Raw genomic sequence first — 72,089 nt, 5'->3', positions numbered from 1 at the left:
GTGCTTAACATTGCCCAATCTGCTGTGTGGCTGTAATTCAGAGGAGAATAGTAGTTACAGTTTCATAGTAAATAATTAGCAAAAATGGTCAACAGGAGCCAGGCTATGGGCAATTTGGCAGTTAATTAAGGGCTTCTCTGCAGGAAAAAGTCTCTGGCACGGCATACTGGAACCTATTAATTTGTCATCAACTTTCAAACATCATTCAGCCCACGGTCAGTTAGAGAAGATTTCTTTTTAACTCTGGTACATCATCATTAGTCGTTTGATGGGATCATTATTTCCCAGTATCTGAATCCACTGATCCTCTGTAACAACTTAAATTGGTGTTCAGAATTCTGTTGCATGCACCAGGGGAGAAGGTTCCCACCCCTCCACATTCTCTTTGGGGCATAAAATCATTTTTACCTTGTTAACCTTTGCTTCTCTTAGAATTATATTAACTTTCTTTATTGGAAGTTCCATAGCATAATGGTGCCTACAAATCCTGGGTCTGAAGAGATTATCAGAGGATATTTATGCATAGGCCATGCAAGATAATTGGCCAATAATTCACTTCAATGGAGGGACTGCATTACAGATTACACTTATTGTCACCATGCCTGAGGTCTGTGAGTCTCTGTCCACCTCCTCCACCTCCTTTTTTTAACCTTTCCTTGAGATATTAGGCGAGGGACAATCAACGTGGCACCCTTTAGAGGTAGTTGGACTGTAACTTACATAATTTCTGACCATTGGCATGCTGGCCAAAGCTGATGGGAGTTGGAATCCAATAGTTAGAAGGCACCATATTGGCTATGGCAGCATCATCCCAGTCCCTACCTTCATCTGAGACCCCACACACTAAGGAAATAGGCAAATACTCTTTAGTAAAAGGCGAAAGAGGTTTGGTAGCAAAGGGTCATTAATGAACATAAACAAATAGAGATTGGATAGAATTTGGTGGCCAAGCAAAATCTTTATTTTTGCCCCAAATGGAAGACCCGAGACAATTGATGGGGTTAACAGTCACCACTTTATTAATTATCAATACAACAATCTGTAATAAGGCAAAGTTGACTAATCCAGTCTATGCAAACATCTTCAACTAGGGGATAAAGATGAGAGCTCCACCCTTTTTCTCCCCTGAGGGTTACATCACCCTGGCTCGGAGCACTGAATCAATTTGTTAACCAGAAGGCAAGCCAGGAGCACCTGTTTGTTCTACCTCTCCGGAGGATGAAAGAGCCATGAACCAAAGAAGAATCTCTGCCCCATCCCCTCAAGCCATCTGGCAATGAAGGTAGGTGAGATGAGCATGCTTTAATCACATTGTTGCCTCTTGGTGCTCAGCCTATTTGATTGTTCCCACCTGCTGAATTCATCTGTCAGTCAATGCAATCAATCAAATATCTTGGATAACTTTCTTGATTCTCCTTTGTTCTTTTTAGCTTCACGAAACTCTTCAGTTTACTGACCCAGTGGTGAGAGTTCTGAACTTAAGGACATTACTGGTTAGAGAAGTTTTGTTCTCCATGGTCAAGCTCCCACTTTCATGTACAGAAACTGATGGAGCTGGCAGCTTAATCTTCTTTTGATATTGGTTATGGGGAAGTGTCTCCCTGAAGGCAGGCTAAGTTAGAGGGCACAGGATTGCCTAAGACAACACTGCCACTCCCCAACCTCCTTAGAATCTGCTGCCTGAGGCCTCATTCTCTAATGGTAGGACTGAACTTAAGTTAGGGGGACCCAAAGACCTGTGTAAGAGAACTTGTTTTCTCTAGGAAATTTCTAGCTGAATGTTAAGCTTACTTTTCTTTAAAAAGTATCTACTTGTGGGTATCTATTTATCTATCTATCTATCTATCTATCTATCTATATGCGCGCAGTATTTTATCCAGTTCTTCAGTAATAGATGGGGGAAAGCACCTCATTTTCAGGTCAATGAGATAACTGGCGATCATTTGACACTAAACAGCATGAAATTAAATTTTGTTAATGTTTAATGTAATTATATCACTTCAAATGTATCATGCTACCTATAGTTTTAGGTTCTGCCTGATCAGCACTTCTTAATTAACTAATTATTTAACAAGCTGCCTCATCACAGAATTTCTCAGTATTGACCAGGATAACTGAATTCATTTTCCCGACCAATTGCCACCTGTTAGTCTAACCTGCTTCACAGGGTTGCTGTGAGGACTAAACAAGATGATCGCTGTGTTGGTAATGTTCTTAAGTGGGCTCCTCATGTATCTTCTCATAGAATCGTAGAACTATAGAGCTGGAAGGGACCACAAGGGTCATAAAGTCCATCTTTTGCCCAACATGGGGCTCAGACCCACAACCCTGAGATTAAGAGCCTCATGCTGTACCAATTGAGCTGTAGTTGCGCCTCTTCTGGTTCACCAAGCACCACAGCACACACCCCAAGAGAACAGGAAAATGGTTGCTTTGATAGACAGGACCAACTCTGGAGCTGAACTGGTAAAGGACTGAAACACACAGGCCTCCATCAGAACCAGTATCAGTTTTCAGAACGGTTGCTGCAAGTTCTAAGAGGAAGTTCAGAATTGCCACCTTCAGGCTCTGGCATCAGTGCAGATCCCACATGCCCTATAAGGAGAGGAAGGAGGTCTATTGGGAGCCAGCCTAAGCTCTTTTTCAGCTGTGATGCTTTCACTGGGTTGCCCATCTGCTCTTTTCTGGGGTAAAACCAGCCTGTTTTGAATTAAACTCTTGGGCTCAAACTTCATGTCTCATTCCAGTGCAAGTTATTTCCCCTTCCTGCTGGACTTCCTCATAAATGAGCCTCAGAAACACAATATGCAATTCTGCAAAGCTCAGTCATTAATAACATTCAGACTACTACACACAGAGAAAGAGAGGAATAAAGGTTTTGGTATTGCATCGAGAATGTCAATGTGCATGCCCTTTTATGGAGTTCAAGTGGTTAAGACTTCTGTCATTTTTCTTAAGCTGCCTCACTTAGGTACCGCTTCAGGAATAAAATATCCTGCTGTCCGTGGTATTATCTAATCCTTTGTCCTTCTGTTGCAGTGATCAAAGACACCCTGATTCCAGCGATGAGGGTAACTTGATCTCTGCTTTACTTGATGTAAGTCCAGAAAATGCAACTGAAAAGGGGTTGGTCTTCGCGATTGAAGTCAATAACTTTTTAAACTATATTGATTTGGAAAGATGTTTTCATCCTTTGCAGAATGGAATTATCATCTGGACAGTTCCTCACTTTAGGATTTTTTCTTCAGACCAAAAAAAAAGGGGGGAGCGGTGGCGGCAGGAAGATAGAGATACAATTTCTTTCCAGCATCTCCTTCAAAGATCTCTCTAAGGATTTGCTTTGAAGATTTAAATGCCGGCTGCATGAATATCTGAATGACAAACAGAATGGAAGTATACATGCCCTGCATTGCGCAAAGTGTTAGGATGAGGTTCTCATGAATTTTCTGTCACTTGCTTCCTAGCATCCTTGACTTACATATCTACTTACCTTAGTAATAAACTGCCCTAAAACAAGAAGTTCTCATAATTAAAAACACCACCAACACAGCCTACAGGAAGCTACCTCACGCTGATGGACCCCATTGGTCCATCTAGCTCAATATTGTATGCTCTGACTGGCAACAGTTCTCCAGGGGCTTCTGGAGATGCCAGAGATTTGACCTTGAACCTTCTACATGCAAAACGTTTTTTTTTAATTAGCTACTGATGATTTAAGCATCTTTTGAATGTTTTTCAATACCTGTTTTTCAATGTTTTTATCAATAACTTTAATGACCTATTTAATATTTTTGGAAACTGCTTAGAGTTTTTCTTACAGTCAAGAGGTATATAAATGTTAAATAAAAATAAACAAGTAAAATTAATTTTAACTGGCTTGTTCTTTTGAATAACCTTTCTACAACTGCCTTATGATGATGATTATTTTTTTTTTGTATTGAATGTTGTGCTTTTTTCATGATAAGTGTGTGGGCTTGTGTGGGGTATGCTCAAAAAAGGGTGGACTGCAAGTAAATTTATAGTCATGATATAGTACTAGAATCAATGCCCTTTGCATCCACAGGCATCCTGCACACACAGTCAGTAAGCGCCAGAGGCTTAGGAGGCAGGAGAAACAAGTCTTAAGCATATCTCTTTGTTGATAATTCAGACATCATTGGCTGGGAGCCCCGTACGAGCCTTTGTGGGTCAACTCGACCTCCTGCATATCTCAGGGAAGGGAAAATTAGAATTGCCACAGAAATTAACACCAGTCCAAACCCCCTACAGATGCAGTCAAGCTGACTGTCCATGTCCAAGTTGGCCATGGGCTGTTGGAGCAGCAAGGAAGAATAGACCTGCTGCTCATTCTTTCTATTGGGAAGTTGAAGACCTTTTACAAAACTTGCAGTCTTGCAGCACTGTTAAAATGCTGATTCACTTTTAAAATAAACAAACCACTTTGCTGTCTCCATTGCTCCATTCCTTCACACCCACTTCTTCAAGATCAGTCCATTTTGTTTTTTCATTCTTCCAGTCTTTCCACATTTCCGTATTGGTTTGTGATTGTTATTTTTAAAAAGTACTCACGAAACTTCAACAGCATTTTAATGCAATTTTCTCCTAAGATGCACATTTTTGTACGTACCGTAATTTTGCCTAATAGACTTATTAGGTTGGCCCCTGCTCCTGCCAACCTAGCAGTTTGAAAGCATGTCAAAGTGCAAGTATATAAATAGGTACCACTCTGGCAGGAAGGTAAACGGCATTTCCGTGCACTGCTCTGGTTTGCCAGCAGCAGCTTAGTCATGCTGGCCACATGACCCGGAAGCTGTACGCCGGCTCCCTCGGCCAATATAGCGAGATGAGCGCTGCAACCCCAGAGTTGGTCACAACTGGACCTAATGGTCAGGGGTCCCTTTACCTTTAATAGAGCAATAGATAAAGGGACGTTTCTGCAATGTATCCTCAGTCATCAAATTAGCAAATGCTTGTTGTTGAATCATTACTGATGGGAAGCAAGTCCTTACTGAAACTTGGTTTTTTTGTTTTGTTTTTTCAGCCAATCAGTTGTAACCAATGCTGCACCACCACTGTGTTCTGCCAGTACAGTGGGACGTCTTCTCCTTTCCCCCCACTTCCCCAAAACCAGCTCCTGGAATGTGGAGGTGGGTGTCCATCAACCCTCTAGAGCTGATTTTGAGGGTGCTCAGTGGCACTGGGTTGTGGCGGGACAGAAAAGCAGCAGCTCTGTTTTGAACACAGAAGTCTATTACACCAGGGAATCTGCAGCATTGAATATGCTAAGCTAAGGTCACATTCACACTACAGTGGTACCTCGGGTTAAGTACTTAATTCATTCCGGAGGTCCGTTCTTAACCTGAAACAGTTCTTAACCTGAAGCACCACTTCAGCTAATGGGGCCTCCCGCTGCCGCCGTGCCGCCGGAGCACGATTTCTATCCTATCCTGAAGCAAAGTTTTTAACCCGAGGTAATATTCCTGGGTTAGCGGACTGTAACCAGAAGTGTATGTAACCCAAGGTACCACTGTATATGTTTAAAGCATTGTGATACCACTTTAAAGAGTTTCCACCCAAAGAATCCTGGGAGCTGTAGTCAGTAGGGGTGCTGAGAGTTTTTAGGAGGCTCCTATTCCCCTCAGAGAACCACAATTCCCTTTTCTCAGGGATATCTGCGTATTGCAGCTCTGGGTAGGGGAACAGGGTATCTCAGCACCCTTAGCAACTACAGTTCCCAGAGTTCTTTGAGGGACGCCATGACCACTTGAAGCGGTATCATGACGATTTAAATGTATTGCATGAATGCGGCCTAAATCATACTCAAAGTAGCTCCATTGAAATCGATGGGCCAAGTTAAATCACTCCCATTGATTTCAGTAGGTCTGCTCTGAACATGACTTGCACAAACATCCATGCTATGCAATTAGGCATTTATGGATTGTTTGCCGGAACCATCTCTCCCTTCTTTCCCTGCACATAGTGGCAATTTATTGTGAAATGTGTAATTATCTGCTGGAGCAGGGCCCATTTTTAATGCCTTGCGATAAACAAAAGTATGAACAAAGGGCTAATGCAGAAAAAGTCCTCCTTCTTTGCAGTTGCCTGCGGACACAGTTGGTTTCAGATTCCGATTATCTCCAGGCATCTAGCACAGGGGGACTTTTGTGCATTCAAATTGCAGTCAGGACAAGCACTGGCTTGATGGGGTTGTTGATTCTCCAGTAAATATAACAAAGGGTTCTGTTTGGTTGGGAGTAGGCTGGCTGCCAGAAAGATATTTGGAAAGTAAAGTCTCTATTTGAAGCGTGATGGGTAGCCCTTTGAAAACCGTGTGAAAGGCTGTAACACTGAATTTTAATTTCAAAAGGCTGGTATTAGGAGAGATAATAACAATCTAGCTTGCACAACTGGAGAGCTTGCACACACTGAAACAAAAACTTGCACAGGTTGTGTGCCTCAGACCGTGGAAGTGATGCATTTCTTGTCAGTATCAACAGAGGTTTCACGAAAGAGTTTTTAATTATAACACAGCAAAGGCACGGTGCATCGCTGTTGCTTTTTCTGATGTCTTAAGCACCCTTATTTCTCATGCTGTTGAGAAATGGCTAATCAGGCTCCTAGCCATCCAAACCCTGCAGAATCTTTCCTGAGGCTCAGAGATGTTTGCCAATTACACTTGGAACTGCAACGCCTCCTGCCCATTTGTCTCCAAAGAAAAAGCCTGTCCTTTTTGCGTTGGCATCCCAGTCTCAATCATTTACCCTAATTATCTTCCTGCATGGCGAAGAATGAAAATCTCAAGCGTAGGTTGGTTGGTTGGCTTGCTGGCTCAACAATGATTCCTCAGTCCAGCGAATCATCTGGGGACACCAACATTGCCACACTGGGCAGGGCCACCAACATCAGCTCCTCTTATTGGCTTGGAATAACTTCAACTTGATTGGCTGCTCCTCATCTCAATGCAATGCCAACAGTTCTGTAAACTGAAGTTGCACGCTTAATTTTCACTAAACTCTTCAATTAAAGATATGCCAAAGCAAACAATTTTAGTCCTAAAAAGCAAGCGTGCCTAGAGTTTTTGCTTTGCACTGTGGCTCTTTCTCACATCTCTTAATCGACATCACAAATGATTAAGTGTTTTCATTTAAATATTTAAATAATTACATTCCCATCTTGCCCTTCCTCCAGTGATTGAATAAATATAAAAGGTCACGTTTTCTAAGGCACTCGTGCCAGTGTAATCCTATCAGAATGCACACACAGTCATTGTAGGGGACAATCAGGACTAACAGCTTGACCCCTGAGCATATTTATTTAGTAATAAATCTCACTGAGTTCAGTGATGGTGCTTATTTCCAGGGAAACACACTTCAGATTCTAGCCAATCACGTTTCTTCGTCATTTTAAAATTCTGGAGAGCGGGGCAGTCTGAAAGGAAAGCAGTCACGGTCAAACAGAATTAGGGTGCCTCCTTCACTGAAATTGTCAGATGGTCAGAACGGTGCAAAATCCTATATGCAATCAGTGATGTTAATGCTACCATTCCACAGCTTTGAGATAAGCTAGACTGAGTCTGAGTGGTCCGAAGTCACAGGTAAACTTCATAGTAGAGCCAACCTGGGTCTTTCTAGCCTTTGTTCATCTCTCCAGCACATCCAGAAATCGTGCAGCTGCGGTGCGGCAGCAGGCCCCATTAGCTAAAGTGGTACCTCAGGTTAAGAACAGTTTCAGGTTAAGAATGGACCTCCAGAACGAATTAAGTTCTTAACCCGAGGTACCACTGTACTTCCATCCACTCCACCTTGGCTAGTTGGCTTCAACACTAACAGAATGAACCCTTTAGTTTCACACAGGGTGATATTTGCTGTTGTACTTCCAACACCTGGGATCAGTGGCACGTGATGATGTGTCATTTGTGTCCTAGGGACGCAGTACGGCAATAATGATGCCTTTCCTTATGACCAAAACAGACACAAACACACCTATTTGGTACACAATGTCCTTGAGATCTTCTTATTGCATAACATCTGATGAACTTCCATGAAACCTAAGGTTCATTAGAACAGCCTTTCAAAGAGTAAGCATACCAAACAGGTGCTAAACGGCTGACTTTAAGATTGAGCAGCAACACAGCTGTGGATTCCACACCCGAGTTGCCCGTTCACATCTGTGCATGAAACAAAGCTCTGTTAATTCGATCAGGAATCTGGTAGCATGTGTTTATAGTTTGGATTTCAACATCTGTGAGTCATCTGATTTGAACTGTTCCAGGCTTCAGCGCTTGCAGTTCTTCTGAGTTATTAAAATCAAATATTTGACTTATTTGTATGTAGCCTTCTTCTCTTTGAAATGCACCCCCCTGCTTAATAATGCATTATGTACTTAGACTATTATTTGTGCAGCCAGACGTGTGAAAATGACACCTCTGGAAACATACATGAGTGCAAATGTATTTTGCTGCCACCTTTAAAATAAACATAAGCTGGAGTTTATCTGGAATGAACCTTTAATTATGCATCACTTTCTCTCTCATTATTTGCTTAAGTATTTGCCACCACTGCAAAACTGACATCGAACAAGCCGTTTGTGTTTCTCTTTCCTGAAGGCACCAGTAATTCCCCAATACACTGGAGATTTATGAAGTGCAGTCAACATTTTGCCAGCATCCTTTTTGACCCCACCAATTTATTAGTATGCCATGGGAGACGCTTTAATAATTAAGCAGAAAATAATATGTTTTCTCACCCATCGCACGCTTGCGGAACTGTGGTTCCCATGTTGTAATTGATAAATACTTCATTGTTGTTGTTGCACCATATTCCTTAATATTGATCACCAGCTTGAAACCTGAAGGTCAGGCTTGGATTTCAAAGCTGCCCTTCCGTCTTCCTTGGGGGCACTGCCACAACTGGAAGCCAGAAGGATGGCTTTGAAAGCCATCTTTTACGTTTGCTGTTTCATAAATACAAGCAAAACAACTTTCCAGACTTTGTAGCGTGTGATCAGTACCAGGAATACAATACATAAGAAAATGCTTGCCAGTTTTGAGGCTTGTGTGTGATGGACAACAGAAAAATCAAATTATTTTCTTCTTAATTATTGTTCCCTATAGGACCAATTCATATTTTGTTTGATTGTTAGTGTAGGCATGTTGATTAGACATGAGCATGAATGTCATCATTTTTACCTTCCAAGGGCAATTTAGGGAAGTAAATGATTTGGTCAAACCCTCTTGTGTTTTTGGTGTTCCATACTTTGTACCTTGGGTTGTTTTTTTAAAATTACTTTTGTAAAAATGATATGCATCCTGGCATTTGTTTTAATACTCTTGTATTTTACCCTTCTTGCATTATCTTCACAATTCAGGAGGGCATAGCGAGAGAGGCGAGGAAAGAAAAGGCATGCTCAAGTTTCATTGAAGGATAGGTTCATTCGGTGGTACCTCAGGTTACAGACTCTGCTAACCCAGAAAAAGTACCTCAGGTTAAGAACTTTGCTTCAAGATGAGAACAGAAATCGCACAACGGCAGTGGAAGACATCATTAGCTAAAGTGGTACCTCAGGTTAAGAACAGTTTCAGGTTATGAACATATCCCCAGAACGAATTAAGCTCTTAACCTGAGGTACCACAGTATTTATATCCCACTTTTCCTCCAAAGAGCTAGATTTGGTGTACATCATTCTTCCCCTCCATTTTATCCTCACAGCAATAATGTGAGGGAGGTTGGGGTTGAAAGACAGTGACTCACCCAAGGTCACTCAGTGACCTTGGCTGAGTGGGCTTTGAACTGTGGTCTCCTGAATCCTAGTGAGACACCCCAAGAACTACACTACCATGGTTTGCTATTTCACTTGGAGATAATAACCAAGAAATAAGTCAGTAGTTTGAGCTGAAGCTTGAGCTGAAATTTAAGGAAGAGAGAGAGAAATTCTATACTGTGAGGAAAATTAGGCTGAGAGACTTGCCCAAGGTCACCCAGTGAGCTTCATGGCTGAGTGGGGATTTGAGCTCTGGTCTCCAAGGTCTGGCACTCTAACCACTACACCACACTGGCTCCATGTTATCCACCTTGTTATACAGTTATACACAGACAAATGCACTCACACAGTATTTTCTGGTACAATGCAGCTTCCTGAGTGATGATCTATCGCTCAAACGATCTGTTTTCTTTTTTAATAAGTGAGTGTTTAATTGAAAATCCTTCTGCAGTATGTTGTACTGACATTTGGTTTGATACAAGGGTTACCCTCCCTGTGCCTCTGTGGGTAGAGCAAGCTGTAAATCTGAAAGGAAGGGGAAAAAAATAAACAAGTGAAGTCCCCAGTGATTCTCTGTCTATTACTATGTCACTTTGGGGACTGTTTAGTGACACCTGCAATAAAGATCCATGTGTTTGTCTGATTGCCTCTGACAGTCCTTATTCTTTCAAATTACTTCCATGGTCCTCCAGCTCATATCCAAGGTGTTTACTTTCCAATGTTCTGACAAGCTGCCATGTCAAAACACTTGTCAGCACCATTGCTAATCAGACATAAAAGCAGTCAACAATGCAAGTCAACAACTGCTCCGTCTGTGCTCCTCTCCTCCCACTGTTTCCATAATTAGGCCTCTGCCCAGGTGTAATTGTTGTATTTATTGAATAGGAGAGCGCTGTGAAAAGATGGACTGATTGTCTTTCGGAAAGGCAGCTCTGCCCAACCCTGCAGAACTTGGGACCCAGCCAAGCTGAAGGCAGCCTGCAAGTCAGTATTGTGACTGGTCTGGGGTTCGACAGCCTCCCTGTTTTTGCTGCCCATAGAAGCAAAAAGAAAACGAAGATCGTGGCCACTGGTCCCATCACCTCCTGGCAAACAGAAGGGAAAGAAATGGAGGCAGTGAGAGATTTTACTTTCTTGGGCTCCATGATCACTGCAGATGGTGACAGCAGCCACGAAATTAAAAGACACCTGCTTCTTGGGAGAAAAACAATGACAAACCTAGACAGCATCTTAAAAAGCAGAGACATCACCTTGCCAACAAAGGTCCGTATAGTTAAAGCTATGGTTTTCCCAGTAGTGATGTATGGAAGTGAGAGCTGGACCACAAGACAGGAGTGCCTGGCGTGCTCTGGTCCATGGGGTCACGAAGAGTTGGACACGACTAAACAACTAAACAACTACAACAACCGAAGCAAAAAGCAGGTGGTCTATTGAGCTGGAACATAGAAAGCTGCCTTATAATGAGCCAGACCCTTGGTCCATAGAGCTCAGTATTGTGACTGTCCAGGGTTGCAGATGGGGGATATTCCCAGCTCCACCAGGAGATGGTGGGAATTGAACCTGGGAGCTGGTTTGATGAATTGTTGGGTAGGACCGTGTGCTTGTGCTTACAATATTCCTGCCCCAGCCAAGAAAGCAGCTCACATTTGCAGGGTTCAGCTGGGCTTAGTCTTGGAACATATTTTAAATACCTGGGCTCAGCCCCAGAACATAATGACTTAGGTGCTCCAACACCTGGGCAGGGTGAGAACATTGCCTCTAGGCAAGCTTGGGACCTGGCAAGTCTGGGTTATTTTGACATTATTATTCTACATATTTTGTGGTTGAGCAAAGTATTTATTGGATAGGAAAGTCACTCTCAACAAAGCTTGGCATATAAATACCAGCAGCTCCTTGATAAACTATTGTTTGTTTTGTTCCTGTTAGTGCTGTATACAATTTTCTCAAGTTTCCATTAATGACATCTAAAGTGCCCTGCCCAATAACTGGTGTTCCTTGGTATGCTGCCTTTGAAGATGTGGGCTGAATATATATTTAACGATTGACAGCCTTGTCCTCTATTCTAAAGCCTTTCAGGTGGAAATTCTAGATGCCTTTCCTGAGCACAGGTCCCATTGAGCTCAATGGGACATGTTTCTGAGTAGGCATGTGTAGGACTGAGCTGTTTGAAAGCCCAAATTCTGAATGGGTGAGTAGTTTTGGCTCGTCCCTTGACATATCTCTTCTACTTTGAGCTGCAAGCTTTTACTACAGAAAGTACTGGTGTTGCAACAAGGCGCATGCACACACACACACACACACACACACACACAGAGAGAGAGAGAGAGTAGGCTGCCAATATTAGGTCTGATCTACCCTCGCTCCTGTTTTATTCTATTCTTCCACTTTGGGAAACTCTCTGCTATCTAAATCCTTTCCTTTTAATTTCTCTAGGGTGGCAGGAAAGCATGTACTTAAGAGACAGCATGCTAATTAGAATACACAGCCTTCCAGCAGATACCGCTCTAATGTATGCATGTATTCTACCAGGAGATACAAATAATTAGCCTTCTGTAGACCGACTGAGATAGCAGAATCTGAAACACTGAGAACAAGGCAAGCAGCAGGTATTCAAATGTCACCGCTTTGCTTGGGCTCTAAAGAGAAGGAAGCCAGAGGAATGCGGCCCCATTGTGTCTCAAATTGGTTCAAGAATGGAGCAATATAATTCATCTGCATTCTGAGGGTGATGAATCCAAATTGCACCTGATTTCAAAGGCAGCTGCTTGAGCTGGATGCAGAAAAAGGCAACTGCGGGGATTAAGAGAATGGGATACCCTTCTTTATAGGGAAAAGAAGAAGATTTCATTGGGGGCTGGGGTGCTTCAGGAAGAAAAAAATAAACCACTACAGGAGGGCATGACAGAAATTGTCATTGGGCAATAAAAAAGACTGCCTTGGAAAGTGGTGGACCGTAAGATATTTATAAGCAAAGACTCAATAGCCATGTCTCTGTGGGATGTGATACCTAGATGGCAGTCAAGTATAACATTCCTAGAGTGGACATGCAAGGGGATGCTTGGTCCAGCCAGTTGGAATGTCCTGTTTCCTCCTGGGCTGGGACAAACTTCCTGTGCATGTGACTAGAGGTGGGTGTGACCTTACCTGCCCAGGTGACAAAAGGGCAAGGTAGGCAGCACACTCTTCTCTTCTCCATCTTGCTTTCACCGTGTGAGCTGCAGTGACTGCTAGTCTGCAGTCACTGGGACTAACCCCCATATGTGGTAGTTCCACATGTCTATACTTTGTAACTAAGTTTGCCTTCAGGGATCCATCTGTGAACTGAATGTGTGAGTAAACTTCTTTTATATACTTTACAGAAGATTGTGACGTGACTATTATTTTTAAGGGGGAGATATAGGGAACTTACCAGTAATCTAATATTAAGAGGCTTAAGCAAGCTTGCAACAAGCTAACCGCTGTGCATTTAAAAGGGGAATGTAAACTCTGCTAAGTTATAGAACTTGCTAATGCACGTTAGGAAGGATATTATTAAACAATATATCCTCTCCTGCCTCCCTGAACATTCCCACAGTCTCAGACATGGGCAACAGGTTAGTCCATGGCAGTGAATCACTGCAAGCTAGATGGAACCAGCCTTCATCTTCAGAAGTGTATCTTTGATTAATACAAATGTCTAGGAACAAACAATGCCTTAACTGTTGTAGGCAACTGTTGATTTTTACTCAGAGTAGACCCCTTGAAATTAATAGACGTAAGTTAGTTGAGCCCCTTCATTTCAATAGATCTGCTATAACTGATGTTGGACACAACTCTGGTATAGTTCCTCTACTTAGGTTCTTCATGGTGGCATCTGGTTCATCACTGTTGGAAACTAGGTGTGGTCTATTCCAGAAGTGCTCTTCTGATGTCTCTGGTGCATTAATGAATGAGCTTCTTATTGTTTTAGTGAGGTGTATAGAGACCACCACATGCAACATTTCTTTTCCACCCAAAGTCAGCAAAAATATTTTCTGCCCAATGCTCTAATACAAGCAGACAGTGGAATCCATCCCTAGAGAAACTGATTCACTAAACTATAAGTGAGCTGAAGGCAGCACACTTTCATTTCTCCTGACGCAACTGCTGTTTTCATGGGTATCCAAAGTAAACATGTTTCTTCTTCATCTTCAACACCTTCTCTTTCCTGAAGACCGTGTTTCAAGGCCAAAACTGAAAAGAGCTAATTCAGATTTGGTGTGCAACACCAAGTGTGTTCTCTGACTGAGCAGAAAACGATAGTCACATCGCCCACACTGAAGCCTTGCAATTCTGTATCCCTTCTCATTAAAAGAGAGGGAGGGGAGAGAGAAATAGCCAAACCAACCTTTGCTTAAAATTAATTACCTAAACAGTTACCAAGGCATTCAGTCTGCAAATTATATCCCTTGACACAGTCCCTCCTTTCACAGTGGTGCATCCTTTCGAGATCACTGGTTACTGGGTTGCTGTGACTCTGCTCCTGAAGGCTTGTCAGCACGGTCTGTGATCCCGCCTGCTCCAGGGGCTTTGTTTACTTTTGGAGCTCATATTAGCCAAAAGTACATATAATTGGGAGGGGACGCAGGTGGCGCTGTGGGTTAAAGCCTCAGCGCCTAGGACTTGCCAATCGAAAGGTCGGCGGTTCGAATCCCTGCAGCGGGGTGCGCTCCCGCTGCTCGGTCCCAGCGCCTGCCAACCTAGCAGTTCGAAAGCACCTCCAGGTGCAAGTAGATAAATAGGGACCGCTTACTGGCGGGAAGGTAAACGGCGTTTCCGTGTGCGGCTCTGGCTCGCCAGAGCAGCGATGTCACGCTGGCCACGTGACCCGGAAGTGTCTCCGGACAGCGCTGGCCCCTGGCCTCTTAAGTGAGATGGGCGCACAACCCCAGAGTCTGTCAAGACTGACCCGTACGGGCAGGGGTACCTTTACCTTTACCTTTTACATATAATTGGACTAAATCACATGTTTGTTCCCTGCTTATCCTCACCTCCCTTCCCCCATTGTTGTTTTAGACCATGGGTAGGCAAACTAAGGCCCAGGGGCCGGATCTGGCCCAATCACCTTCTAAATCCGGCCCGCAGATGGTCCAGGAATCAGCATGTTTTTACATTAGTAGAATGTGTGCTTTTATTTAAAATGCTTCTCTGGGTTATTGCTGGGGCATAGGAATTCGTTCATCCCCCCCCCTTCAAAATATAGTTATCCCCCCCAAGGTCTGAGGGACAGTGGACCAGCCCCCTGCTGAAAAGTTTGCTGACCCCTGCTTTAGACTGTAAGATCCTTGGGCAGGCACTGTGTCCATAGATGGTGTCTCCTCCTTCTCCTCCTTCTCCATCTCTTTCATCATAATTAACCCCAGCATCATTTTATAATCATTATCATCACCACCGCTTTATCAAAACCAAATCATATGCTTAGTATTAGCAGGAGCATTGCAGGGGGGTGGACTAGATAACTCTTGGGGTCCCTTCCAACTGTACAACTCTAGGACTCTAGGAAAACTGATGCCTTTCTATTTATTTATTTTTATATAAAGATTGGTGAATCAGTCTAATTCTGTTCTGTGCCATTTTTACATATGTTCACCCATAAATTAATTCCATCCCATTTCTGTGTTAGACAGCACACACAAAAAGTCCATTTAAATGCTGTTTAAATACATATTTTAATGTGCATTTTCTCAGCAGCAACAACAAATAAATCTCTAAATATATTTATTTAAATACTATACAATTTGAACCAGGAACTGTTGGGACATTTGAGAAATAAATTTTCATTTGCACCATGAGTCCGGAAGGTGTGTGTCAGATCAGTTTGTATCAGAACTCACAAAGAACAAACTCCTCAAGCTTCCCCAGAGCACTGAGAAGCGACCTAAGGCCATCATGACATTTCTAACCCACCTTTTCTCCAAAGAATTCAAGGTTGCATGTATGGTCCCTTTTTGCACCGAAACAGCAGGCCATGAAGTCATAGTGCTGTGGGAATGGTAGTCAGACCAGTGGTCTGATTGGGTACATGCAATGTGGCACTTTCTAAAATCCAGACTGTTATCTCTGATAGAGAACTATGTACAAAGATGAACTAGTTTGTTAAGAGATTCCCCCACTGAATGGACGTACAAAATAACAAAAGCATTCTGGGGAATGATATATAATGAGTTGAAAAAAAAATGTTTAAAGTAACGTTTGTGGGGGGAAAACAGAAGCTTTCTTATTAAGAATTCTGGATGCAGAAATTACAAAGGAGCAGAAACAATTATTTATGTATGCGATGACAGCAGCGCAGATACTCTTGGCCCAGAGTTGGAAAGAAGATAAAATCCAGACCAGAGACGAATGGTTGATAAAGATGATGGACTATGATGAAATGGCAAAAATGACTGGGAAAACCAGAAACCAGGAAGACAGAAAATTTAATAAAGATTGGAAAAAAATTATAAGCTACCTAAGAGAACACTGTAAACAACTAAAAACTTTGGCAGGATTTTAGTAACACTTGTATTAAAAATTAGAGTAAAATTGGATTACTTTAAGAAAAAGGGAGATATTATATGATGCAGTAGATAAAGTTTGATAATTGAAACCATGGATGGATGGAGGGAAGTGTAAGGATTTAAGGAATCCTAAATGTTGATGATTATGATTATTGTTTGAATTTAATTGTATAACGTAAAACTGAATATTATTATTTTTTTACAAAAAAAAGTCTGCATGCTTTGGGATAACATGACACCAGTGCTCTAAGCTTTTCACTGGTTCCTTATTGATTTCTGGAGTCCATTCAGGATGCTTGTGATGACTTCTGTTCTAAATTCCTTTAGCTCAGCAAGCCCCAAAGACCCGGTTAACACTATGTTTCCTAAAGATCTATCATGTGTGTTCTCTGAAATGTACCTTTTATACATCAAGTCAAAACTTGAAAGGTACACAGAGAGGCTGCCGGTGGCCATCCCTCTTCTCCTAGAGCAGGATTAGTCAATGTGATCCCCCCCTGGGTGTCTCTGCTCTTGAGCAAGTGATGGGAACCTTTGGTTCTCTAGATGTTGCTGAACTACAACACCCATCATCCCTAGCCATTGACCATGTTTCTGGGGCTGGTGGGAGTTTTAGTTCAGCAGTGTCTGTAGCGTCAAAAGGTTCCTCACACCTGTTCTTTAGACTCATCCCAACCAGCATGGCTTCTGCTGAATAGAGATAGAAAAGACTGATGGAGAGGATGGGTTTGAAGTTCAATAAATAGATAGTGGGTAAGGAGTAGCTCATTCTTCCGAGATTGGAGATTAGGGAAGGGAAAGAATCTCATTCAATTTATATTTTGATGGGAGGAGACACCTGTCTCACTTCACAAACCAAGACCCACACACAGAAAATCTTTCCTTCCAAATTTGCACTTCTGCCAATTTTGCTATGTGCTTCTCCTGCCAAAATGGTGTACAAAATAAGGATCTATTAGGGGAAAGCACCCAGAAAAAAACTGGCAGGTTGATGGGAAATAAAATGCAAATATGCACTGCATTGAGAAAAATTGCTTGCAAATTGTATGTAGACATTACAGGAAATTACACAGAAAAGTGCATATCATAGAATCATGGATTGTAGGAATATTTTTTGCCCAATTTGGGTTTCAAACTCATGGCCCTGAGATCAAGAATTCCATGCTCTAGTGACTGAGAAATGTTTTATTAAAAATGCAAATTGATGCAGAAATGAGACAAACTGAACATAGGGTTGGAAAAATGATAGACTGAGACAAACTGACCTTGTCAGATTTATCCCTCCCTCCTTGGAAAAAACTGTATGTCTGAGTTCATAGTTTTCACTGATGGCCGTTGAAAACATCACATGAGTCTACATGCCTCAATATTTACATACTAGGAGCCTTACCTCTCTCATGCTCCTGATCCTATAAACTGGAATAATGGCATATATATATCACATAAAGACAAAACACACAGAGTCATGTTCTTCCGGATGTTTGCACTAGTGTGAACAAGAATGGGCAAACAGGCCTGCTATTGGCCAGCAGATTTTATAGTGCAGATAATCTTGTTTGCCCCGCTTGAAAACCAGCTTTTTAAAAAACAAATAAACACATTTACAAGCCTCTTCTGTCTTGCCAGCTTCGAAGTGGCCCAATTTCTGTGCATTTCGCAAGATTTCTCTGTGATGACTTAAGATACTGGACTATATAATACTTGGCATGATCTAAGTGAAGTGGAACTGGAAGATTATATGCCATGCAGCAATAATCTCGTTTTAGAACAGCTGTCCTTTTATTCAACTATTAGTGGTGCTATTAGCTCCCACGTACTTCAGTATTGGAGCATGCAGCAAGGGGATGTTTCCCATACAATGCAGCCCTATGAAACGAGGGGCTCTTCGCATGTGTTAGTTATTCACGTGAAGCCTTCCTTGGGATCTGGAAGCCCAAATGTTCAGCGATGCAGATCCTTGAGATTCCTTTGTTTAATTGACGACACATGTGAAGGTCCTCTCCCTTCAGTTATTCATGTTATACGTGTAAAGGAAGGCCCTAGATTAGGAGTGAGGAACTTGTGGGGCACAAGTTGTTCTACCTGACTCAAAACACTAGGACTCATGTTAGTAAGTACCGTATTTTCCGCTCCATAAGGTGCACTGGACCATAAGGCACACCTAGTTTTTAGAGGGGGAAATCAAGGGGGAAAATCTTATTTCCCCCCCAGCCCCAAAGAGCAGCGGACAGAGCTTCTGGGGCTGCCGGGAGAAGCCCGGGTTCCCCCCCAACCCCCAAAGAGCAAAAAAGCCAGGACAGCGAGCGGGATCCATGTGGTCGCTGTCTTGCCTTCTGCCATAGCTGCGTGCAGCCTCTCCCAGCTGGAGGGGCTGCACGCGGCTATGGGAGAAGCCAAGACAGCGAGTGGGATGGATCCTGCTCGCTGTCTTGGCTTCCTTTTTAGCCACGTGCAACTTCTCCAGCCGGGAGAGGCTGCACACGGCTAAAGAAGCCAGAGCCGTGTGCTGCCTCTCCCGGCCGGAGGGGTTGCATGCAGCTATGGCAATTCCCCCACCTCCTGCAAAAGCCCACAGGAGCCACACACCCTTTAAGGGGCATGTGGCTCCTGCGGGCTTTTCTACGAGGAGGGAGAAGGGACTGACTGGCCGCGTCAGTCCCTTCTCCCTCCTGGGGAAAAGCCTGCAAGAGCCGCATGGAGCTTGTGTGCAGCTCTGGGGGGTTTTCCTGCCTGCCTCCCTCCTGCATTCGCCCCATAAGACGCACACACATTTCCCCATACTTTTTAGGATGGAAAAGGTGCGTCTTATGGAGCGAAAAATACGGTACTTGTTCGAACAACATGTTGTTGTTACTATTATGCTGCTCTTTCTCCCCAAAACAGCCCAGGCAGTAGAGCCAGCAATAATAAAATATTAAAAAACCCCTCTAAAATCTGTTTTAAGAATGCCATGGAATTCAATACCAAAGGACATGCCTCCATTGTGAACCCAACCAGGGTACAGGGGCCCTGGCAGTTGCCCTAGGAAACCAGGTGCTGATGGATACAGATAATTTGGGCACTACAGTATTTTATTTTCTGTCATTGGTCAATTGTATGTTCAGGTTAGCAGCTGCACTACACATTGACTAGGGGGTTCAAATCCCACTTTAGTGAAAGGGCCCCAGTTGAATCACTTTCACTTAGCATCAACTCTTGATCTGTACAATCAGAAAACTAATCGCACCTTACCTCTTACGAATATGGACATGATAAAGTTTCTATAACATTGTATGTACTTAGGTTGTAGGCATGTGCTACTTGGAAAAAAGTCCCGCTTACTTGAGGGAGTTTTAAGTATAAGTGCATAGAATTGTGGCTTTTATAAAAGGACCTTGGCATGATTTTATTGTTATAAGTTTTTTTTGGGGGGGTGCAGTGTGGATGATACCAGTAGGTCCCATCCCAAACATGTGACCTGTAAGGTTAAAATCTAAAAGAGGAAGCCAGAAGAACCTGTATCAGATAATGGCTTGGCCTGACCAGCTAAGTGCTGCCAAGTACATGTTCAAAGAGTTTGCCCTGTTGCCATAGAAACAAACCAGAGGTGGGGCTTTCCTTCCTCTGCTGGCCAGATACCATGTCATCCTAGGAGGCAGAACAAGCCTGGCAACAATCACCTTCATTCCAAGAAAACTGAAACCTGGGTAAGCGCTGAAACCTTTGGAGTTTTTTGCTGCTGGATATTGGAGTGTGTGTAACATTACTTTATTATTTATTTATTTATTTATTTTTCATTTTAAGAAGGGACAGATAATACATAGTATGCCATTTTTTCAGTGTCAAATGCTAAATAACACTGAGATGATGTAGTATTAATTATTAAGCAAGCAGTTTTTAACAATGAAAAATAAAAAAGATGCTTGACTGTTAGCAGTTAAAGCACAAAAATACTATTATTACCAATGAAAATGAGATGCCTTACAACAACTGGGGGCCCTCCAGATGTTGTGGACTATAACTCCCATGAGCCCCAGGCTATTGCAGTCAAAAACATCTGGAGGGCACCAGGTTGATGTATCTGCCTTAAAACATCAGCCGGCATTTGACTCTCCAGTTGAAAAACATCCTTTTAAAATTAGCTGTGTTCCACAGAGTTCAAAAAATGGGAGTGAGAGGAGGAACAGTACAATAAGCCATTGCCCGGAACACACCAATTGACCGTTTCTGTGGCTTGGAACAAGCCACATGCCTGAAATAAGCTATAGTAGATTTTGGAATGACACAAAAGAAGCAATTATGTTTTCTTTCTCCCTAGAGCTTTCTTCTTCTTACTTTTCCTTTAGAATGATAATAATAATAAAAACATTCCTTTAAAAAAAAATATGCCTGCAACATGAAGATCATTCACAGACCTTGGCTTAGTCATTCTGAATCAGAGGCGCATACTAATTCTAGTCACAAGTTGTACGGAGGCCCGTACTTTGGCAGCAATAATGTATCAGGGTTTCCTTAGAGATCTCCCAAACATCTTTCTTTTTCTCCCCCTCCTCCTCTTTTTTCCATCTCCTCCCATACACAGCACATACTTTTGGTGGGATTCCTGTTGGGTGGGAGGGTTGCCGAGTTCCATTCACACAGTTGCATTCCCAGATGCTTTCCCCCCTGGCTTGTTCCTCTTGAGTTCTTCCAAAATCCAAATGTTTGTAGCCTCCAGGGTACAGTCCAATTTTCTAGTAGCAGTGCTGGAAGCCTGCAGCCAAAACTGGTTCTTTCAAACCGTTATGTCAGCTTCAAAGCCCTCTTTATCTCTGTAGCTCCCAGCTTCTCTGACCGTTCTCCTTCCCAATTTTTCTGCATCCCCTTTGATGACTGTGGCTTCTCCTCTTTCTCGTGTTCTTCTACTGCTACTTCTTCCAGGCCTGAAGAGCATGTGGCCCTCCAGATATTGTTGGAGCCCAGCAACACTGACCATTGGCCATGCTGGCTGGGGCTGATGGGAGCTGGAGCCTAACAACATCCTGAGAACCACAGATCTCCCATTGCTTCCTTAGTCCAATCCTAGCTTCTTTTATTTCCTTGACAAGCTTCTAGGTCTGACATGTCTTTGCCTCCTCTTCTCCTAGGCCCCTGGATTCGGTTTTTCGGCCTGGGCTGGCTTCTCTTTGTTGATGTTCTTGGTTAATTTGAGACACCCATCTGCCAAATGCAACTCAATAAGCTGTCATAAAAAGGTAAAGGTACCCCTGCCCGTACGGGCCAGTCTTGACAGACTCTGGGGTTGTGCGCCCATCTCACTTAAGAGGCCAGGGGCCAGCGCTGTCCGGAGACACTTCCGGGTCACATGGCCAGCGTGACAAAGCTGCATCTGGCGAGCCAGAGCCGCACACGGAAACGCCGTTTACCTTCCCGCTGGTAAGCGGTCCCTATTTATCTACTTGCACCCGGAGGTGCTTTCGAACTGCTAGGTTGGCAGGCGCTGGGACCGAGCAGCGGGAGCGCACCCCGCCGCAGGGATTTGAACCGCCGACCTTTCGATCGGCAAGTCCTAGGCACTGAGGCTTTAACCCACAGCGCCACCTGCGTCCCCTAAAGCTGTCATAAACCATCTTTAAAAGGGAACCGCAAACCCAGTTAAAAACACACACAGTTAGGCTAAAAGGAGCCATTAACTCATTCAGCAACCTGTATAAAGCTATGCAGATTAGCATAGGAAAGCAACCTAGAGACTCCAGTAAATTAAATTAATAACAAATATGTCAAATGGATCTTGCTTAGAATAGAGTTCCAAAATTGGGGCACAACCACAAAAAAGGCCTTATCTTTGGTGGTCTGCCACTCACTTAACTTCTGCAGGTGAGGGTTTCTCATAAGAAGACCTCTCATGCTGATCTCAGCTTCTGGACAAATTCATAACAGATCCAAAGAGCTCAGCCTCAGCCAATCAGTACTAAAATTAATTGCACTTCTCTCTGTGACATTAGAGCAGTCCAGCCAATCAGCACTGGGAAGTGTGCCACCAGGCAACCCATCAATGTATTACAATCTAGATAATCACAGCAATATCTCTGTTTGCAGCAAGGAGTGGGGAGGCAGAAGAAATAAAAATGTGTGCGATTACTTTCATGAACAATTGAACGAAAGGTAGAGCTTTTTACTTTTTAAAGTCAGCTTTGTACCAACAGTAAGACAAATACTGGTGATGTGGCTTTGGGGTTTGCAAATGTTGAATCGGCACAAAACAGTGGGCTTTCTGAACCATCAGAGTTTGCCAAGATAGTGTCACTAAACACAATGCAATTTAATCAACAATTGCAAAGTTAATGACACATGTACAAGTGAGACAGAAATATGCTCCAGTCTTTGGATTTGTTTCTCAGTGAAAGAAACCTCATTGCGTTAGGAATGTCATTGCAGCAGCTGGAGCGCTTTGCCTCTGCCAAAAGGACTCTGGCATGACCTTACATTGCTGCAGACCATTTCCTGGATGAGCTTTCCATGCCATAAATACATCAGAAAGGGACACACCTGGACTGTGACCAAACTGAATATTGATAGATGGGTATTTCAGAATGAATACTACAATGGCAAGCAAGTGTATTCCATGTCAACTACGGCTTTAAGCCAATCAACTCTAGCCAAGACTGGTAGGATGAAATCAGCTTACTGGAGGACTGACCTATCGTGCCATTTTAGTATGATGCCCTATGGATTGCTGGGCAGGTGTGTGCGGTGAAAAAGGTCAGTAGACAAATCGCATAATCTTATTTTTTAGAGTGTTTATTAGACAAACCACATAATCAACATGCTGAACAGGTTTGTGGTGGACTGATGCCTTGTCCTTGCTTTCACATTTATTTTATTCTATTTTTAAAAACAACCTCTAAATAGTTCTTTATTAAGCTTTTTAGAAAGTACAAATTTAAAACAAAATAGCTGTAAAGCACGAGTTATTAATATAATGCACTTGTTTTAAGCTGCTTAGATCAGCTCCATGGCCAACTGTGTGGTGAAAAAATGGCTTATAACAGGCATTCATTTCCTGGGGAATGGTTTTGGGGAAAAGATGGCTAACCCCATGCATTTATGGGGCAGCTATTATTTTTTTTCATACAAGGTCATTGAAAAAACGAGGTAGCCTAGAGACTACCTCATAAGTACTTCCTTTTCAAAAGAAAAAGTGGGTAGTTTTACAATATTATTTTAAAATCCTACGTAATCCCCCCATAAACTGTATAGAATGAATCCCAGTTCCTTCCTTCCTTCCTTCCTTCCTTCCTTCCTTCCTTCCTTCCTTCCTTCCTTCCTTCCCTCCCTCCCTCCCTCCCTCCTTCCTTCCTTCCTTCCTTCCTTCCTTCCTGGGGCAGATATTTGGCTTGGGGTGGATATCTGGGGATTCATTCATCCCTAACTCCAACCCACAGCCAACATGCACCCTGGGTGTGCCATCACAAAGCATTTCCAAAGTGCATTTCTAGTGTTCAAAGAGCAACTCAGCACTTAGCAGGCAGGTCATCTGCAACAGCAACAAACACCATCAACAACAAACCACCTTGACACAGTCTTAAACAGAAATACCACCATGCATATTCAAATTTCTGCGTAAGCATGAAGCTCTTTGTATGACTCTGGATTAGGGTACAATATTTTACACACTTACTTGGGAGTAACTCCCACTGAACTCAGTGGTGCTTATTTCTAAGTAGACCTGCAGAGAATTGCACTGCTAGCCACCATCTCTCTGTCTAACCTGACCTTACCTAGTATTGTTGGTTTAAGGATAGCATGAGATAATCCCCACCATATGAGACGTTGAGCTCCTCAAAGGAAGAGGAAGAGGAAAGTGTAATAAGCATGAATCTATGGAAAACTCCCTACACTGTGTCAGAATGAAGCATCTGTTCCAATTATACTTTACCAACAACTTCAATCGCTACTGCCTCTGCACACACGCAATTTCGATACTTATTTTTAGAAAAAGCGTGCCAATCATATTGGTGTCAAATTAAGTGTGTTTTATTTTATTTTTTTCTTATGCAGATGGCTTAGAGGCAGGAAATTAAGGAAGCCCTTTTCAATAATCATCTTGGCTGCAAGAAAACTCTAGTCTCGAGAGTAGGAAATGGATCATTGTTTTCTAGAATGCTATCCCCTAGGTATGGAACATTTGCCAAAAAACAGAGAGACTTAAAAGGAGAAAAGGAAGTAGAGGCCAACTGCTCTGATAACAACTAGTGCCATATAGAACAGATGGGCTAGGAGTCAAGGATACTGTCAGAGAGTATAGCTGTCACATGTTACATGTGCGAGCAGAACAAAGATTGCAGCTACCATGTTGTACACTGGGTGCAGCCCGTCTTAGAGAGCTCTCAATCATCAAAGTGTCTGGGTGGAAGTACAAATAACACCCATCACTGAAGCTATTGCTGCAGGAATATGAAGGCCATGACTGCTTTTCCAAACCTGATTCTTCATACAAAACCTGCTCTATCTTCGCTGACATGGCAGCAAAGAATGCTTCCCATGTTCCCAAACAAAGTATTCAGAATATTCTGTTTGGGGAAAGAATTATGAAGATTGATGAAGCTGGAATTTTGAGTTGTGCTGAACCAAATATTTTCTGGTTTCAGCTGTGGCACTGAAAGTAATTTCTCGATCTGACTTTGTGTGTTTTGCTGCTGCTTTGGTTTGCTGCTTTGGTAGTTATTTTCTTTTTTCTAGTAATTCTGGCCAATTAACGATCATGTACTGGCTGTGGTGACATTTATTGGGTTAAACCACAAAGTCTAGAGCTTGCCGATTAGAAGGTCAGCGGTTTGAATCCCTGTGACGTAAGTAAAGGGAGATGAGTGCTGCAACCCCAGAGTCATCTGTGACTGGACCTAGTGGTCAGGGGTCCCTTTACCTAGCCAACAAGATTAGCTATGTTATGACAAAGCACATGTGAAGCCCCTTAGAATCATGACAGCATGAATCACATGGGTGATCCTAGCTAATCAGGGAACACTATAAAATGGAATGGTTTACAAGCAGTTTTGCTATATTTGGCGCAAGAGTCTTCCCAAAGAGGACTCTCTTCTTTATTCTGGCAAACATGAATCTTTCCCCCTAATCTTCTATTTCACTAATCTTAAGGGAATGCTATTAACAAACTTAGGAACAGGGCATGAGTGCTGAATTTCTTTTAAATAACTATATGTGCCCCTCTTATTTCCTGTTTGTTTATTTGAATATCACTAAGGAATGACCTTCTTCCATTCCATTGTTGTTCTGGCTTGCATAAAACTGCATATCAGGTAGTAAAACTATTCCTGGACTCTACCCCACTTCAGATGAGTTGGGATGTGTCATTTGATCACTCAGACTTAATAAACGGCATGCAGCAGTATAACATACACTGCAAGCAGGATCCAAACCTCTGTTCAGTGTCCTAGAGGCAGGATTAAGTCCAGCAGGCTGCACAACATTAGATAGTTGTGCTGTTATTTGGGAGCTGCGGGAATAACTGTATTCTGTGCTCTCTTCCTTAGCCTTCAGTTCAGATTTTAATCTGCTGTGTGATTGATGACAGCCTCCGATCCCTGCAGCAGATAATTCCACACCATTTATACAAGAATTAAAAGGCTGACAGGATTCTCGCTTGTAGTTCATTTTTAGAACAATTTGCAGGATGATGTCACATCCGATATGCCGGTACTTAAAACCGTGTAACAATTTTGGCAGGCTCTCTTAATGCAGTGGCAACAAAAGGCGAGCAGGGTGGCGGGGAAAGGTGAAATCCTACTGTAAGAGACCGTAGTTCTTGGAAGTCCTGATAATCAACTCTGCTCTGTGAGTGCACAGTCAAAACCTCAAGGAAAGAAAGTCACCCACGTGCGCTCTTTTGTGGCTGATGAATGGAACTGAAGTGGGCAGAACTCGACTTAGAGAAAGCATCCATGATCTGATCACAGTGTCTTTCTACTTTGATCCTTCTCAGATGAGCTTCAAGCTGGAGAGGAGTAGCGCTCTCTCCCCAGGCAGGCCTTATCTCTACAGCTCTCCACTGTCCATGTTTCTGCTTAGCTTCATCTTTTCCCTTCTATATCCTTTTCATGGGTCTGTCATTTTTTGTTGTGCCTCGTAAAGTTTATCTCAAATACCTGAATTCTTCTGTGGCTTGGATTCCAACCTGAACAAGAGAAGAATTCTTCTCCGCCCACTCTTGCACTCATCCACCCATTTGCCTCCAATTCCCACTCACTCCTTCATTTGCCTCCAGGTCCTCCCCTTACTCTGTCAAATCTGATAACTGCAAGGCAGGTAGGAGGAAGTTGTTGCCCTCCACTCATTGGGTTTATGTGGTCATCAGCCTCAGCCAGCATTGCCAAGAGTCAAGGATAATGGAAGATGTGATCAAATAATATCAGGAAGGCCACAGTTTCTTAGTCCTTCCTGTAAGGAGTGCTGGTAAAAAGAGAAAGCTACATTTCTGAGAGACCCTACCAGGCCCTGCTTACTGAGGAGGCAGAGTAAGGCACCTGCCACAAGTAGTGGAAGCTAAAGATGTGGGGTGTAATCCACTGGGAGCAGTCAAATACAACATTCCTTGTTTTCCTAGAGTGGACATGCAAGGGAATGTTCGGTCCAGCCAGTCGAAACTTCCTTTTCCTTCTGGCTTGGAGCATCCTTCCTTGCATGTGACTAGTGGGTGCATGTGACACTGGGTGGGCGTGACCTTTCCAGACCTGGTAAAAGGCCAAGACATGCTGCCACTCTCTTATCTTTTCTATCTTCCTTTCGTCCTGCGAACTTCCCGGACTGCTAACTTCAATCACTAGGTCAACCCACATATGGGGTAAGCCTGTTTGTATATGCTTGTAACTTTAAGCCTAAAACCTGCCTTCAGGGATCACACTGTGCTCTGTCTGATCGTGAGTAAACTTTATTTTTATTGCTTATGAATAAGACTGTGGTGTCTTCATTCTTTTAGGAGGGATAAAAAAGGGGATCTTCCCAGGAACATATAATTCAATCTGAGGGACATTGAATTGCATAATAGGAAGAGGCTCTAACGAGCCTGCGACCAGATTTCTGCTGTGTGTGAGAAGGGGAAATGTAAACTCTGCTAAGTAAAGGAACTTGCTAGCGCAAGTTAGGAAGGATATGAATAAACAACATATCCTCCCCTGCCACCCTGAACATTCCCACACAAGAGGCAGCACACTCCACACCTTTGACATCCATGCTGCCATCTCTGCAGGCGGTAGAAAAGCGGCACAGGCAGCCGTTTCCAGTGAGATCTCGCCAAAATTCCATGAGATATCATGGAGCACATTACAGTGGTACCTCGGGTTACAGAGGCTTCAGGTTACAGATGCTTCAGGTTACAGACTCCGCTAACCCAGAAGTAGTACCTTGGTTTAAGAACTTCACCTCAGGATGAGAACAGAAATCGTGCGCTGGAGGCGCGGTGGCGGTGGGAGGCCCCATTAGCTAAAGTGGTACCTCATGTTAAGAACAGTTTCAGGTTAAGAACGGACCTCCAGAACAAATTAAGTTCTTAATCCGAGGTACCACTGTAGATCTGGTGAGACTTCAGTGAGATGTCACTGGAAACCACTTCTGCTTCCAGCGACTTCACAAGCAGTGCTGTCACTGCATCACCATCGCTGCCACACAAGAAAGGTAAGAGAGGTGCTGTGCCAGAGGTAGGGTGGCAGCAAGGGGGTTGTGCAGCAGCAGGCAGGAAAAACACATCCCTGTTTCACCTCAGTTGGTAAAACGGGATGTGCCATTCTGAGATCTTAGCATCTGGCTCACTGTCATAAAGTGCAAGGGATTGTGGGAGGGATTGGGAAAATGGAGTTTTGATTGGCATGGATTCCGGCCAATGCCTTTCAGGATTCCCAGCCTGGATGGAATTTCTATCCAGGGATAGATATACTTTCCCATGATTACAACATTCCAGCCTGGTCAAAATAAAAGAGAGGGTTCTGTTCATCTATGATTCTTAGATACAGTATTATTCTTTTCTTTACTGTCAAATCCCCTCCCTCCCCCACCGTGCCTATGGTCTGCTCTATTATTTTGGCTTCATTTATAACTACATTATTCTGTCGAATGATTCACTTTATTACATTGCTTGAAGGTGTTTACTATATATTTCTAGTCTCTAATTCACCAAGTCATGTTGGGGCTTTTACTGCCCTCTTACATCTTATTGATTGTTTTGCCATTCCGTTTGTAGAGCTCCTCAATTTATGGATACTTCCCCACACCCATGGCACTAGTTTATAGAGTTTTTTAAACAGATGAAAATATCAGAATCTTTTGCTGATCCTAAAGCTTTTTAAAAACAACAACAACAACAACAAAACCCATACAGCTATATCACCCTACAGCAAGGTGGAAAAAACCTGTTACATTTTCCGTCGCGTGTAAAATCAAATATATTCTTCTGCACAATATTTAAAAAAAATGATGCAGAGGACTCAAAAAGCTATGGACTCAGCCTGTATGTACGTTCCATCTAAATGTATCCAGTATCATTAGGCAGCACTGGGAACGTACTGGTGAGAATGAGTATAGATGGGGGAAGAATTTCCTTGGTCTGCTTTTTGGGATAGAGTAGCCTAAACCAATGCTCTCAAATTTGCTTATAGATCAGACTGCAACTCTGATTGCATTCTGGACTGCTCCCAACCAACCAACCTTTTGGGAAGGTGCAGGGAGAGGTAAAGAGTTCTTGCATGACCTTGTCTCCTAGGCACAAGGTTGGCTATCACCAGTTTTACATTTAATTATCTTTAATACAAAGAGGCACCAACACCCACCCTACAAACATCATCATCAGGGTGAAACATGAAGTAGAACAGAAAGGGAACAAGCTATAGAAGTTCATTTTCTGGCCCAATTTTGCTTCTCATATTTTTAATTTTTACTTTGAGATTCTTAGTACCCATTTGGGATTCTGAATAGTTTGCAGCCCACATTTTCTCTTTCTTTTCATTTCATGGAGAAAATATGTCAAGTCTCTAATCAATGACTTTTCTCATTTAATTGATTCCTCTTTTTTCCTCAAGGTCACAAGTGGCTGATATTGCAGTAACTCCATTCTGTCTAAGCAACTCCTTATTTGGCCTCTTATTCCTCTTATAATTGGAATTGTCTCTTTACCATTTACCTTAACCTCTTATTTTCTTCTTATGTAATTGCTTTACCTGTTTATGTGATTTTCCTCCATAACAGCATTAAATGTTTTATACCCCATATTTGCTTCTTGCCCATGTTTCATAGTGAATCATGATGTTTTAAGAAGATAGAAGCCACCTGGACACCAGACCCCATAAACACAGCAACCACGCTATCCAAAGAACTCAACACATTTGCAATGGCACTGAGGCCATATGTTTCAACACTGCCCCCTCATATTCAAAAAGATTTTGCCAACATCACCAAAATAAAACTCTGCCACAAGTTCAGATACCTAGGGGTACAAATAACCAGAAACCTCCACAATTACAGCCCCTTGTGGTGACAAATCAACAGAGACTTTAGGAAACGGAACAACACCAACTTCACCCTCTCAGACAAAATAGCCACAATCAAAATGATCGCCCTCTCAGAATTAACCTACATATTCCAAACCCTCCCAATCTGGATTCCTCTAACCCAACTGCGCAAATGGCAGGAAAAGAATTACACTTGTTTATCTTTTCACACACAAAAAAAGACTAAAACCCAAATACCTATACCTCCCTTCCTCAGAAGGAGGGCGGGGAATCCCCAACATAGACTATACTACTGGGGTAGACAACCTAAGGCCCGTGGGCCGGATGCGGCCCAATCGCCTTCTCAATCCAGACTACAGATGGTCTGGGAATCAGCGTGTTTTTACATGAGTAGAATGTGTCCTTTTATTTAAAATGCATCTTTGGGTTATTTGTGGGGCATAGGAATTCATTCATTCCCCTCCCCCCCCCATATAGTCCGGCGCACCACATGGTCTGAGGGATGGTGGACCGGTCCACGGCTGGAGAAGGTTGCTGACCCCTGCTATACTACATTACCAACCAAGTGTGTCACATAATCACATACATTCTAGAAGACAAGACAGAACAGCATGGTGTAGTGGTTAAGAACGGTAGACTCGTAATCTGGTGAACTGGGTTCGCATCTCCGCTCCTCCACATGCAGCTGCTGGGTGACCTTGGGCCAGTCACACTTCTCTGAAGTCTCTCAGCCCCACTCACCTCACAGAGTGTTTGTTGTGGGGGAGGAAGGGAAAGGAGAATGTTAGCCGCTTTGAGACTCCTTCGGGTAGTGATAAAACGGGGTATCAAATCCAAACTCCTCTTCTTCACCTGGAGAGAGACATAATCAAAAATACCCCCACCAAAGCATACCCAAACAAACAAGGGAAAATCTCCACAATACTAAACAGGTTCATGCAGACCATGCCTAAAGGAGGAAGCAGGCAAACTATCCCCAACCCCATCCCCACTAATTCCTCTGGCTCACCATCCATTATTCTACCACACAGCACAAGACCTCCAGATTAAAAACCTGGCAAGCCAAAGGCTTATACCACCTAGCAGAATTCTATAAGAATAACAAACCCACATCGGCACAAGAAATACAAGACAAACTAGGGGACACCCAAATGCCCTGGCGAACACACCACCAAGCGAATAGAAAGAGAACCTACACAAGCGACGCTGACACCCCCCCCCCCATACACTATGTCCAAGCTGGGAACCAATGCAAAATGCCCCCTGCATCAGTTCTTTATCGGGATTTTGTTAAAAAAATGCCCCCCCCAATTTAAATAATGTTTTTGTTAGTCAAGTTAGTCACAATTAACATGAATTATTTGTTGAATTGATGCAGCCCTGCTCCTGATTTAGGATCTTTGGGGTTTTTTCTGCCCCCTTCCACTGAGTGCCTTCTAAATTCATTGATACCATGCAGTGCATTGCTGAAAAGACAAATGACTGTTAGATTAGGGCTGCAGTCCTAACACCTCAATGTGCAAATTGTTTTGGGAATATTTATTTTCATAATTCACTGTGGGTCACAGTGAAGGTTACAACCATAACCTTGCACATGGAAGAATAAGCTCCCATAGAAACTGATATCCCTATGGCCAGCTTCTATATCCTTGCATTGTCTTTCTTATATATCACTTTATTGCCAAAGCAAAAGTACTGCAGGGAATGTGTGTCTGTATATGCATATTTCTTATTTAACCCCTGTCCCCCCCAAAAAAACCCCTCATAGTCCTAAGGAAGAAAGAAAGAAAGAAAGAAAGAAAGAAAGAAAGAAAGAAAGAAAGAAAGAAAGAAAGAAAGAAAGAAAGACTTTTTTTTCTAGAAGTCCTCTGAACAATATTTGGATGAAAATATGGCCAAGCTATTGCTAGCATTTTCCATCCAATTTGAGTCGAGGTTACTTTGCTCTTCATTGCTGAAAGGCATGCTTGCATCCTTGGTAATCACACCTCTGCCCGAAGATATATGAACCAGCACTGTGAGAATAAGCGTACTCATATTTTTTCCATGAAAAATGACAGAGGAACTCTAAAATCCAGACACACAGCCAAGAGTGCCTCCAGAAGAATTCTGATGAAGGCAGATGATTTAATAATATGGAATCAAACATTTTAATCATCCATATTTTTCAAGAATCATCTGGGTTGTAGAATCGGCTATATCATCTATCCTTTCAGTGAATGTATATGCGCAGCAATCCCTTTTCACTTGACAGTTATGCACCACATTTATGCTCCTTTTTTCTGTTTCCTCAAGGAGCTCATAAGAGGCATATGCATATTTCAAACCTGGGCCTCCAGAGTCCTGGGGCTCCTTGCAGATACCCATCTGTCCAGACCCTTGACCCTGGGCCACCTGGAGCTACTCCAGATTCTGGTACCAGACATGGTACCACAAATGGAATGGATTTTCCCAAGCATAGGATGCAACTCCTTAGGGGCCAAGTGGTCTTCGGCCCCACCAATAAAATATTTGACGCACACACCAAGTTGATGGGCATTGCCATTCACATGGCATGTGTGCACTGTGTCATGTGATCGATTATGTGAGGTGGGGCTTACCTGCTCCCCTCCCAATATTTTGTTCAAGTTGGCACCCCTGTTCCCAACATTTCACCATTGCTGATTTGGGATTGGATGAATGTAGGGTTGTCCCAGTAGTAAAACTACCCGTTTACCTGCTTTTCATGGTACCTGTGCTTTAACTTTCCACTTGAAGAAACTTCCACAGGGCATACTTGTGGCTGCTTGCCATCTGGGTAAATAAACACAAAGCTTCAGTCAATGCCAGACCTTGCAAATCCACTTCCTTTCCTAAGCAACACATTCACTCCCCCCTTTTTTTTTAAAGTTGCACACAAATGTCTTCATGAACAGTTTTGATTCAGGCATGGATATGTTGCTCAAGAAGGGATTATTGAGCCAGGTCCTCATTCAGGGCCTGTCCGTTTTAGCCAATATGCTGAATGAAAAGTGACACTCCTCTCTCATGGCTGGGTGTTGCTTAGCAATATATTACACTGACATTGAACAAATGTGGAATAGTAAATATTATGGTTTCATCTAACATTTCAACTGTGAAAATAAACCGCCTCAAAATGGAGTTCAGGGAACAGATAGCAGGGTCAAAGACCACTGGAACCAGCATTTTGCAACTGCCACAGTACCCTTCACACAAAGAGAGATTATTTATTGGAACAAGTTGCCAGCCATGGTGATTCATAACATGCCGCTCTCTGGAAAATTCCGTTCTCCTCTCTTAGCAGATGTGAGCCGTGCCGTGTACACATTACACACAGCTCTGTATGAGTTTCAGGAGTGTCACCCCCCCTCTCTCTTTGAAAACTGACAGATGCTTAATATTCCTGTAAAATGGACGTGAGAATGTAGAGAGAGACACTCGCCTTTCCTGGCCGGATGTGTCAAAAAAGCTGCCTGGATGGGCTCTTAAATTTCAAAAAATTGAAAGATTTCCATCCTTCATCATGCTTGATTTATGCACAATATGTACTGCCAATGGCTGGCCCCTTCTATAAATACTTTCCCTTAATATGAATTAATAGAATGCGTTATCTGCGCCTACTAGATTATTTAAAAAATATTCTTCCCACCACCCTCATCTATGTCCCACCAAACCAACAAACCTCTTTTGCATTTCAAATTTAGCTAAAAATATTCAGCCATTAAGATAGCAATCATCATTAAAATTAACTCCCTGAATTGGTTGGTTATGTTTTTCCCCCCAGCAACAGGCATGCTGCAATTAAACATATTTTTAGACTAAACCTGCAATGTAAAATATAGGCACACAGATAGGAAATGTAAAGTGACAACACACCATTAGAAGAAACAGAATGTCAAGCAGAAATGTGGGTGGTAAGGATGGGTATGAGAATAGCCCCAAGACCAACCCGAAGGCTGTAGGTATTCTGGACTGGGGTTGCCCAAACCTCCTTTCCCACTTAGGATCTGTACTGTCTTTCTTTCTCCTCCACTACCAATCTCAATTCACTCATCCTTCCATTCCTTCTTGGCTCTCCACCTAAATAATATCAGGGAGGGGCCATAACTCAGTGATTGTCATGTGCGCTGTGGAAATGTCATGGAGAGGTGAATCTCAAAGAGGTGGCGGGGGGTGGGCAGAGATCAGGGAGTTGCGTGGCAAGGCCCCCGGACCAGTCTCTTGTTAAAATAAATTCACACAGAATATTTAGTTTAAGGTTATTGGCAAAATTTTAGGCCACAACTTTATTGAATTACAAAAATGTGAATGGTATTGGCTTAGGCATTGGCATAGACTATATTGGACTCCTGCTGCCCGCTTTGCAGGTAGTCAGTAAGGGTAAACCACCCCAAAAGGAAGCCACATCGGGGGAACCTGCCTGTAGCTCTCCTCAATGTCCCCAGAGGCCTGAAATGGCCCTAGCCCCTCAAGTGGACTTTGGACAGGATCCAAGCCCTGGATTCCTTTAACGGAATACCCTTGGTCAGTGGAGGGGCAGGCGATGCTGACCTCCCCTCCCCCACAAATCAATGAGCCAATGCCTAACCACCAAACCTTACAAAGTTGTGACGATTGCTAAGAGGTAGGCAAAAACCAAGTGGCCCATGCCAATTTGCCAAATGGAAAAATTCCTACCTGTCCCCTGTCCCAAGACAAGCAACTAACCAACGTCCAAAGCAAGGCCAGAGAACACATAAATTACAGGGCGGGTGGGTGGGTGTTCAGAGAAGTACACGTGCTATACAAAGCAGTTGCATAGCAACCTTGTGCTGCCGCTTTTAAACTCCTCACAATCCCCCACTCAAAAATGATTGCCAATAGGTCTGGGGTGATTGTGATGCCACCCTGGCATGAAAGCGCTACTCCGCCCATGCCAGGGTGGGGGGAGGAACCGGGCTGTGGGCCTGCCCACAACCAGGACCATTCTAAAGATGATCCCACTTGGAGGTAGACAACCTAAGGGACAGCCTAAGTGGGACAAGGAAGGTAAAACCAGGGCCTCAAGAAATTTCAGAGCTGGCACAAGGACCAGATAGAGTCCTGACTTGCTGCATTTGGTCCCCCTGCCCTGAGGTTCCACAGCCCTGCTTTAAGGCAAGCTTTTCCTTCTGAACAGAGTAGGCATTTGCACCTCAGGTGTCTTACTTAGGATGCTGAGGCTGACCATTCATCCATCTAGCTCAGTATTGCCTTCACAGACTGGCAGTATTTCTCCAGTGTTTCTGACAGGGAAGCGGGTGGCGCTGTGGGTTAAACCACAGAGTCTAGGACTTGCCGATCAGAAGGTTGGCAGTTTGAATCCCCATGATGGGGTGAGCTCCCGTTGCTCAGTCCCTGCTCCTGCCAACCTAGAAGTTCGAAAGCACATCAAAGTGCAAGTAGATAAATAGGTACCACTCTGGTTCGTCAGAAGCAGCTTGGTCATGCTGGCCACATGACCCGGAAACTGTCTGCCGACAAACGCCGGCTCCCTCGGCCAATAAAGTGAGATGAGCACAGCAACCCCCGAGTTGGTCACGACTGGACCTAATGGTCAGGGGCCCCTTTACCTTAACTGGAGACACCAGGGATTGAACCTGAGACCTTCTGCACACAAAGCAGATGCTCCACCACTAAGCTACACCCTCCCCTCCCCTGTAATGTCTAGTTATCACCTTGCTTCTGGTTATCCTTCAGGTTATAACCCTGCTCTCTCACCTTCTTCTCTTCGTTAATTATTTTATAGCCTGTGGACATTGCTGTAGACCAGTAAATGGTGCTAGAAGCCAGTAGAACAAATATTGAAACAGACTAAGAGGCTGCTGCAGGGCTTATTAGAAACATATAATGGGGTCTGCAGCCATGCACGCATTTGGTGACAATTTGGATCTCACAAGTAAAGCAATTAAGTGTTGCTTTGCTGACAGTGCTCCTAAATTGTTGGTGAAGGGGCTTAAATTGAAAATAAATGAAAGCCTGCCAACGGTGCTAGATGGCCACTGGGAGGTAATCATTGCAGAAATGCCCTCTTTGACCTCATAGGTAAAGGACACATGCAAGGAAATAAAAGAAAATGGTTGGTATGTAGAAAAACCTGGTGCAACAAGCAGACAAGGAAGGGCGCAGCACAGTCACAGAGAACATGCACAGTTTAATCCCTGGCATTGTTAGTTGAATATATAACAAAGGAAAGAGATCTGCAGGGGAGACCACAAAAAGCCACAAAGTCAGGGTAGATGAGTCAGACATAAGCCACATAAAGTTGTGTCTGAACAGTTCCTTTATTGTGTTACAATTAGCAGCATTGCCATGATATCTCTGTGGGTTTCCCAGTGACATCCAGCTGACCACTGTGAAAACAAAATGTCAGGCTAGAAGGGTCTTTAGGCTTTATCCAGCCAGGGCCATACTGGTGTTCTGAAGTTCTGAGTACTCCACCTGATGTGCCTTCACACATTCACACTATTTCCCCAAACCCTGGTTATCCCACCATGTGAAGGCCACATCATATTTTGCTACACACTTACTATGTGGAAAGCAATTCAGCACTGAAACTCTGGGGATGGTTTTTGTATGTCTGTGAGAGAAAAGCTTCGGGTTCAGATAAACATGCAGAGAGTCCTGCAAAAAAGGCATGCACTATCCCAGGCCTCCAAAACTTATATCCCTTGTTGACCACAGCTCACCTGGCCTTCAGGTGCTTGACACCATGCTTTTGAAGTCCTGCCACCACTACCTTATTCTGAAGGTGGCCAGAATGTGTATTAGAATTCTAGTGGACTGCCATATGTGACTGGTGGGAGGTGCTTAGCTTCCTGAGTCACAAGGCCTGCCGCAGCAGGAACTAATTGATCACCATCTCCTCTGTGTTGCTATGATGCATTTTCTCCCCTTCGTCTAAGCAGAAGCTGATAGTAACTGGGAATGGATGGTCGCACCACACTTTTCATTATAGGGAAGCTGGATCAGTCAGCTCTCACACTCCACAGATAACACATGGACAGGAAGGAGTATAAAACATTTTATTTCTCTTTTGTTGAGCCTTGCTCGAGCTACAAGGTCTTCCTAGGTTCTGGTGTGTCCTGGCATCCTTGGATATCCTTGGCCTTTGACATCTGGCTTCCTTCTCTATCCTATAGTTCTGACTGGTTCTTCAGTCCTATCTGCTAGTTGTCCCCCTGATTCATGGATTTTGGATACCTGGTTCACCTCAGTCTGCTTGTCCATGACCCAGTGCTGACAGCCCCATCAATGGTGTCTCAGGTCGAAAAGATAAACTGGACTGAACGGGCCTTTTAAACACTTTAATGCAGGTGCCATAAAACTGATCTTTGGCTTGTTCTAATCACTCTTGCAAGTTAGCACTTGAGGGCATTTCCCCCTAATCCATGCCCCCCCCTTTCCGCAGAAAAACAGCAACAAATACATACAACTGTTCAGTCTTTCTCCTGGGAAGCCTGCCAAGACTTCCAAACAGCTGACCTCATCTGCAAAACCCCTTGATGCACCGCCCCAGCAAATTGGCAGGGAACAAGATATCCTCAAGTTGCTGTGGAGTGCAGGTGGTCCGAATGATTCTCTCAGCTTAGCATAACACTATTTCTCCAGATGCTTCCTGAGAATTCAGCTCCTGAGCCCCCTGGAGCATGTGGTGTTCTGAGGCTTGGCACATACAAGCTCCCATATGATCCTTTCTCATTACATTTCGCAAGAACCATTTGCATTTAAAGGCAAATCTACCTAGTTCATTCTTCCCAAAACAATACGCAAATTGGAATGCTAACATATGTCAAAATTCACAGTTCTCCGAATTTTACAATGCAGATGTCCAGGTAAGTAATGTGTTTAAAACTGTGCATACACTTGTATTTATAATGCGAACATTACTGAACCTAAACATACAAAAATGCATTACATATTGGGAAATTCCTTTGGGGGGAAATCCGTATGTCAAGCAAACTTGCACATGTGTGCAGATTTTGAGAATTTCGTTCAAAAATGCTGATGAATTTTCATGAGGACAGAGAATCTGAAATTGAAAGATTAGCCCATTCCTAGCAAGAAGGTTTGAGAATATTTTTAACAGCTACTCCCCATCTCTGCTGAGTGACTTTGAAAGGAAAATATGTCAGATTAGTCGCATCTCCAATCTTCATTGCTTCATTTTTATGAATCACTTCCAAGAAACCTGTATCACTTCTTCAAAGAAGCCTGGCTCAGGAAGGGAGATTCCATGGGAAAAGATGACGGACTCCTGTGAATCATAGCTTCCGAGCTCACATACCTATTTGGTGATCAAAAAACAGCTTCTAAATATATCCTACTTCATCACTCTATTTGGGGGTGATGAAGTGGAAAGGACCATTTCAGCCATTTTGGAAGGTGTAGGAAATAAGCAAAATGGCTTTGAGAGCTGCTCTCGCCTTAGCATTACATTTTGTTTTAAGTTGGCACACATTCCCCAAATCCATCTTAGCTCAAGTTTATTAGAATAGGAGTGCACTCTATAAAAACAAAGGAACGTGGTGGTGCTGTGGGTTAAACCACAGAGCCTAGGGCTTGCTGATCAGAAGGTCGGTGGTTTGAATCCCCATGAAGGGGTGAGCGCCTGTTGCTCGGTCCCTGCTCCTGCCAACCTAGCAGTTTGAAAGCACGTCAAAATGCAAGTAGATAAATAGGTACCACTCTGGAGGGAAAGGTAAACGGTGTTTCCGTGCACTGCTCTGGTTCGCCAGAAGCAGCTTAGTCATGCTGGCCACATGACCCGGAAGCTGTACACCAGCTCCCTCGGCCAATAAAGCGAGATGAGCGCCACAACCCCAGAGTTGGTCACGACGGGACCTAATGGTCAGGGTCCCTTTACCTTTTACTAGAAAACAAATGACAAAGTGTGTCCCGAAACATTTTGCTTATTTCTTTGTCATCCCAACCATTCTCGAAACTTTCCCTCCAATTTTGGCAGCTGAATATGAGCTCTTTTACCTTCAATGTGTGTGGGGGTGGGGTGGGGGTGTGTAATGCTACAAAGGGTGTGAATGCATTACAGCCATCTATCAACTTGCTGTGTATGTCTGTTTCTAAATGCCCAGATCTGAATGAATGGCCCCCCCAAAGTTCAATGTGTTGTCATTTGATTCTCCCCTCCCCAGTTCCCCCCAGTTTTATTTTAATAGCTTGACATTTGGCAAGCGGAACATCAATGTGCTGTAAATCAGCTTGGGCACGTGAGCCAGCTGAAACCACACACATTTGAAGCCCAATTGATTTCAGTGGGAGAGCAAAGCACAAGCATACATTGCTCCCATCGAAGTCAATAGGATTTAAAAAGTACTTCAACTTTGGCTGGATCGTTAAGTACATACTTGACCCACACTTGACTCACTCAAAGCAAAATCAACAAGACTTAAAAAATGTGTTTTTAACATTAGCCCTTTGTCTCATTTCTCCATATCATGCACCACTAATTCACCAATTGACAACTTTCAGACTGTCGACAAGAGCTGTCAAATGACAAAACAAGCCGTAGTAAATGAATGAGCAACGAAGGGGAAGGAATCACACATTTTATTCCTTTATGCCAGTAATGCTTATTCAGCAAAAGGGATTCCCTGATCACAGGGAGTGCGGGAATCCCTGGCCACAGCAACAGAATGTGGTAAACAGATTAGGATATTTCCCAATCGCTGGATGAAATGACACATCTCAAATTATCTGTGCAAATGTGGCTATAAAGAGTGTGGTGATGTCACTGTTTTAGAATGGTTGTTGGCTGGGTTTATAAACAGGCATAGCCGAATCCTTGTCATTATATCAGTGCCACCAATGTTTTGGACCAAGAGCCTTATGCAGAGGCAACCCCAGTGAGATCAAGCAGCACAAGCCATCTCTCAGATATGGATATATTCCCATGCTCAGAAGTGTAGAGATCATGTCCATATAATCACAGATTTATTTGCTTGATCTTTTGAATCCAACTGAGATGCCAAACTTTTGCAGCCCGTGTCAGTGGTGGTCGTTGTAGAGTTGGAAGGGACACAGACGGTCTTCTAGTTCAACTCTCTGCAATGGATTGATGCTACGATGTGGCTAGCCATTAGTGTGATGTGGAAGGATGCATGGGAGAATACAAATGATCATTTGCCAAGTTTGAAAAAAATTAAAATGCTATTGTGCCCTTGTAACGATTTGGTAAGCTGGCTATCTGCATTGCCTTGGCAAGAGGACACACTTATCACACTTGTCTTGATAAGAAACCCAGGCTAGTGAGTCTTTTATTTTATTATTTATCATTACATTATATGCTACCTTTTCTCCAAGGAGTTGAGGGTGACACACACACACTTCTACCCCTCTCCATTTAAACCCCACAACAGTCCTGTGAGGTAGGTTAGACTGAGAGATATTGACTGGCCCGAGGTCACCCATTGGGCTTCATGGATGAGTGGAGATTTGAACCCCAGGTCCTAGTCCGACTCTCATGGTGGCTATATAGCCAAGGCAGCTTTTCTCTGAATACCAGTCACTTAGAAACAAGAGTGAGAGAGAGCTATAGCATCCATGAGTTTCTGCTGAGTTTCCTTTTTAGTGTCTATATACAATACTTTATATTATAACAATACTTTATATTATACACAATGCAGCAAAGTCATATCTCAGATAGACCTATTCAGTTTATCCTAACAGGTTTGCATCTGGTTGGCCACCGTGAGAATAGAATGATGGAGTAGAAGGGTATTTTGTCTGATCCAGCAGACCTCTTCCTGTGTTCTTCTTAGCAAAATCCCTTTTCAACCCCTTGATAAAATGATACCAACACGGTTGCCAACTAGCTTGCCACAAGCTGTGTATCTGGTGTTGTAAGTTTGATTGCCTGAATTCACTCTGTATGGCTTTGCATTTTCTTAAAGACCAAAAATTCCCAGTCTCCAGTTTTGATCTTAACACTCCTATGTTAATCTCTGGATTAACATCTCTGGATGTATATCCTTGTCACCCAGACCAACCAAAAAATGACCACAGATGGCTTTTAGGCAATGCTGAAGTTAAACCTGGAAGCCACTGATGCAACCTACTGGAAAACATTAGTCATCATAGAGAAAATAACTATGCAAGGCTCACAAATGGAAGGGAAGAGGAATTTGAGGAAGGTCCCCCCCCCATACAATCTCAATTAGATTTATAGTATTGCTAGGAAAAACTGTTCCGGGACTGGTAAGGGACACTTAAGAGGGCATGCACACATTTCTTTAGCTAGGCCATGGACCAAAGTGTTCTCTTTCTGCAACGTGGAAGTATCTTGTCATTTATAAAGCAATGGCAGAGAACTCCTGCTGTGCCCTCCTGCAAGGAATCCTTATTATTAAGTTCAACATTTTGTAACCACCATGGGATCCTCCTTTAGCCACAGGCACCCCCTGTTCTGCAGCCATACTGTGGAAGGTGGAGAGTCTTGATGTTCTGGAGAGAGAATTAGAATGCTTGAGAGAGGGTCTCATATCATTCAGAATGATGGCAGGAAGGTGATGCAAATGAAATCAGGGACCAAATGTAGTTTTTGTAGACCTTCAGAAGTTGTAAGCCAACAGCACCCATCATCCCTCACCATTGGTCATGGGAGCTGCACAGAGGAGGCTGGTCCAACAACCTCTGGAAGGCCACAAGTTTCTCCACCCTTACAATAATAAAAGCAAATGCCATTTAAAGTTACCCATTTTGCCAGCTACAAATTCTTGGAATTTAGCTGCCTAAATTGCCAGTGGCTGACAGTAAGAAAACCCCAAATAGGCAGCTGGGAAAAGTGTCTATTTCTGCTCTAGGCAGGTAACCAGATATCTTTGAAATATTGCTGTATTACAGACCCCTTCATCCCTGCCCATAAGCGATGCTAGCTGGGGCTGGTGGGAGTTGGACTCCCAACAACATTTGGAGGGCACCGAGTTGGCTATCCAAGCTCTAAAACAAGGCATTATTCTTCTGCATTCCTGAACCAGGCAATAAATATATCTGTGGCTTAATACAATATAGATGCGAACACACACACACACACATACACACTACATTGTATTATTCATACAGGCTCCTGAAGCATAGGCTAGGTGAGCAGAAATGGGTAAAATGTTTCATTGTGAATTACAATATACTGACGAAGCAATAATCGGTGTCAGTCAAATAATCACAGGGAAAACCATCTGTGGAGATGGAGGGGGGTGGGTGGAATGATGAAGCAGAATGGGCCAAATTCATTCCTGATGTCACTCTGCTAAAGCCACCAGGATTGTGAAAGGAAGAAATGTAGTCCCGTGTATGTAAAAGGCAGGATGGAAAACAACTCACCATCTGGAAAACAAATAGCGGAACGGTGGCAAAACACTAATCTAACACATACAATACTCTCTGCTCCCCCTCTTTTGGTGTCTGTGCTAACTAATGAGCAGCTGCATGAGATTGTTGCTGGTTTTTAGGAAAGCAGAATCTTTTGTTGTTGTTGTTGGGGTGGGGGAGAGAGAAGGGGCAGCCCACAACTTCAGAATCTATAAAGTTCCAGTAGACACTCTTCCATCTTACTGTTCTCTGGGCTTAAGAGTCATCATTGCCTCTACAGTGTGGATGGTGACTGAAGGGAACTTTTCACCTTAAAGCACCCCGTTGCTCAGTTTTTTCAGGCATTTCCTGGTCTTCCAAAGAAAAACATTTCCCAGAGATTTTCCCCCCACTCACAATACAATTGAAGAGCTGCTTTCTGAGGCCTCTGAATCATCTTCCTTCGATGACGACCTGCTATGCTCCCTTTCTTCTGCTTTCCCACAAGAACAGTGATGGAATGTTCTTCCCCTCTCTCACACACATGTAGGCTCCTCTTTTACAAAGAGGTGTCTGCTTATTCTTAAGATGTTGTTCTTTGACTAACACAACTGTAATTTTAAAAATGTAGCTTGCAAGATAAAGTCCTCCATGCTAAGAATTCCTCTAGATGCAGGAGAACAAAGAATGAATTCCTGATCTGCTGTGTGGTTGGCTGGATCCAGACTTTGGCCACATTTTCAGACCGTACATTTAAAACACTATGATGCCATTTTAAACAGTCATGGCTCCTCCCCCCCCCCAAATTCTGGGAGCTGTTGTTTGTTAAGGGTGCTGAAAGTTGTTAGCCGACTCCTGTTTCCCTCATAGATTTGCAATCCCCCGGGTTCCCCTGGAAAAGTGATTGATTGTTCAACCACTCTGAGAATTGTAGGTTTGTGAGGGGAATAGGGCTGAAAGGCAGGGTGCCCTACTGGACTGGTTGTATGTATTAAGGCAGGTAGACTGAGGCTGGTTTAGGGTAGATTGAGCCTGGCAGGCTAGTACCCATTAGATCTAATGGACCACTCTCCACTTTTGAACAAGTGTAATGCATAAAGCTTGCTATTTGTTTTATTATTGCTTTTTATAAACTGGAGTGTAGTCTGCATTGTCTATGTAGTTCCCATAGTCTGCATTGTTATCAATTTTTATGACAGGGTTGTGGGGAGAAATATCATGATAAATACAACCCACATGTTTCTTTGAAGCAATGGCCTTTAAGAAAATATTACATCGCTGTCATTGGATTCCAAATGCTTGTTTGTAATAGAATTAAAATGATTTGCAAACAAATACTTCTAAATTTAATTTGCTGGCAAACACCCAAAGGTATTTTCCTCATAATTCTTTTTTGTAACATTCTCAGTTATGGATGCTTTCTCAGCATCAACATTCTTGTCATAATTTTAAAAGATCAGTAAGTCTTCAAAGCAAGAAGGACTCTGCTCATTAATGAAGAGAAAGGGGATATCATTTGGAGAGAGCCAGTGGGGAAAGGAACAGTGTTCCAGGTCACTGGTAGATAATTTCTTGGGTGCACTATATATTTCTGGCCAAATTATCAGTCTACCATACTCGCTACTAAGATGATTTAATGCATTAAACCTACAAATTATTAAATGTAACAAATATTTTTGCTAAGTTTCTAACTCCAAGAGTGAGTATTTCGCCTCTTGAGAGGCACATTCCCTCATGGTCAGCCTTCAAAGGCTACGTCTCATGACCTCTGAATCCAGCAGCAATCCAGACAGAGTCAGCGGCTACAGAAGTAGTCAGGAGACCATCATGCCTGAGGTTCTCAGAAAGGAGCACCCAGAAGAACCACCAGGGGTTGTAGAACCAGAGGCAGGACCCTCACAGATGCCTTTTCGTTAGCCTGAGAAACCCAGGGCCTCCCACAGGTCCAGGTCCAGAGGTAGAGGGCACACACCAGATGGAAGGCTATGAAACATAGGAAGAGTGTCTTCAGGCCAGAAGATTGGCCTTTTAAGAATCTGAAGTTCTCCCCAAATGTTGGAGCCTAGAAGAGGTAGCCTAGAGACAGAGGCTTAAAAGGCTTCTGTCTGCTCTTGACCTTTGTTGGAACTAATTGCTCACTCAAGAGCTATCCATGGTGCTGCCACCTTCTCAATGGGAGCCGGCATCAGACCAGAACACGACACTACATGGCAGTGGTGTGTTGAGTCAGCAACAAAAGTGGGCGGAGCAAATGTGACTGTAACCTTTGTACTGTGGGCAACGTTCCAGACATGCAAAGCTCAGAGGTTTCTCCAGTCAGGAAGCAAGATGCATTGCCACAGTTCAAGAACACATGAAACCCACTCAAGGGGGTGGGGGAGAGGTGCAGAACATGGGCAGTCAGGGTATTGGCTAAACAAGGGGTGTGACCTATGGAGAGGACATAGCTTTGGAAGAAACCTGCACGTTGGTGAGTTAGAAATTCTGCGAAATCCCTTAAGTGAAGCCAGTGTCAATATGTAAGAGTGTAGCCTGACCACAACACCAGTTTCTGAAGAGTATAATGTTGACTGTTAGAGTTATAAACAACCCAGGATAAGATGGAAGGAGGTCTTTGCCTGTACAGCAAAAAACATGGGTTGAATAAGTGTTTTCAAGAACCATTGTTGGATGAAGAGATGGTGCGGTGCTGGGATGGCAGAAGGTGATTGGCTGGAGAAAAAACAGCCAAGATAATATATTTTTCTTGTATAGCGGGTGTGCTGATAGAAATGCTCTTACGCTCTTTCAGACTCTGTCCTGTAATGCATAACTGACTAAATTCTGTCTGAGTGAGAATTTGACGTGAGTCTCCATACTTGAAGCCCCAAAGGGCATTTTCTCCCACACCAGACAGAAAAGTATGGAGGGCTGCATTTTGCTTTTGGGTCTGAGGTTCCCCACCCCCACCCTGCTCTACTCTAGGGTAAAAGCTTCAGACATGTTTAGAAGAACACAACTCTGCAGGGCTGAACACGTGGTTAGTCTAGGATTTCTATAAGGTTTTCGCTTGTTGGTAAAAGAAATAAATAAAGAGGGTGACATTCCTGGAAGAGAATGACATAGTTAAAGGCTTTCTCAGTTACTGACACTGAATCTATTCTGGATACAAAGCAAGAGGGCTGCACTCTAGTAGTACACATGCATATTTCATGTGAATGCTACTTCTTTGTTAGTCCTTATTATCTGAACAAATGCCGCTGAGTAGCACAGGAGGGAGAGAGCATTATAGAATTCCCAGAAATGCAAGAAATGGGCCAGTTTTCAGCACAGCTTTCGGAAATTACAGAATGATTTCTACAGTGAATCCAGAGAGACGTTTTAGTTGGCTGACTGAGTCATCCATGAAACACGCTTGCAGATATTATTGGGAAGGCGTGGAAATGTTCTTGTGTACCCCAGCTGTCCAGGAATCCATGTTATCATTGATGCACCCACTGAAATCATTCCTGGATAGGGATGGCATGTTCTGAAAATCTGGATGCTGAGCATGCCTACATGGATTTTTCTCCTTCTAATTTTTGTCTCACGTCTCAATCTCCAGGAGAAGCAAACTTCCCCCTGGTTCTGTTTAAATTACAAGGAATTCTCACACACCCCAGTAACCAACACATAAATTTAGGTTGTAGAAATACAGTAGAGTGTGAGGCTGGATTGTTATATGCATGTATTTTGGACATTAGTGGTTTATCTTTTGAGTATACCAGTATGGCTAGTGGTTAGAGTGTTAAACCCGGGAGACCAATGTACAAAATCCTTGCTCAGCTTGAGAAGCTCACTAACTGTCCTGGGGCCAGTTACTGTCTCTGATCCTAGCCTACTTCACATGTTTGCTGTGATAATAAAATAGGGAGAACTGTGTAGGCCACACTGAGCTTTTTTAGGAGGAAAGATGGGATATGAATGTAATACTGCTAATAATACTAATGATGATGCATGTAATTAGTTGGGCTATTTTAAAACAATAACAACATTAAGACTGCAAAAAGTGGCTCAGACTTAAAAGTGTTTAATGCAAGAGGTGATCCAATGGAAGCAAAACTTGATCAGGTTGGAACCACCAAAATCCATGGATGTTGTTGTTTAGTTGTTTAGTCGTGTCCGACTCTTCGGACCCCATGGACCCCATGGACCAGAGCACGCCAGGCACTCCTGTCTTCCACTGCCTCCCGCAGTTTGGTCAGACTCATGTTTGTAGCTTCGAGAACACTGTCCAACCATCTCATCCTCTGTCGTCCCCTTCTTCTTGTGCCCTCAATCTTTCCCAACATCTGGGTCTTTTCCAGGGAGTCTTCTCTTCTCATGAGTTGGCCAAAGTATTGGAGCCTCAGCTTCACGATCTGTCCTTTCAGTGAGCACTCAGGGCTGATTTCCTTAAGAATGGATACGTTTGATCTTCTTGCAGTCCATGGGACTCTCAAGAGTCTCCTCCAGCACCATAATTCAAAAGCATCAATTCTTCAGTGATCAGCCTTCTTTATGGTCCAGAAATCCATGGATAGAACTATTTAAATTGGATTCTAACTCTATCCCTACTCCCATAATAATATCTTAGTTACCAAAGATTATATCTGAGAGAGTCCTTAACCATAATGAGCGCATTGAGGATATTTGCTTTTAATTGGTTTGTGGAACATTTAGCCATGATTTATTTATAATTTTATATGCACAGTGTTCAGAGATTTTTTTGATCAGGCGGTTTATAGATTTTAAAACAACAATAATAAAATGAATGCTTATTTGCCTAGCACTGATCTTTCTTTTTTGCTTTTAGGCGCTGGGTGAAACCTGTTGCAGTGTTTCAGCCTTTGAACAGAATTCAAGTATTCAAAATTCTGCAGGGTTTCATTCCTAAAGCGTTGCCACTATTGGTTGTACTAGCAAAATTATTTTAACTGTTTTATTTGTATTGTTTTTAATCTACCTTTAAAAAACCACATTGGAAGCTCTGTGCTCTTTACATTTCCTAAATAAATAGAGGAGTTGAGGCAACTGTAATATGTGACCACCCTACAGTCTTCTGCTAACAGTGGAAACTGCTGCCCCATTGGATAAAACTTCACCACGGATGCTTCTCACTCAATTGGCAGCAGCATCTTTCCTGGAAGCGAGAGCAATGCAGGTAAGAGGAGACATTTATTTAGAGCATTTGTACCCTGCTCCTCAGCTGAAAAGGCTCCCAGAGCAGCTCCCAAGCTACTCCCTGCCCACAGGCTTACAGTCTATGATACACAAGGGGCAGGAAGGGAAAGGGATAAAATCAAACCAAGGCACCCATTCTTAAACAGTTGTCCATTAGGCAGAGATACCTGATGAAGTTGGTCTTTCAGCAAAGCTGATGGAATGAGCCCTGCCTCCCATCTCTCCCACTGAGTTAGTCTCCTGGAATGGCTGTTCCCATGTGACAGTTGAGGGAGAGGAGGCCTGATGGAGCTGGTCTGTCACTGTTGTGGAAGTTGTGGTTTGGGCTCCTCCATGTGGCCCACATCTCAGAGTGTTACTGCAATAGGAGCCCATGTTTCACTGATCCACATAAGAAAAGCTCTTCCCGGGACAAGGACAACTGTGACTTCAAGGAAGAAATGGAAACTTTTAACAAATTACTTAAAAAGACAACAAAATGAATTGGACTCCTGGGCAGTTTTCGAATTTATTGGTTGATAACATGATAGATGGATGACATAAGGATATGTATAATTTATAACATGCAGAGAATACCGTATTTTTTGCTCTATAAGACTCACTTTTTCCCTCCTAAAAAGTAAGGCTCAGCGATCCCTCTTGCTGTTCTGGCTTCTGGGATTCAGAATATTTTTTTTCTTGTTTTCCTCCTCCAAAAACTAGGTGCGTCTTATGATCTAGTGCATCTTATAGAGCAAAAAATACGGTAATATGTGCAGAAAAATCTGAGAGAGGAGCTGAGGAAAGTCCCTGGTTGGGGGGGGGGGGTAAAGGGAAAACAAATAATGTATGTGATTATATGGTCTGCTAATTTGTTATGTGGAATTTGCTTAATAATTTTAAAAAAGAAGAAGAAGAAAAGCTCTTCCATTCAGGCTCACTTAGGGGCAAATGTGAGTTACCAAGATCCATTGATGGCCCACTCAAATTTGATTTGCAAACCTGCCAAACTTTCTACAGGGTGAGTCCTTTTAAAGAGGCCCCATGGATACAGAGTACACATGTTCCACGGGGCCTCTTTTAAAAGATTCATCCTGTATCTATCTTCTTCTTTACCTCAATATTGTCTGCCCCCTGTTTGCATCTGGAAGGAAATATCTATATTAAGCAGCCACAGTTTTTGATTCACTGCAATGGGCACTTTCACCCGCTGTGCACATGCCAATCTGAGGTTTTGAAAAAATGTCAAGTCACGCCACAGAGTAGCCTTTTCCCAGGCCTTGTATTCTAGCTTCTAGCTGACATTAACCATTTTACAGGGTCTGACTCAATGCCAACTTTCCTGCACCCTAGATGGTGACACACACGCAACCTGCTTCACGTATGTGCATTCTGTTGCCTAAAGGTAATACAGCGAGGCTCATTCACAATTCTGTCATTCTGGTGCATTGGAGAGAAAACATTTGTCTAGCATATTTCCTCTCTAATACTCACAGGAAGAGACCGCTTTCTCAGTTCGTTCCTGGTGCTGGACTGCAACTGTGGCATAGGGGCACGAAATCTTTTCAGTGTTTTTTTGGGGAGTCCCATATTCTGTGGCAACCAGTCGACTGCACCTCATTCCACTGGCTGACTTCCTCTTCTCGAACTTATTTTCCAAGCCAACTGATTAATAAACATTACCACATTTCCTGCCTCTTAAGAATGACCCGAGGCTGCCGACAAGCCACGGCAAGCCTAAAAATGTCCTTAGAACTCACTGTTCTTTCTCAGCAGGGACTGGGAACATAGTTTCGCAAGTTTATTTTTTGCCCACGGTATCTTCCCTGGAAGGAATACTCTGGCCGCCTGCTCTTTCGATCACTGTTGTTGTTATTAGGAAAAGAGTATCTATGACAGCCCTTTTACACCCACACGGCCCACCACATGCTTTACAGTAAAAGCTCTTCTGGTCCAACCAATCCTCTTTGTCATATAACCCAAACTGAAAGTAGCAGGCTAACAGCAGAGAAGGTCACGTTGTATTTTTGAGCCTGCCATGCCACCCTGACTTGGCTTGATTATTCTTATCCAGTCACTAATCTTGGCAGTCGTACAGACTTTGAAAGGGAGGGCCTGGGATTTCCACTCCTCCCTGGGTTCTGACACAGTGGCATCATATTCCTGGCAAGAAATTTTTAGAGAAGACACCATGAGTCAGGAGCAAGACGCAGGCTAGAGATCTCACCTTAATGTCCTGGCACTTGATCATTTCCCATGCTAATTTGATAGGCTCTTTACCTGTTTCCTTTTGCAAAGGTCCACTACGTGAGCAGAATCTGAAGGGCGACTTTGTCTCAAACGAGCAAATCAGCTTTTATTTCAGGCACTAAAAACAAAGGCGCAGGATTCGTGGTGATCAATCTTCAAAACAGCTGCAATCACCAGGTGACAATACGACGAGTCTACATCCAGCCAGCCATTTCAGAATTAACATCTGACTTCAAGCACCTCACTGTGAGGGTTCTTTAAAGCCCTGTGCACTTTGGAAGGAAATCAATAAAAGTATTTGCAGACAACCACCCCCAATGGAGAGCTTTAGATGCGCAGAGTATTGCTCAGGCTCTGACAGCTTGAACTTTTATCGCTGACCTAATAATGTGCCCAAAGTTGGAAGCAACAAGTTTCTGACAACACCTCAGGGCCTCAAATCACACCCCTATTTTTCATTAATTTAAAATGCCATCTTAAAATACACAACAAGTCCTGGAGGAAAGATACACAAAAAAACTCTATCACAAACACAACTACACCAGAGACTCTGGAGAGATCAAGTAGATGACCATGTTCTCCCACACTACTGCTTTTACCATGGCTTACGTAAAATCTATATCAAACCCTTTTGAATAAATCTATGAGGATAATCAGATGCATTTTACGTCCTTCTCCTTTCAGACCAACATGCACCTATCACTCTTAAGTGTGGCCAAGTCCTGGGTTGCAATGAGTAAAACTCACCAGGAACTGATACCGGACATACTTTAATTTTACTCTTTGGAGTTCGTGAAGGGATTACATTTTTAAAAACACCACCACAAACACACTTGTTGATGTCCATTTTGTCTCTCTATCTGTTTTATTTCATTCTCCTTTATTATACACATTTGGACCACTTGCAATGCGCTCTACGTGGGGCTACCTTTGAAGGTGATCCAGAAAATACAACTATTCCAGAATGCGGCAGCTAGTCTGGTGACTGGGAATGGCCACCGAGACTGTATAACACTGGTCCTGAAAGACCTACATTGGCTCCCAGTATGTTTCTGAGCACAATTCAAAGTGTTGGTGCTGACCTTTAAAGCCCTAAATGGCCTCAGCCCAGTATACCCGAAGGAGCGTCTCCATCTCCAGTGCCGAGGGCCTTCTGGCAGTTCCCTCACTGCAAGAAATGAGGTTACAGAGAACCAGACAGAGGGCTTTCTTGGTAGTGGCGCCCACCCTGTGGAAGGCTCTCCCATCAGATGTCAAGGAAATAAACAACTACAGTGGAACCTCGGTTTACGAACTTAAGCCGTTCCTGAAGTCCCTTCTTAAACCAAATCCGATCTTAAACCTAGGCGCGCTTTCCCTAATGAGGCTCCCACCGCTGGTGCCCTTCCACCATTCAGCTTCCATTCGTAGACCGAGGTAAAGTTCGCAAACCGGAACACTACTTCTGGTTTTGTGGAGTTCGTAAACCGAATAGTTCGTTAACAGGACTGTTCGGAAAGCAAGGCACCACTGTATCTGACTTTTAGAAGACAACTGAAGGCAGCCCTGTTTAGTTTTAATGCTTCAAGTTTGATTGTGTTTTTAATATTCTACTGGGAGCTGCCCAGAGTAGCTGGGGAGGCCGGACCAGATGGGCGGGGTATAAGTAAATTATTATTACTATTACAGTGGTACCTTGGGTTAAGTACTTAATTCGTTCCAGAGGTCCATACTTAACCTGAAACTGTTCTTAACCTCAAGCACCACTTTAGCTAATGCGGCCTCCTGCTGCTGCCATGTCACCAGAGCACGATTTCTGTTCTCACCCTGAAGCAAAGTTCTTAACCTGAAACACTATTTCTGGGTTAGCAGAGTCTGTAACCTGAAGCGTATGTAACCCAAGGTACCACTGTATTATTGTTGTTGTTGTTGTTGTTGTTGTTGTTACAGTGGTACCTTGGGTTAAGAACTTAATACGTTCTGGAGGACCGTTCTTAACCTCAAACAGTTCTTAACCCGAAGCACGACTTTAGCTAATGGGGCCTCCCGCTGGTGCCGTGCCGCTGCCGTGCAATTTCTGTTCTCATCCTGAAGCAAAGTTCTTAACCCGAGGTACTATTTCTGGGTTAGCGGAGTCTGTAACCTGAAGTGTCTGTAACCTGAAGTACCACTATATTGTTGTTGTTGTTGTTGTTGTTATCATCGTCATAATCATTTGGATAATGTGTTTCATGTGTTTCCTATCCTGTTTCCTTTTCTTTTGTGCTGGTCTTCGACCGTAATAAAGATTTGATTTGATTTCACACCAAGCCATCTTATCCTTCACACACCAAGTGGGAGCTTTTATTTATAAAACCACACAGGGGGTGGGTTTTGTCAGGAGCACAGCTGGGGAGGGTAAGCTCCAACCTCTCCTTCCTGTGTACTGTGGTCCCAGTGAAAGTTAGCGCCCCCCGGCTTGTTGTTGTTGTTGTTGTTTAATCGTTTAGTCGTGTCCGACTCTTCGTGGCCCCCTGGACCAGAGCACGCCAGGCACTTCTGTCTTCCACTGCCTCCCGCAGTTTGGTCAAACTCATGCTGGTAGCTTCAAAGACACTGTCCAACCATCTCGTCCTCTGTCGTCCCCTTCTCCTTGTGCCCTCCATCTTTCCCAACATCAGAGTCTTTTCCAGGGAGTCTTCTCTTCTCATGAGGTGGCCAAAGTATTGGAGCCTCTGCTTCAGGATCTGTCCTTCCAGTGAGCACTCAGGGCTGATTTCCCTAAGAATGGATAGGTTTGATCTTCTTGCAGACCCATGGGACTCTCAATAGTCTCCTCCAGACCATAATTCAAAAGCATCAATTCTTCAGCGATCAGCCTTCTTTATGGTCCAGCTTTCACTTCCATACATCACTACTGGGAAAACCATAGCTTTTACTATACGGACCTTTGTTGGCAAAGTGATGTCTCTCCTTCCCCCCCCCCCCGGCTTACCTATCATTAAACAAATAAATAATGAAAACCAACTCCAGACATGCTTCCTAATGATGCAGTTGATGTCAAATGTAGCTTGGCCCTTACTCCCAGATAAATGAGTCTAGCAGAGGTGGACAACCTGGGACCCACCGGATGTTGTGGGACTCCCATCATTCCTGATCATTTGCCATGCTGCCTGGGACTGAAGGGAGTTGGGACTCCCACATCATCTGTTGGGTGCTTGGTTAGCCCCTACTGATGGATAGGATTTTGAAGGGGAAATAACATCAGTACAGTGGTACCTCGGGTTACATATGCTTCAGGTTACAGACGCTTCAGGTTACAGATTCCTATAACCCAGAAATAGTACCTCAGGTTAAGAACCTTACTTCAGGATGAGAACAGAAATCGTGCTCCGGCAGCACGGCGGCAGCAGGAGGCCCCATTAGCTAAAGTGATGCTTCAGGTTAAAAATGGACCTTCATAACAAATTAAGTTCTTAACCTGAGGTACCACTGTATTCTTTAATTCATACTTCCTTACACATAAAAAAAAAGTACTCAAGCTTGAGCAGTTCAGCATGGTTTCTGTTTTTTTTTTTTTTAAAGAGAAGACTCTGTGGCTATATTTTCCACCACCCCCTGTAGTAAGACGAGGAATTTTTGTGTGAGAGAGCTGTCAGCTATGCTTCTGTCAGCAAAAGCCTTTTGAGGAAACCCCTTTGCATTCTGGGAAATTAGAGACTGAGCTTGCCTGAGTAGGCCTGTCGTCTGAGAAGAAAATTCAATTGAAAATCTGACTGCACATGACTTGTTTCAGTTCGTAACAGAGCAGGGAATTAAATCCAGATATCATCAGTTTTAATTTAACTTCCTAACCACTGGAAAAGACAATTGTTCTTCCATAGTTTTGGAATACCCCTTTATTTTCTAGGCTAAGTATAACCATGCAATTGTGCTTTAAAACACACACACACACACATTTTAATACAATTTGAATCAGAAAGACTTTGGAAGCGGTTTTGGTCATTGCCTGAAAAAGAGAAAGAGAGGGAACAAAAGGAGATAATTTGAGGACATTGAGGAAACAGTTCTGTTTCTTTTCCTTGGGAGTGAATAATGAAATAATTTGAAGGAGAAAGAGAGTATATGGGTTGCCTGATGCCATTCAATGGAAATGTATGGTCTGTTAATCATCCTCTCCGACTCTTGAAGCATTCTGTATAAAACCATTGTTGGAGATGAAAATTATTAGTCATCTACCTTGAAGGCTCCACAGCTGTAATAAATGTGAAATGTCAGTTACTTCATTTCGGAGGAAATTATTTTCCGTGCTCGCCACAATCGTCTTCAAAGGGAGGAAAGTTGGGAAGAAAGGAAGCTGGGAATAAATGAATTGCACATTTTAGCTCCAATTGTCCTCACTCAAAATTCTACCTAGAATCTGCCACTTTATAAATAATGAATTAACATGGTGAGAGAGAGAGAGAGAGAGAGAAAGGAGAATGCAAGCTACACAGACAGCCAAGAATATGAGCCCAGCCGTTGCTCCTTTGCAGAAACACAGAGGCTTATTCTGGATGTTCCATCGGAGTGAGCCACAGACTGGCAGGCAGCAAATCGGGGCAGTGTGGTGAGAAATGATGTGCACACTGGACATGTCCGATGCCGTTGCTTTTCATCTTGAAGGATCCATCAAAGTAACCGATGCAGAGAGAACTGATTTATCATCAGTGATAAGATGTCTGACTTGTGGACTGATATGTGCAGAGCCACTGACAGTAGAGGCATGGATCCCGACATCTATGCTCTCTCATTCCCTGTTTTTAGAGGGCTTCGGCAACCGCTGAATAATCTGATGGACTGGAAGGGGAGGGGGTGGAAGAGTGTAGGGTGGGGAGAGCCAGCCAGATTTCATCTGAGCATGAAAGGTGCTTGGGCTCAACCTTGACTGGAAACTACACTGACAGCCATGGAGGCTGGTCCATCAAGATTATAGGAGTGCCCTACCAACCTTAATCTGCCCTCTTGAGGTGTGGCATTGCCTGCCAGTTTCCATTTCCTTTAAAGGTAAGGGTAAAGGATCCCCTGACCATTAGGTCCAGTCGTGACCGACTCTGGGGTTGCAGCGCTCATCTCGCTTTATTGGCCGAGGGAGCCAGTGTACAGCTGCCAGGTCATGTGGCCAGCATGACTAAGTCACTTCTGGCGAACCAGAGCAGCGCACAGAAACGCCGTTTACCTTCCCGCCAGAGCGGCACCTATTTATCTACTTGCACTCTGACATGCTTTTGAACTGCTAGGTTGGCAGGAGCAGAGACCGAGCAACGGGAGCTCACCCTGTTGTGGGGATTCGAACCACCGACCTTCTGATTGCCAAGTCCTAGGCTCTGTGGTTTAACCCACAGCGCCACCCGCATCCCATTTCCTTTATCTCGGTCCAAAACCACCTCTGGCTACTCCAGGGGTCCTCAAACTTTTTCAGCAGGGGGGCGATCCACTGTCTCTCAGACCTTGTGGTGGCCCAGACTATATTTTGAAGGGGGAAAAATGAACGAGGGATGATAAGCAGTGTGAGAAAGGGCTCCGGAGAGGGGCTGCTTTAAATGGCAACTGCTGGAGAGGGGCACTCAGCCAGCTGCGGCTCCTGTGTCTTGCAAGTGGCAGAACGATGAGTGGCGCATGAAAGGGCTCTGGAGAGGGGCTGGCACCAACAAAATCCAGCCCCCTTCCTCCTCTACGCAGGGCAGGGAGAAGCCAGGAGGAGGGAGGGAAGAGGCACCGGCGCTGCCGCAGTGTGAGGGAGAGGGAAAGAATGTGCATGCTGGTGATCCATGCACTGGCAATCCATGCGGTGATTCCTGGACTGCCCGCGGGCCAGATTTAGAAGGCAATTGGGTCTGATCCAGCCCGCAGGCCTTAGTTTGACAACCCATGGGCTGCACCTTCCTCAGCACTCTAAATTGTCCCCCCATGGGGAGGCTATATGCTCTCAATGTTGGTGGCAGCTGTTGGGTGATCCTTGGTTAAGAGGCTTCCATGATCTCCTGTTCGCTCAATAGCCCCATCTCCTTGGTGCTTGTTTCCTTGCCCTCGTCTTACGAGCCAATCCTCACTCAGTGCCAAGAGGGAGAGAGAGAAAGGGTGGCCATGTACTCTGTTTCACAGAGAAGACTCTTAGAAGGACAGTCAGAGGGCAGTCCTCTTTTTGGAGATGTCCTCAGTGTTGCCCAGTACAAGTTTGGTTTCATAAAGAAGCATAAGAAAGCAGATCAAGGGGCCTTGAAGTTGCTTATCAAGAGTTGGGAGCTGGGCAGCAAGTCCACACAGTCACAGTCTTCACCCAAACGGTAAGATGTCATGCAGTTCTACTTAAAATCTGAGCAAGTGCTTATTCGTTTGCAAGTATTACATGCCTGCCTAAATTGGCACCTATGATTCTATGCCCACTTCCCTCTTCCCTCTTTTGGCAATGTGTGACTCGAGGGAGAGGGCAAGGTGAGCAGAGGATGTTGCTGCTGTGCATCCCTTTTCACCCCTTTAGAGAAAGCAGGTTAGCAAGCAATGGCAGCAAAAAGGAGAAGCAGCAACAGGGTCAGAGAGTTTGGAGAGGTTATAGGCCTTGGCAGGGGCAAAGTGATTCCAAGCCCTACATGCACTTCTTGGTTAAGTGTCATCATTTCATTAAGTGTTCGGCTGAATAATTACTGCAGTTTTCTGCATGCTTATGCCGAGTCTACTCTAATGACTTCAGTGGAAAACCTCAGGCAGAAGTGGATTTGACTATCTGTGCCTAGAACTTGGCAAGCAATTAGGGGTGAGCCAGTTCCCCATGTTCCATTCATTTGTTCTCTTACTGGTTCTCCCTGCCTCCTGCATTGAAGGGGAGAGTGCTCTAGCCCTGTTTATGGGCTTCTCATTGGCATCTGTTCTGCTACTGTGATAACAGGATGCTAGACTAGATGGGTCATTGCTCTCATCTAAGGGGCTCTTCTTATGTTCCTAAGTGAATAGAGATGTCTTTCTCCTCCTCTCAGTAATGTTAGCACTTGGGGGAATCCCATGATTCTGGATGTTGGAGGATACATGTGTGACCTGTTTTGTTGTAGATCAATTTCCTACAAGGCCAGCTTTCAGAACCCGGAGAGGGGCCACTGCTCAGTGGTAGTGCATCTGCTTTTCATGCAGACGCTTCCAGATTGAATTCGTGGGATCTCCAGGTAAGGCTGAGAAAGATTCCCTATCTGAAATCCAGGAAAGATCCACTTCTAGAGCAGAGTGAATCATTGGTCTGCCTCAGAACAAAGCAACATCCTGTGATCCTAACCTTCTGGTTTGCTAGAAAGACCAAAATGGTGTTACTTCAATTTGCCTTGCAAATTAATATTTACTTTTGCAAAAAATGGATTTGAATTGTGCCTCGTTTTTGGTGTTTACAGGATTAATGCAAGTCTGGAGTGTAGAATAATTCAAAATACTTCTTTTTATAGTATGCGTGTGTGAAGCAGTCCTCCAAATGAGAGGGGCTGTAACACATTCTTGCACAGAATGCTACAACCAGCATGCTGGCAGGTACACCTGTGCAGAATCAGGTATCCTTTTATTGCACACTTTAGGTATTCTTCAAATTTGTGCATATAATGCTAACAGGGAAGTCACATAGAATACCGCTTTCCATGCTGCATACACCTGCAAGCAGAATGTCATCAATGACTGTTCAGAAGTCAAAGGGCTCCAAATAAAGAGAGTCATTAAAGAAAAGACTTCTCCTCCAACCCAAGTGAACAATCCAAACCTGCAGAGGTTGCTGTACCTTGGACTATTTGTCTATCTGACTATCTGTATCTCTGCCATTGTGCTATGGCCCTCTTGCCGACCTTAGGCTTCTTATTGCAATGGTCGCCCCACTGAGATGCACACAAGTCTCTGTACACTCCAAAGGAAGAGGGAGGGATGGAGGAGGGCTCCTTCGAGCTTTGCCTGAATGGAGAAGAATCCTGCCCATAAAATTAGCATCTGAAAATGTAGGCCTACAATTAGCATTTTATTGTTTCCGCATCGCTGCGTCCCTTAAGCTGGTGAAATATTTTTTTTTTAGTTAATATAGATGATTGTCCCCATCCCCCTATACACATAGGGAGAGGGAAGAGTTGGGTAATTCTTAGTCTGTCTTTTTCTCCTGTGGTTTGTGTTGTTATTCAGAGACATCCCAGAAAATATGTTCCAGATGTTTTCAAAAACTTGCAACTTATTTTCCACACCCTATATATCATTATTCCCGATGTTGTCTTTTCTCTCTCATAATACTTTTCTTGCTCTTTATTTTTCTCCTTGCACTCGCTATGGCTCCTTTGGTGTGTCTCCATGCACAAGAAGAAGCTAGGAAGTTGTTGCTTGTCACCCTCCGATATAATTCCCACTCTGCTGCCATGAAACCTTTGCTAAGGCTACCATGCACTGTCCACACAATATGCTATCCATTCCAAGCTGAGGCTGCCTTGCCTGGAGGCCCTGCCAGCTTTGATGGAGCCCAGGACCAGGTGCCTTCTCCTGGCACCACTACATTCTCCCTCACTGCAGCAGCACAAGATCCCATTGTATGCTTTGAAAGACCATTGGCTGCCTCATACTCTTAAACCAAGCTGGAGGGATCCCTGGGCTGTGTGGGCACCCTGTGATGTGGGGTGGGTGTGTTCTGGATAGCATGGGTTTCTCCTACCACTCTGGTGGTATCAGTTCCTGGACATAGATCAGGCATGTCCAACAGGTAGATCGTGATATACCAGTAGATCCTCCTCCCTAAAAAAAGCTCAATAACTTTGACCTGAACCCCAAAAAACCAGGGCTTTCCTTCCTAGAAATGCTCAACAACATTAGCCAAAAAGGGGGGTAGATCACTGCCAGTTTTTAACTCTGTGAGAAGATCACAGTCTTTTGGGAGTTGGTCACCCCTGACATAGATAATGTGGGCACAGAACATGAAGGATTAATGGCTGGCTTTAGCCCCTTCCTTCCTTCCTTCCTTCCTGCCTGCCTGACTGCCTGCCTGCCTGCAATGTTTGTTTACAAAGTTCCACACAAAGTTGTCTTGCAACTGATTCCCTGTCCCAGTGAAATTTCAAGACACATTTGGCGGCTCTACCTCCTCCTCAGGAGAAATATCTCACAATTTCCAAAGCTGTCCAAAGCGTTTCAATAATGCAGATGAAATTGATCACAGAAAGTAGTCACTTTGAAGCTCTTACCCTCCCCTGTGATTCTAGTCTTTACCAGCTCAGCCCTTAGGAATGGACCGCAGACATGTGAGTTTAATTTTTACTATAGAGAGACGCTTGAGGAAATCCACACTTGCTAATTCCGACACAAAACGACCTCTCGCTACCTAGGAAAAGGAAATAAACCACAAGTACAAGCTAAAGAGTGGTATCCTAGCGCCAACGCATAAGTGGAGATAAAATTTAATTCAATAATTGTCATGCTGCGATATTATGGCAGGGGACAAAGCTGTGTTGTAACATTTGAATAAATGCTTTAATAATAATCATCATAGCCAGTTACAGTGGTACCTTAGGCTAAGTACTTAATTCATTCCGGAGGTCTGTTCTTAACCTGAAACTGTTCTTAACCTGAAGCACCACTTTAACTAATGGAGCCTCCTGCTGATGTTGCACCTCCAGAACACGATTTCTGTTCTCATCCTGAAGCAAAGTTCTTAACCCGAGGTACTATCTCTGGGTTAGCGAAGTCTGTAACCTGAAGTGTATGTTACCTGAAGCGTATGTAACCCGAGGTACCACTGTACTACACACACATAATTAAAATGCACCATAAACAATTCCATCCAAACATTAAATCCATTGATAATTAGAATATACGAGAAAACAAATATTCGGAATGTTCTGTCCTCTCCTGTGTGTATGGGAACTTACCCAATACTTTCTCTCCCTGCCCTTCCCTGCCCTTCAAGTGGACATACAGTGCACCTGGCCATGACTTTCCAAGGGAGGCCAAGAAACAGGACCCTTCTTCTGCCTCCCTCTTCCCCTGGTTCCCACACGCAGGTGGGTTCTGTCCAAGGCGGCAAATTGGCATTGCATGCAGAGATATTGTAATGAGAAACAGACCAAAAAGCAAGGGTGCTCTTATCTTACACATCTGAGGTTGGCTGTGTGTGTGCGATAGAAAATGTGTATTGTTTGTGCAGCTAATGACAAGCCGGTGGTTTGATACGTCTGTCTTCCTAAGGCGTTACTTGGCATTCTCTAGTTGGGAGAGATTTTTTTGTCAGTGGAAAAAAAAATGCCTGTCAGGCCCTTGCAAAGAAAAACAAATTATTTTAATGAAGTCCAGAGTGAGTTTTTCCCCCCTTCCCCTCCCACACTTCTTTCTTTGTATCACTTCGGTGAACTTGGTCAACATTCCACTCTCCCCATGAACCAAACGCCGTGAAGACTTTATTCTTCTTCGGAGCTTCTGCTTGGCAAAGGAATGTACTTGCTCTTTCCTGAAGTTGTTGCTATGCTCCAAAGAGCTGATGGGAAACGGCCATTATGCTGTGTTATTATTACTGGAATGAATTCATATGGGAACGAGCCAAAACTCCATTGGGGGTTCCAGATGCTCACTGAGGGAAAACAGTTGTGTGTGTGTGTTTTTTTAAAAAAATCTTCACAGAAATAATGAAGTATTTATTCAGGGTTTGTTCTTTTGTATTTTATATAAAGCAGTAAGATTTTCTTCTTTTTTCGCATCCCCCTGCGGCCAGTCTGTTTCTCAATACGCCGGGCTCTGCAGTAGATTGAGGTTACCCTGCCCCATTCACAGATGGGCTAAGCAGGACCTAGGTTGAGTGATATGATGAAGACGCCTGCAAACCCCACTCACTGCTAGGCAAACACAACCCCCCACAAACCCAACCCTCAAAGGAAGACTCTCTCAACCTTGAGCCACCATATGCTGTTGGACTATGTATGGGCAATCTACCCAGAAGATATTTGTAGTTTGAGGAATTAGTGATCTGACACGGTCATCCTTCCTGCCCCTCCCTTCCTTCCTTTTCCCTATCTTTTGTTAAGCTCTTTGATGGCTGAGAACAGCCTTTAATATCCTAGTCAGTTAGGAGGAAGAGATAGTGATGAGTTTAGGAGGAAGAGATAGTGATAAGTACCTTCTTTGATGTAGGACATTGTTTGGAGATAGTGAGGCATTGGGAAGGGGTGGCTAATGAACAACTCCCATCATCCTGGACCACTGGTCCTGCTAGCTATGGATGATGGGAGTTCTGGTCCAACCACATCTGAGGACCCAAGGCTGAGAAAGGCTACCCTGAAATCAGTATTCTGCTAATGGGTATCATCTTTGAGAGGGACTCATTTTTTGTGAGCATGAAGTGGGATCTTATGGGTGTTAAGTGTTGCAGAGTGGAAGGCTGATGGGAAATTCCCTGTTAAGCTAGGGCTTTACGTACTATCACTTTTGCTACTGCTGCTCTTTTAATATTGGTTCTTAATGGTTTATTTATTTAAAAAGAAGGGTTTATTGAACCTTTTAGTCACATCACCAAAATAGACAAAATATTCATGTTAGGAGAAATTCACACTAAAACTCTGATTAATCCTCATGATCGCTTTAAAAAGAAACCTGATGTGGAAATGTGGAGAGTTCAATTTAGCACTGGAAAAATGAGAAACTGGGAGAAACTGAAATTGGTAGTTTCAAGTACCCTAACACACGCCTCCCCCTCTTAAAGTGCGAACAAGTATTATTTTATTGGCAAAGCAGCCCTGCTGCATTTAGCCCTAGATGTCTGCTCTGGCAGCAACAGTGAGCACAAATGTATGCCATTCAAATCTATTAGGAAAGGCAGAGGTAGGACAGAGAGGAAAAAATCCAGTTGGGTTCACATTTTAATGTGGATGTACCTACCACAATTCTACCTAATAAGTGCTTCCTGTAGCAATTCACAAATTGAAATGTAGTTATCCTTTGAAATTCAAACTCCTCCGAATTTCATGGTGCCATCCTCCAATGGGAAGAAAAGTTTTTTTTTAACAATGCATTATATTATGGGAAAGAATTGAGCACATAAATGTGTATGTTAGGAGATACGCACACTGAAGTACTGGGCATTTTTATGAAGATTTTTCTTTTAAAGTGCAGAATTGTGGCAAACAGAACTTTAAATTGGAAAAATGAGGACTGAAATTAGCAGATTCGCCCATCTCAAAGCAAAAGAGATTCAATCCATTGCTTGTGCAGCTAAACTGTAGATGATGCCTGCAGCGTATATACATCCTGCTAGAGAATATAATTTACTGCAAGATGGGAGAGCTGAATCAGCAGTCCCTGAAGCTTCTTCGACTGCTGCAAATTCTAACCATGGGTTAGAAGAATCGCCATCCACACACCCTGTGTTAAAAGAGGCAGGGGGAGAGTGAACTGAGGAAACGTCTCTTTTATTCCTCTTTCCTTGTTTGGGAAAATATCTCCAAATTAAAAAGTCATCTCCTGCCCTCACTGGAAAAGAATAAAACTCTGTTCTCAGAAGAATCCTCATACCTGAACTTTCCCCCCTAAAAGGCTCTCTCCTGTTCTCTTCCTGCTGGTTGTTCTATTATCAGAGATCATATAGTTAGTGTGACAACTATATGATGTTTGCTATATGATGCTGCCAGGAGTGACAGTCCTAAATCAGAGTGCGGGCAGTGCAGTGCATACAGTACTTACTCTTTTTTTATGCTGTGAACCACCCTGAGAACTTTGGGTATAGGACAGTATACAAATTAAATTAAAAATACTCTAAATGGGCAAATATTTTCTACAGTGTGGTGTAGTGGTTAAGAGTGATAGACTTGTAATCTGGTGAACCGGGTTCGCATCTCCGCTCCTCCACATGCAGCTGCTGGGTGACCTTGGGCCAGTCACACTTCTTTGAAGTCTCTCAGCCCCACTCACCTCACAGAGTGTTTGTTGTGGGGGAGGAAGGGAAAGGAGAATGTTAGCCGCTTTGGGACTCCTTCGGGTAGTGATAAAGCAGGATATCAAATCCAATCCAATCCAAACTCTTCTTCTGTTTCACTCCTTTTCGGAATTATCAGTAAACTGTGTAGGGCAGGGGGGAAGTTTTGTTTTATTTTTTTGTAACTGACTTGTATAAGTTTGCATATTAAGATATAAAGTACGGTAAGTTGGATTCTGGAGGGAGAAGAGGGGCTGGAATGGGTGCTGAGGGGTAGCGGGTAGAGTAGGCAGAATAGGATAGGATTAGGATTTGTATTGGGGATAGAGTTCTAAGCACATGCTAGGAAGTTCGAAGTATCCAAAACAAACCAGATAAAGAACTTGTTTTGTTCAGCCTTTACTATAATCAAGATTTGTTCACTCAGATCACGTCTCATGTTGGGCCAAGCTATCAAGGCTGTGACAAAGACAGTCAGAGATATGATTTTCTGTATGGTGGCCGGCAGCAGAATATCAGTGCTGTACTTAGAAGATTGCTTGAGGTGTTGGAAACCCAGAGATGTGAATCTGTAACAAGGAATCCTGGGAGGTTAGGCAAACCTTTACCAAGCAAAAGGGCATTAAGGATTTGAATTAAACTACCTTCTTGGTCCTAAGTGGTGGGCTTAAACAGGGGGTGGCAGAACAAGGTGTGCTTATTTAATACTTATTTATTGTATTCATATCCTATCTTTTTCTCCAGTGAGTTCAAGGTGGTTCTCCCACTTCTCATTAAACCTTCACAGCAACCCTGTGAGGTTGGTCTGAGAAGCAGTGCGTGGCTCAAGGTGAGCTTCAGGGCCGAGTGGGAATTTGAACCCTGGTCTCCCAGGTCTCAGTCCAACACCCTAACCACAAGAGGCTAAACATTTCATGAAACATGGCACACACGAAGCAATTTCCAACCTATTCCTATGATAATACATCATTTGGTCTATTGTAGCTCATTATTACAATCATGACTTCTATATTTTAATCTGCGTATTCCACATGGCTACTTGTATTCTCGCATAAGACAAATGCCTTTTGGAGCACTGTACCCAGCCTATCTACTGATTAACAAAATATAACGTTTCCATGCAAACGATATTACAATAACACCATGACAATAACATGTTCCATCTGTAGTTGATGCAAAGTGGCAAAGGAATGGAAAAATTCCACTGATGTACGTTTACCTCAGAAAAGAGAGAAACAAACTGTCTTTGTTCTCTGCGGATTGGAATGTCCTTATACCAGTGCCAGCAGTTGTATAGTTTACAAGGGGCAAGGGATATGGAGGAAGGGTTATTTTGTAAACTCTGCTGTAATGCAGGCTTAGATTTCTTTTTTAAAAAAGAGGGGGAAACAAGAAAATGGAGGGTGTGGTACTGCGATGGTAACAGGAAGGAGAAGGATTAAGAATGCATCCTGTGGACATTTCCGAAGCACTGGTGTTTAGCTAAAAGGAAAATGGGAGTCACTACCGCAAGCCATTCCCACCAGATTCCTCAACTTGTATGTTGCTACCAGTGCACAAGGAACATTTTCAGGGAGTTTCAATGAAACAATAGCTCAGCTTGTGCCAAAATTGCATCATGTCACTTCAGGAAGAAGGGATGGGGGGAGAGGGTAATTGCAAGCATGCCAAGGGTTTTGTTTTGATTCCTGAAAAGGGAAGGGAACGCAACAATTTTCTCAAGAATGAAACTCACACATACCAGAGCAACTACTTGTACTTTCAAAAACATCCAGTTTTTGCCGACAACACAGGTTCAAAATGCCAAATTTCACACCCTCCCCCCTCCTCTTAATGTTGGCTTGGTTAACAGAAACGGAGCGTTAAGCTTTACATATCCAAATGCAGATTCCAATGCTTTTATTTTGTGTTTGGAGTCCAGAGCTGCTGAAAGAGCTGGTTTCTGCTTAATCACTCTGGAATCTTAGGGTAAAGTGAGGAGAAGTCCCAGTCATACCCTTTTGGGTTGTACCATACAGATCTGCTTTTTAAAGAAACATTGGAGCTTAGTTTCAGTGCCAGTATAGTTAAAGTTGGAGACATTTCTCTCTCTCTTCGTATAAATTTGAGCATTTCTGTGCATACATATAAGCTTACAAGGCCAGGGTCTGAGTATTATTATTATTATTGTGGGGAGGGGAGCAATAAAAACTTGCAAAACAGGCTTCCTCCTACGCGCATACCATATTTCCATTCCTATTTTGTGAGTCATGAAAGAAGAATTTCTATTTTAAGTCCGAAAGTACATTTCCTACGTTCCTGAAATTTTACTCTACAGTCATTAATGTGGCCAATGTTTTTGGAGTAAAGTTTCAAAAATGTGGTTTCAAAGTTAAAACAGAAACTTTTCTTTCACTTTTTTGTTGTTGTTGCTATTTTTGTTTATTACAATGTCCAGTCCGAAAAAGCAGACCCTCCAATTGCCCCTATTTTCAAGAAGCCATTCAGGGTTCTGATTTGATCCCAGAATGTCCTGAATGTTCCTTAGGACGTCTGTATTTCCATCGGAGAAGTGTTGGAGGGTATGGAGTTATTGAACCCCCGAGCCATCTGAAGGCAGCCCTGCATAGGAAAGTTTTTTTAAAAAAATTATTTAATGTTTATTATGTTTTTATATATGTTAGAAGCCACCCAGAGTGGCTGTGGAAACCCAGTCAGGTGGGTGAGGTATGATGATGATGATGATCAAATAGGATGTTGCTATTTTCATCAGAGTAATGTTGGAGGGTATGCGAAAAAGCGTGCTATTTTGTAACTTTTTTATTGGTCCTAATAAACAAACCTTTCAGTGTGTGTGTGTGTGTGTGTGTGTGTGTATAAAAGACCAAGCAGCTGCAAACATTTTACTAGTAGACCATTTTTCTTTGAACCTCTCCCCCCTCCCCCCCTGGCTTTCCCCCCTGCAGAATCATGATATTGCCTCACTGGAGTTTCATGAAGTTTTCTGGAAGCTAGCTCTATCACATGCTCATCTCAGTTACTGGGATGTTTACCTACACACAGCATTTCCCTCACCTTCTGAAAAACAGCAGGACAAAATCAAGCCCCAGCCCCCAGAGTTACAATTATGGAAAGACAAAGGCAGTTCATTCTTCCCATCCTTTAACTGGGCCTTTCTGAACAGAAAAGCACAAAACTGGAGCATATATATCTCCCATCTCCTTTCCAAAAAGCTCAAGGGGGTGTATATATGGTTCTCTTCCCTCATTTTATCCTCTGTCTGTGAGGTAGCTTAGGCATAGATAATGACCTGGTGAGTTTCATGGCTGAAGAAAAATTTGAACCTAGGTCTTCTTGTTAGTCCTAGTCTGATATTCTAAGATGTATAACCTACTGGCATAGAAGCAAATCCTTGACTGTTCAGTTTCCTTTTTATGCTGTAGGAAAAGGTGCTGGAATTGAGCCAGGGATTTTTTTTTTTTAAAAAAAGGTGGAAGCCCTAAATCTGTGTTAACAAGTACTGTGGAGAATTATGTTTACTACTTCACTCAGGTTATTTCTCTTTCCCCCTCTGCTGAGGCATTAAAAAAAACCCTATTTTGATGCACTTTCCTGTATTCTTTGAAATGTGTAAGCAGTTGCTGTTTTTACATATCCACCTCTACTGGGCAAAAAACAAAACCCAAGCAGTTTCCATCTGGAAATTAAAAGAGAGAGAGAAAAGAGAGACAAGGAAAACCCTGGGCAAAATGCCCGAGAAGTATTATAAACTTTTTCTTTCTGAGGAGGTTTGTGTATTTTCAGCCTTGAATGGCATAAACCTGAAGCTTGCTAGGCAATAAATATTTTATCCTCTCTATCAAACCAGATAGCATGAGAGTCTTTCAAATATTCCATGTCAACAAGCTTCAGAAAGGACAGAGGGGCATGTCGCCATTTCCACTCCCTACCAAGTTTAAAATATTCTCTTCATTACATGCAAACGCTCTCTGGATTTTTCTCCTCCTTGCCTCCCTCCTCCCTCTGCGAGGATTTACGATGCCAAAAGGCAGGCAGTGAAAAGTCAGAAAAAGCCAGCGGATTTAATATTCCGGCAGAGTCTTCTTCCCTCTGTGCGCCTAAAGGAGAACTACAACAAGCCAAACTGCAGGCTTAAAAAAAGGAGAAAGAAATCAAAACAGCATTAAAACGATGTTGACAAATCCCCTTTCAGACTAAATTTGGCTCCAGAACGGCATGCTCTTTTTCGCTCTTTCCAATTTGTACAAAAGGCTAACGGCCCGCCACTCCCCAATACATAAATAGCCATCGGAGGTTATGGAGTCCTCTCCCTGCCAAAACAGTTGCTCCTACATGAATGTTTTCTGGTACTTCACCCAACAGAGTACAAAATGTCTCAGATTGCAGGCATTATTCTCCACTTCTTTGGCATGCCTCTGCTTAAAATGATTGGGCTGCCTTGAAACCTTGACATGAGAAGCCCTGTCCTAGGCATGTTTATTGGAAAATTAGTCCCGCTGAGAGCTGAGCTACAAATGATATGTAAACATGTGCATTATATATATAGAGAGAGAGAGAGAGAGAGAGAGAGAGAGAGAGAGAGAGGTTACCAGATTTTTTTCAATGAATCCAGGGACACTTAGTGTTTGCTATGTACCATATTTTTTGCTCTATAAGACTCACTTTTTCCCTCCTAAAAAGTAAGGGGGAATGTGTGTGTGTCTTATGGAGGGAATGCAGCTGCGCAGCTATTCCAGAAACCAGAACAGCAAGAGGGATTGCTGCTTTCACTGTGCAGCGATCCCTCTTGCTGTTCTGGCTTTTGAGATTCAGAATATTTTTTTTCTTGATTTCCTCCTCCAAAAACTAGGTGTGTCTTGTGGTCTGGTGCGCCTTATAGAGCGAAAAATACGGTACATGTGAATGCTGAGAAAGCTGTAAATCCAGGGACTGTCCCCAGGAAATGGGTACATCTGGTAACATACATACAGATAGATAGATGATAGATAGATGATAGATAGATAGATAGATAGATAGATAGATAGATAGATAGATATAGATGATAGATAGATAGATAGATAGATAGATAGATAGATAGATAGATAGATAGATGATAGATAGATGATAGATAGATAGATGATAGATAGATAGATAGATAGATAGATAGATAGATAGATATAGATAGATATAGATAGATAGATGATAGATAGATAGATAGATAGATAGATGATAGATAGATAGATAGATATAGATAGATAGATAGCACAGTATGAAGGTACAACACTGAAAGTAGAAAAGCTTGCAAACTTTATTGCAATTTTAAGTAGATTTAAAGTACTTAAATTTAAAGCAGATTCAAAGTCGAAATAAATTTTAAAAAGATGACAATGATGATCATGCTTCTTAAGGAAGAAAATGTGCCAGTACTCACCATGAACCTGTTACAGGAAGTGCCACATTTTAAACATTTTTGGGAAGGGGAAAGTGCTAGTACTGTCTACCCTTGTGTACCCCCAGAAAAAAGCACTAATAATTATAATAATTTTATTTTGTACTCCACTCATCTGACTAGGTTGCCCCAGCCACTCTGGCTCCAAAATTATGATCAAACCTGGATTTCTTCACTTGACTCCTAGTGTTCAGACGCTGGCTGCAGGCGATTGCCTTGGGCAGAAGTACCTAAGACCTCAGGAAATTGTTGGTAAAAGAGGTTTTGATATCATTATTTTAGGCTGTGGTATCTTATCTGTGCCCAGGCGCCCGGATGAAGCAGTAGAAGCAACTTTTCCCTATGTCCCATTTTTGTGACCCCATTTCAGCTACTTGTCCAATAGGATTCCAGACATGCTTAGAAGGCAAACACCTGGCTGGAACCGACAAGTGGGAAAGTGGTGCTAGCGGGTTCCAGCAGGGTCAGACCAACCATTTGGGAGAATGAGGCAGCAGATTTCCCATCCATACTGTCTTCATAGCTTGCAGCACTGCTTCTGTTCCACTGCAGTTCAGCTTCCAAGAAAAGCAATGCTATTGATCTCAGTGTCCACACCATTCATTTCAATTCAAAGGAAACCCTATGCAAATTGGGTAGGGAGATAATCAAATTATGTATCTACTAACCAGAATAGTTATGCTCCGCCCCCAGAGTCATAAGCAGTAATGCTTCTCAGTGCAACTTGCTGAAAGCCACACGAGGAGAGAGTGCTCTTGTTCTTGGGTCATGCTTGTGGGTTTCCCAAGAGTCATCTAGTTGGTCACTATGAGAACAAGATGTTGGACTAGATGGGCCACTGGCCTGATCTAGCAGGCTGTTCTAGCAGGGCCAGAGGTGGCTCTATGGTCTAAAGCAGAGGTCAGCAAAGTTTTCCGCTGGTGGGCCGGATCACCAGTGCACAGGAGCATGCAGGCGCACTCGCAGGAGTGTGCACACCCATGCACACATATCCGTCACTCTTTCCCCACTGGTTTTTGGAGCAATGGCAAGGGAGAAGGAGGCATCTGTGGCTTCCTATTGGCTGCAGGAGCTTCCTGCAGTCAACAGGAAGCCGTGGCTGTGTCCCGGATGTCAGTCCCCATGCGGAGCAACCAGCACAGCATGCCAGTTTAGCTCCACTCAGGGACTGACCGAGCAGGCGGCAAGGGCTGGGGGGTGGTTTAATGACCCCCACAGGCCATAGTTTGCCAACCCCTGGTATAAAGCACCGAGCTTCTTGGGCTTGCTGATCGCAAGGTTGGCAATTTGAATCCGCATGACGGGATGAGCTCCCATTGCTTTGTACCAGCTCCTGCCAACCTAGCAGTTTGAAAGCATACCAGCACGAGTAAATAAATAGGTGGGAAGGTAAACAGTGTTTCCGTGTACTCTGGCTTCCATCACGGTGTCCCGTTGTGCCAGAAGCAGTTTAGTCACACTGGCCACATGACCCGGAAAAGCTGTCTGTAGACAAATGCTGGCTCCCTTGGCCTGAAAGCGGAGGTGACAATCACACCACTCAGTTCATAGAGTGAGCAGGTGGATACGATTGCATTTTTGTTCCTATTCCATAGTATAGTTGGCATGAGTAGTAAACTGTATTTTTTGTGTTGTAACAGAAGGTAAACTGCTGATCCATCTCTCATTCAGCAAGAAATAGGTAGCCGTGTAGGCTGCAAGCCTCCTACTTGCTGGTAGTGATTGATGAAGCTGGAAGACCAAGACACTCCTCTGTTCCTTGGGCCCAAGGAACAGGCAAAAAGCAGCCACTGAAGAAAATGAAAACACAGAGCTAAGAAGGTGAATGCGTTGGAGAGCTGTATGTGAATCCCGGGGGACACTCAGAAGCACTGCATAGAAAAATATGGAAAGAAATAAACTTTTAATATAAAGTTCTAAAAATAAAAAAGGAAAGAATAATAGAATATATCTCCTAGTTCAACCTCTTGCAATGCAGGAACCACAACTAAAGCATCCTTGGCAAATGGCCACCCAACCGCTATTTAAAAACTTCCAACGAAGGAGAATCTATTATCACCTTCTGAGGTGGGGGGGGGGGGGACCCAACACAACATATCTGTTAATGAACTGAACAGAGTTCCATGATGCTGATATTACCTGCTTTTGGATCTCTCTCCTCCCTTTCTCTCTCCCTTGGTTTTTCCTGAGTGGCACAGTGGGAATTCTTAGCATTACCTCTTGAAAGTCCATACACACACACACACACACACACACACACACACACAAACAAACAACGTATTGCTGTGATGGGTGGAACTGAGAGGGATTCATTCAGATACTTTCCTACTTTCCTTCAAGCCAGGCAAGAAGAAAATTCACAAAACAGTTATAAGGGCATGATCCAGCATCCCGGAGTAATTGTGAATGTGTCAAGTTTTTCCACTGGCAATAGGCCGGGTGCTTAGCTGAATTAGGCACACCTGAAATACATGAGGACAGTGTTGGGTTACCTGGTTGGCAGATTAAGCATATGCTTAGTGAATTAGCAAAACAGAGGCATAAAAATGAGTTTTTAAAAAAAAAATAGAATTTCACATTTGATTATTTTTATAAGCATCAAAAATAGCCATTATAGAAAAAATCAGAACTTTATTAGACTCCATTAAACTCTACTATACACACTGTCCCTATTTTTTTGTTCTCTTTTTATTACTTATCCCCACCTAAATCAGAAGGCATCCTACTAATGTAGAAGAAAAAGTAAAATTTTATTTTATGGTTTAGTATTGTTTTTATTTTAAACAACATATAGGGGGCACTATAATCTTTTCAATGCATAGGGCCTTTAAAGATCTTAATCTGGCTCTGCATAAGAATGGAAATGCAGTGATAAACCTTCTAGCTGTTTAAGGAGAGCATTGATAGAAAACAGAGTAGGAAACCTCAAACCAAGGGGCCAAATGTGGCCCTCCAGTCCTCCCTATCCAGCCCTTGGGAGTCTTTTCAGGCCACAACCCTCAACAGTAGTGCTTTGAATCACCCTTGAGAGCTTTTGCTTGACTTGAATGCATCCCTGAACTCTTATCACTAGCCTGCTGTTCAAAGGTTAAATCTGCATTTATCGTTCCATGCACTTCTGCCTTTAACTCCATGCACTGATCTGTTACCCCCAGAAGTTTGCAGCCCTCTGCCTGAGGAAGGTTCTAGGGATCATATGTGGGTTGGACAAACATGGCAGTACTGGCATATATGTGTAACACAATACTGAGCTAGACGGACCAGTGGTTTGATTCTGTATAAGGCAGCCTCCTATGTTTCCAATTGTTAAAGTCATCCCAACGCATGTGACTTGCCTCCAAACCCCACAGTGGTGTCATTCAAACAGGAATATCTAAATCTGCCTTGACCCAATTTAAAGAGAAATCCAATGGCGATTCTGGTCTTGATTTTTTTCCCATTTCAAAGCTGGAATTCAGTCACAAGTCCAGAAATAATTCCAGTAATCCTGGAGTAGCCAACTCTGTATTTATTCTGCACCTTGGGCAGGAAGGCAGTATCCTGGATTGTCCACTTACGGCCAGAAAGGATAACAACATCTGTAGAAACTCTCAGGGAGGTTGACTTCTTTTTGTCCATGGTTTCTATCAACAAATGAAAATTGTGGATCACCTACGTCATGCAGAGGATATAGAGCCAGATAACTCTTCCTTCCAGCTAATCTCATTGGAAGAGCATTGCGATTCAGTGACTTTTGGAAGGAGACCTACATCCTTCATTTGGGAAGACGAAGATGACACAATGTTGACAGAAAAATACGTACACGTGTCCAAAAGTACTATTTCCAATGCTAATATATATTCCTAAAGGCAAACTCGAATTGAGGAGTTGCAGGAGGTTCCAGGATAGGATCTCTGTTGTCTGTTGTACCACAAAGATGTTATGCTCCTGCGATCCTAAGTTTCAGGATACAAAACGTAGTGTGCAAGAGGCAAGCAGTGCTGTGTCCTCCAGATGTTGTTGAACTCCAACTACCATCATCCACATCTGGAAGGGCACAACTTCCTCCTCTCTGCACTAGAGAGCAAGTCCCACTGCACATAGTTCTGCGTAAAAATTAATAGAATCATGCTGATGGTTTGTAGTATGTTTCACCAGTTATTTTAAACCAATATTAACAGGACACTGGGGAAAAAATCATGCAGAGAACATGGGCTGAGTGGAAACCCTCTTTGTCCATAATGCCATAGATGTTTCCTTTTTTTCCTTTGATGAAATAAATGCTGCAATCTCACAATTTGGGGGAAAAG

The sequence above is a fragment of the Podarcis melisellensis genome (assembly GCF_964234715.1).
Source record: "Podarcis melisellensis genome assembly, chromosome: 12".
Taxonomy (NCBI): domain Eukaryota; kingdom Metazoa; phylum Chordata; class Lepidosauria; order Squamata; family Lacertidae; genus Podarcis; species Podarcis melisellensis.
Note: the sequence above shows the minus strand (reverse complement) of the source record.